Below are 72,089 nucleotides of genomic sequence, written 5' to 3' on the forward strand. Positions count from 1 at the left end.
GGCTAATGTGGGATTATCCTAAAACCGGTTGCTGATCTTTCTTATACAAGCTTTCGGACCGTTCTTTCATCGTAAGAACTTTTTCACTGATTGAAGTTCGCTAAAGAGTCTTGGAACTGCTGAAATTGATGCGGAAAGCCATTGCTAGTGTAGAGTCTTGTGCAGCTAACGCTATATTGGAAAAACCAAAGTTGAGTTCCTACTGAAACAATAACTGAAACGGTTCTGACTTGACTTTAAGAACACACATTTATAATAGTTTTCATATTATCGTATAGTAGTATAGATCGTACATTTATATATATGTGTGTATATAAATGTACGGTCGCTGCACGGATGAGTCGTCGGGGATCTTGGGTCCATTTTTTCAGCCGTAGGGCCAGAATATCAGATCACCGGCCGTTCATAGATTTCCACATTGTCACTGTGGCAATCGTTAAACGCGTCTATTAAACGTCGTCAATCACCGAAACGTTCTGCCTCCCATGCCATTTGAAGCGATGATGGTCGACGAAAGCTACTGGCATGACACTAGCGTGTGGCTACAGATTGACTTTGCTCTTTACATTGAACGGTTGTACATCGTACTCCGCGTACCTTCTTGCGGCGCAAGTGTTTCAATACTACGTTATTATTCGATTTATAAAAACATCAACTTATTAGGTAAAATTAAATAAATTTTGATCTAATAGTTAATGATTCGTTGCATTCAGTCTCTTAAATCTGCTCTGTTTTTTGTTGGATCGTCGAATAACCAATAAGTGCGTTCGTATGCTTTATATGGCACAGTTCGTCTATTCGAATTTTGCGCAGCAGGACAGGGCCAAATTTGAGACAAAGAAAGCTGGGCCACTCCGAGAGGATTTGATGATAGCTATAATTCGCAGAGTTGAGCCTCGTGAACGCGTGGTTCTCTACAGGTGCCCAAATAAACGACGACGACGATGGCGACGCGTGGAAAGCACGTATAATGTAAATCAGCGCCAACGACAACGCTGAAGAAAGGACAATGGCCGGTTCTTTTGTCTCAGTTTCAATAGCCCTCGTTTAAAATTGAAAGGCGCAGCTCGTTTGTTCAGCCAATGCCGACCAGCGCTGGCCAGGCAGCTGCTCGAGCCATTACCAACATGGCGAGAATGGAAAACGATTGATATGGTAACGATCAGTCAACATTAATTTCGTCAATTTAAATAAAACATTCATCTACAGAATGGTGGAAGCGCTCCTGTGATAAGGACTATATATGTACCTATTAGTGGATCTCGACGACCGAACGACAATGAACAATGACTGTGGCCGAACCCGCTTAAGCATAAACATCGTATCTTATATACATGCGAGACAACCAAATACCTCAACGCATTACAGGTACCTATGTAATAACTGTTTTTGAAAGTGAATTGTGTTTATGGACGCGACATAGATTAAATTATTAGTTTATACATATTATGAATTAACAGTACAACGAGCTTTGTTATATCACTGTGAGAAATTTAAATTTGTTGCGAAAAACAAACCGATCTAGCATAAAATATTAAGCGGAATGGTAGCATTTACTGTTACGTTTACTGTACATGTACTTCGAGGACCATCTCGAAGATGTAATGAAGCAGCTTGTTACTTCGGATTTTCACCTGACACAATCCACTGTTGAGGATGGGCTGTCTATAGCCACACTTTTTAATTGCTGGAAATTAGCCTGACAGAATTCGAGATAATAACACAAGCCTAAATCATTTACGAAGCTCATGAAGTGGCTATTGATATGGAACAAATAATGTTACCTCATGGTAGGCCTTAAGTTAAAAGGTAAGTTATTGCGAAAACATCGATAAGACAGCGGATGGTACGATCAAGACGCTCTAACGTACTAAGTACGAGCTATATTTTTATTATCGTAGTACATAGTCTCGCAGTTTCCATAACTATACCTGTATTTGCGTATGTATTGACCTTTGCCACTCTGGAATGACGAATATACCTTAAAAGAAGATAAACATGACAAAAGTAAGTACCGAAAGGAGCATCATTAGTAGTCTGCCACGAACCGTATTTGCCAAAGGGAACAACTCGAGCTTGTGTCCCTGCCAAAGGTGCTATACACTAATAGCATGTATGGCACAATGAGAAGCGTGGAAATGGACATAGACTGGCAAGGAGGTAAGGTTACAATACAACGTAAATGGTTTCAAGTCATCCCGTTTTTACGCACTATGAGGCTGAAGTTTCCAAACCCGAAATGACCTATAAAGGTCATTGACTTATCATTAGTTCGTTAGCGCTTATACTAAGACTAAAGGCTTCTGTTAACATTAATAGAACTAGACACAAGCCAGTTTCCGCTGGCGACGTCGATCAAATAAGAAGAAATAAATTCGATGACTAGAAGAAAAACGAGCTGATCGTCTAGTCCGAGCAAAGCAGGGAACTTAAAGTAGAGAATGGGATATTATTTGCCAGTTTATCATGTTCTGTCAACTTAGCAAAGTTATTTTGTTCGGCGTTATTTAGCTGCCCTGAGTTCCGTCGCAAATTTTTTAGTGGAAAACACTGACATTACGAGAATTCAAGTGTACTTATTTACTCGACATGTTCATATTTTTGTAAAATTTTTGTTCGTATATAGCCTTTGAAGAATGGGTTTTTGGCCTTCAAAGAATGCCAAGTACTTTGATTTTTCCTACATACACGCAATCCTCACTTGTTGCAGTTTTTAATCATTTGTTAAGATAGCCCACATATCGAACTTTATTTCGGTATCCTTCCCATCGTTTTGTACCTTCTGACGCCCCTGTTGGATAATGAAAGTTCATATGTTTAGAGTTTGAGTTATTATCTATCTTTTGCGTTCTATTTTACTCAGTTTATCCTGTATTATTATGATTATAGTTACACGTATATTCTTGCACTCCCTAATAGGCTATGCTGTAAAAGAAATTAGATTTCAAGCCAATGTAGACCCAGCATGATCTGTAGCAAGTTGGGCTACAATGCTATGTCAAAGAAGTATCTAGAGTTCGCAGCCATATCAATTACGTATGCCCCTATTGTCGAAATTACAATTATGTCCATTATAATAATTACAACTGAATTTAGTATGCGTGTGTCATTGTTTTTCGTTTTCGTGTTCGAGACCAGGCCGCTCTAGTGGACGTATCTCTGTCTCTTTTACGGTCACACGATAGACAACCTTACGTTGTGCCTAGTGGAGAGTAACGTCAACGCCTTTTGCAATCTGCGGCTAGATCTCACAGCAGCGTACACTGCATTGATGGAGAAACTCGTCAATCGGCTGGAAACGCTGTCAAAAGAAGTTTCATTCTGTGTCTCCCGTCGCAATTTCCGACCACTTCAACGCCCGCTTCGACCAGCCGCGCTACGGCTCTTCAGATAGCTGGCGGACTGTAGTTCAATCCAATCTCGACGCTGACTTTTCCAAAAAAACATGCAGGACGTTTCGTGACCGGTGCATTTGTGACGAACGTAACCGGATAGAGGGTTAAGTTTCAGGATGGGAATCATTCACTGCCAAAGGGTGCATGCTTCGAGATCACATGCTGATGGTGATAGACCTCGTTATTCAAGTCTCGCCTGTCAAAGGCCAAGCTCCGTCTCGCCGCCTAGATGAAAACAAGCCCCTAGAGCGTACCCACGAAGTTTTCCCTATACCTAACGAGGTGAGTGTCAAAAGTTATGCTTAGGATCGGATTGAAATCCTTTTGTCTATAACGCAACCCTATAGGCTTCCCCTAAGGCACAGGCCATGGTTTAATTATACATACAGCCTTGCAGGGACGGTCCAGATACTCCAGATGGCTTACGACCGAAATACAGCCCGAGTTCCACCCTACAGCCTCCGTTTTAGACAATCCCTCGAAAAAGGTATGCATTACAAAGGCAACAATACTTTGAATGGTTGGAAACCCGCTTGATTGTGGACGCATAGCGTCAACGATACAAATTAATAACACACCATAGCCGCCCAGTGGCTTGCCCGATCAGCTCCTCGGCCCTCATAAATCACTTCTCCGAAATATTTGCGTCAAGGGATACGATACCACACGCGGTGCCCTTCTTTTCCACAGCATGGGAAGAGAGTATTACAAAACAACGTCATATCTTTTAACAAGACTTCACAGTGGGGAAATAAATACAAGGTCTTTAAACTCTATGCAGCAACAAAACCGCCTGCAATGAGCATCCCAGATGTGCCATCATTTTGGCACCTAGACGGCACTATCTATAGATGTTAATATAACGGTAAATTGTATGCACCAGTCCAGTGGAGCTATGCTACTCTGTTAATAACCCACAAAGGAAATGACGATCCAACGAGTCGCCATTATGAGAAAAATTGCAGAGAAGACCTGCCCCTCCGGCTTGCTGACTAAGAGACTAGACAGCTATCTAGAAAGCGTACACGCCATATCAATAGAGTAACTTGGGTTCCGGAGAGAACACCCTGCAGAAACGGTGCAGAAGATTGTGATGATCGACATCAAGAAAATGCTGGCCATGTGAGGCAATCCGCTATACAGAGTGTTACTTCAAGGCAGCCTCTGACTCGGCGTTCGGGACAGGGTTATGCTCATGCTGAGCGAAGTGGGTGTTGACTGTGCTCAATCATCTTCCTGCCCTTCCACAGGAAAACAGTGTAGCCGTCGACGACAAAGCGGCCGAGCTCCAATCATTTACACAGATGACTGGCCAAGCTCAGAGGACAATCTAAGTTTACTCTTACCCTCCATCTTGCTAGAGGTTGTTTGGTCAAATAAGAAGGCCGAGGATGAAAACCATCAAGATCAACCTTAGCAACTGGGGCAAAGGTGTGCGAAGACAAGTGGGGATTCTTTGCTTCAGACACTATGAGGAACAGTGAGTTGAAAACGATGAACAGGTTAAACAGGCGTGTCATGTCGCTCGTTAGTTCCTAGTACCGACTTTAGAATATCCGCCAAATCTATTAAATTAATTTTTTTTAAACTCAACAAGCTCCCATAACCCATATAACGTAAAGCATTTTAAATAATTCTCTATATTCACTTTTATATTGAAATATTCTATTGTTGACATGTATAGTATATATGAGATCATTTTTCCATTAGGAAATTAAATCCGGATCGAAGACTTCTGTTTTCCTTTGCCATCTCAGATATTTTTACTTTTAGGTAGAGAACAGTGCTAGGCAACTAGATCTGATTAACACGGGTTTAAATAGCACAGACATTAAATTTTTTAATTTAAAAATTGTAACGTAAGTATGTGTTGTGTGAGCCGATGTACTATCCCGCTAAAGAAGCCACGGCATTTTTCCTTCAGAATAGCTCTGTATAATTTCCGTAAGATTTCTAACTCTTCTGCAAACAGTCGTCCATGAAGGCGACTCGACAATGCTCTAACACGAGCTATTTTGCTTCCACGTTTTCGTGCTAATGGGAATCGTCTTCCGGGCTCATTCTCTTGTCGCGAAGCCGTTCGTACCAACCATACAAACAGAGTTGATTCACAGTCTGGTCCCCTAGAGCATCTTAGAGCCTCGGAACCCCCTATAAACACCCGATTTTCACCAAAAATGAAGCCCAGTCAAAAGTCACTCATTTTATAAAGCGTACAAAGTATAAGGTACAAACACAAAATGTCACCTAGTCTGCAAGCGAATGTTTATAAACATTATCTATTATTACATGCATATAGATCCGCATTGATGTTAACAACTTATTTTAGCACATCTACCGAAAATCAATATTCATTGTCATATATGTTCTACTCATAGAAGGTTGTACGCATTATATATACTTGTATGTATGCTTATGAAACTCCTAAAAATTATATATAAAGCTACAAATTATTACGTCTCCAACGAGAAAGTACACACCGTTGCGAGCCAGGTTCACTATGAAGTTATTAGAGTACTCGCAACGTAATAAATTAATAGCACGACGTTCTGCCAGAAAAAAAACGGAGCATTATATAGTCCTAACATTTGCGCGATTTTACCGGACCAAGCCAGCATACTCTGTGGATGCTGATACAATCAGGTAATCGTACGCGGTGGCTGCAAAGATGACAATGGCAATGCTGGTTATATAGGCCGTGGCTTTGGCAGTAGCGGCTAAAGCAGCTGCTAGAGCAGTATAGCTTTTGTGAAGATGGCGGCTATAGGCGGGCCTCTACCATCTGCTAGCCGGATAACACAATCAGTTTGTTCAGAGAGTAACTAGAGAAATCAGGTAGCTCAGCAATGAGTGTTTGGGGAGCCCTGCTTCCTGCGTGTAGAGGTATCTGTCGGCAAAGAGTCGGTCATCACAGAAGCGCCAATGGCAGAGAACGAACGATGATGGAACCGCTGATGTTACAACACCTCTAACATACATACGAATTCCCTTCGGGCAGTGTCTCGGCCACACAGGCGATTAATAGGACTTCCTGTGTCGCCGTTGCCATTCGCATATATGAAATGAATCATAAACACAGTTGCGAGACAAAAGACCACATCAAAACTAATTGGTAGGCCATCTCCATTGTGGGAATCATCGTTACTGGCCTATATGAGCAAGCTTTTTGGACCTGCTTCTTGATCAGGTACGCTGCATCTGTCTATTTGTGGCTGTGCACGCGTAATTTAGTTAACACCGCCAGAATCAAAGGATAGCGCCAATAAAAGCCAGTATGGCCGAATGTTGCTGGTGCAGGACAAAAGATTGGCGCACCAAGATCCTCACAGGCAAACCTCTACACTAACACGTAAATAAATAAGCAGGTATTGGCTATGTGGCGGACGCAAGTGAAGGCCGCCTATAAAGAGCGTTCTCGACCGCGGCGACTGCCGACAACCGAGGACCCCAGGTAGGTAGTCCAACTGCACAGCGACAGAACAGTTGTGGAGTCCTGACAAAATAAAAACAATAAGATCATGAACAGCAACAGGTAGAATCATTACAGCCTATGTTATTATTAGACAACGTAAAACGCGGCCTGTGCCAACGGTAAGTCCTGCCTAGCCTTGCTATGGGAAAGATGTGGAAACGCAGACAACAATGTACGGAGGAAACATGCATACCACAATATGTAGGAAACGCCGGGTATCGGGAATCAAATGATGTCGATTTGAAACATCTCGACGGTAGAAATTCACGTGTCATGGTACACAATTTTGGATGGCCTTAGGGAGAAACAACACTGTCTTCTTACTTTTTTTATTTTCTCCCTACTAACAGTAATACTACAACATTACGAGAGGTATTTTTTTGTAGTTTGCAGTGCCAATAGTGTGCAATCCATATCAAATTATGAGTCATTTTTTTGCAGGGATTTATGTTATTGTTAATAGACGGGTCAACTCTTAACACCGTATTAGACTGTTTATGCGGACACCGGCCTTCACGATATCATTAGACAGCAAGCCCTGGTGTAAACAGATATAGGTTTATTCATTGAGGCCTAAACTCAAAGTATCAATATAAGCTATATTAAATTTTCTACCTGTAACCTGCTACTACTTTCCACACGTATCTCTACAAAGCATCAAAGTGATGTCGAGTACAAGCCTGGTTAACACAGAATGACTCATTGGATTGTGTTAATGATTGGGAAAAATAAGGCTAAAAGCTCAAAAGGATGAACCTGTACGATAGAAGTGATCGAGCTCAATGCAACTACTATTTTATAAAAAGCGTCTATAAATATGCTCACCATAATGAAACCAGTTCAGTAGTACAAGATGTCTCTATCCCTCGGCGTATATTCGTTTGTGTAGAGAAAAAAGCTCTTTGTTCACGTTAAATGATTCCATAAACACCTAGAGGTACGTTAGTTCCGTTAAAACTAACTACAGTATTTTGTTGCTGTGTTTTTCCTCGAAAAAAGAAGCTGCGAGATCTTTAGAGATCTGAAAATTGTCCAATCTTTCTCAGTTTATATAACGGGATGGCCGAACAGGCCTGAGGCGACAATCAGCCCATGTCGCCGGTATCAACTTCGCTTTATCTAAGTTCAACTTACGTTCGACAGACGCGCTCCCAAATCAAACCATACTAGAATTAGGAATTCATTCATCCCAAGCGAGGAAATTCATATAGCGTACAATTTGTTATGCAAACTATACGAAGTGTTCTATTTAAATGCGGTTATAACCAACTGAATCACCAACATGGAACGCATCGACCGGCAGGAAGCAGCTTTTCTATTAGAAGAAAAGTTTCCCAAATACACAGGAGTAGTTTGCTTTTAAGGTTCGATCATAAGAACAGACTTCGCCTGTTCACTGCACGGTTCTTGCTAACTCGTATGAACGCATTCCTTCTACGCGAACGAGTATCTGTGGACATCGCTCAGCTCCCGTCCCATTCTGGTTTGTTGGCCGCTACTGTCTGCCGTTTTACCGTCGGCCTTCTGCACATATCTAGATTGAACTGTAGACGCGCCGCATTGGATGCCCGTCTTCGTATTAGCCGTCGTTGTGCCTGGATGAATCTATGTTTGCCGAAGGAGCGTCGGCAAAGCGAAAGCAAGGACCTTTGTATTGACGAGTGAGCACCGTGAAAGGTAAAGCAAACGGCTATGCCTGACGATTTCATTCTACTCTCAATCTCTCCGGCCATTTTTCGTCCGGCCCTCTCCTGATTACTAGCAAACAACAGCAAGCTCATCGTCTTCCGTCGATTTTCAAGTGAATTTTCCACTTGAGAATGAAAAAACCCGATGGTTGCCGCAATTGCCGTTGAAATCATGTACGATGAATCCGCTAGCATTAATAGAAAATCAATGGAAGAGAAACGCGTTATAGGGGCTTACTTGAGGTTGCTTTACGGCAAGCTCGTGTGCTGCCCAAATGACGTGCATCGATTTTGGCCCTAAGTTCTTCATTACTTACTTTTTGCTTGATTGTCATCATCATCTCTAAACTGGGGCCGACCCACACCTTCCTTGCTTCTATTCGATATACTTAAAATGCATGCTTTCTCTAACCTGATGCATATCGCTCAACATTTTTCGTTGTCCAGCAATAGGACTGACAGTGGAAATGACATAGGCGCCATGAGCGTCGCCACGATGCAACATCGACAGGCAAGGTCACCAAAAGCCACCCTAAAGGCCCTGCTTTAGGCTCCGCCAAGTCGCTGCTCAGCTGTTTGGATCTCAAGGGATGGCCAATAGTAGCTTAGCAGGTGCGAAGCGGCCGAATGCGTTTGGTTAGGCATTTGCCGATGCCCGGCCTTTTACAAAATCGATTCTACTACCAGTCTCCACTGGAATCAACTCCGATGACTGAGGAAAAAAGAAATCCGCTATCACTATTTTTGCCACCTAGGCAAATCGGCAACGACGAAAGAGTTGCCCAAGAGGAAGAAATCCTACGATAGAACCTCGACCTAGGCAGCACCGCGTAGCAGCAGATGCTTCGGGCCTTCGGGAGTTCTTAAGCAGTTTCCGACGAGTTGGCTACGATAAAAAAAAGTGCAAACGTGACTATCTTTGCTCTGAGTAATCATCTGCATCTAGATCATTTCTAGCTGTGCACGATCTCGGATATGATTCTCATGGTATGTAGACAGATACTTATCTGCAATGACGATAAGCTTGACATGATAGGTAAAAACGCGAATATCACATCTTGTGCAATGCTAAATACCTACCTCAGTGCTTTCGGTCAGAGCTGGTATACGTACACCGATGCAAATAGTTCAGGCATCGTTCAGGCTTTGACAGGACTGATCTACCGTAGGTATGGTTTACTTGACTCAACAGTACCGTGATCATAATTACGATTAATACGGGGTTTTTATGAAAGATTTCGGTGTTTTTCAGTACATTTTCGTTAATACTGTTAGCTCAAGTCAGGGGTTAATCGTGGCTGTCATTTCGTTCTACGGTATGTGTCAATATCAAGTCATTCCGCCTAGCTCTTGCCTTAGTCGTAACAAAAGGCCTTAAAATATCGCGCACCTCTTTGAGCATTCCATATATCGTTATTACGAAAGAAAAAAAAAACTATCATCTAGTACATATTCCATATCTGAAGAAACGAATAAAACCGATATTTTCAAAAAAAAAACTAACTAAATATTGATTCAAATCTAGTTAATCTTTGTTAACATAGATGATAACAGCATAAATAAATAATAAGGCCAGTAATAATACTAGCAACTAAACAGAAAACATACCGACGAGCTTCCTTAGCGACGGCGAAAAAATCATATGTGGCTCCTAGCGTCATCCAGCTTTGAAAACTAACCAACAATCTTTACCTTTTCATAGAAGCCGACCCTTAAGGAAACGAGGCCCCCGAGTCATAGAGAGTTTGAGATCGCTTACTATGTCTAACGTATCTTCACAACGCTGCTACGTAAACGTCCATCTATTTTAGCACCTTGACATTAATAGCTTCTATCTTACATGATATACAACCAGCAGCAATGAGGCGCCCAACCGTCGATGTTCATTAAAAGATATCCGAAAGTAATCGTAGCAAGAGAAGGCAAACGAGTGGCAAAAGCAAGCCCAACCCTAGTCTGTGCCACTCTTTCCTGCAAGTATACGTATATATAGATAGATGTCTGCGTACTGTCCGTTTGCCAAGCAGCTGTCAAATCAATTTCCGTCTGTTGCTCCTGCTGCTATTGTAGCTGATGCGCAATCCCACGTAGGGCTCTTTCAGCCAGCGGTACTCCTAGCTACGGGCAGTAGCTGCCGCCATAAGCAGGTCGCCCTAATCCCCTGAGCTGGATTACGTCCGGCTCTTCCCGCCTTCTCTCTGCTATCCTTTTCGATGGACCTGTTGTGGAAAAAGGAGAGACCCATTTTAGCCCGTTATTTACAGGATACGAGAGGCGTCCACATTGCTACCAGTGGTCGAATAAAACACAACAGGACATTGCACTAACCAATCTGTCGCTGCTTGACGTCGACACTGTTACCCCCCCCCCAAAGGCTGGTAAGCATGATTTACGGAACTGTTGTGCTTTGGCACTCCGGGTGAGACACTTTTGCGCGACACGAAACTCGAGATATTTTACTGGTGAACGGGCAGGCAGCAGGGATAATATCGGATGTCGATTTCAATATCATCATTTGCAGGACGCGCCTGTTGTGCGAATGTGCCTGATTTCAAGCTTACCTTTACAATGGTGCACGAAAAACTCCATAAAAAAAATTTGTTCCTATCTAGTTCAACGGAGCTGAATATGGCTAATTAAATGTTTTAGCGTCTGTTTAAGTGTGATTTCGTGTTAAGCATCGTGTTAAGACGAACACATGTATCTTCCTGCCGATAGGAGATTGAAAAAAACCTTCATGTTTATGCGTTATTTCAGTAATTAGTTTTCAAGTATAGCCGTTCCAAGAGACGATTATCGATGCTAACTAAGTTTTGCAAAAGGAGCACATTCTGATAAAAAAAAACTTGAGTTTTTCACCCATAGATTAGACGAGCTTTACCACTCGTGACTAACTAAAATGTTCAAGCACAGCTGTTCTACAAAATTCGCTAGGGACACACACGACGCCGCATAACTCAATGTAAACATCAGATAAAGACTAAGTAGAAATGGCAACCCATATTTACGGTTTATTATAAATGTTCAACAGGCGTCTCTTCGGTCGCATCTTTCTTCAGTCTTTGAATCATTCTTAGCATCCTTCTATCCATTGAATCTCCTGTCTATCGTTCCCAGCACGTTTGCGCCCCCAATACACAGAGTCGAGCTGATAACGCAGGCTAGCAGAACGAGGCCGCCGAAGACAGCTGCCCCTGGAGAATCCGCCATACCCAGATGTTGTCCTCCCCGCTAAACGCGTTCATTCCGTCTTCAAATTTCACCACCTGCTTCTGACCGATCTGCGCTCTATTCCTTGTTCCATCTTTCCCCACCACCACACAACTCAGTGTAAGAGAGCTTCCCGTTTCTCGCTCCGTAAACCTCTAGGGGACTTCGCCTGCTGAGGCTAGTCCACGACGCGGACGATCAGACGACGAAAGGCGAGACAACGACATCGAGTCTTCCGATATCGCTAGTGCTGTGCGCAGGCACTCAGACACATGCTCGTCCATCCGAAGACCCTTACTTCTGTCCTGCGGCAGCGACAACGAACATCAGCTTCAGCTCAATGTTGGATGTTCAAGTTGAAATTTAATTTTCCCTGCTGCTGCTGCTGAAGCTGAGGCTTGCCTGCTATCTGCCTGCTTGTGGAGCTGTCCTTGTTCACTTCGTCTCAAAGATGAACGAGAACCGACACCAGTGGGAATCGCCGCCATGGGGGAATAGCAGGCAGAGCAAAAGTTGGTAGTCCGATTGTTTATAGAATTGTCAAAATTAATTTCACTCTCAACGCGCTAGCCCAAACTCGGTTCCCCCAAAATCCTAGTACTTCCTTTCTCAGAGGCCCTCAGGCTTGAGCCATCTTTCCTGTCCTATATGGGACCACTTGATCCAGCGCACTAACAACGATGACATGGAGAATCTGTCGGCGCCTCATCCGCACATCTCGTTGTCTTCGTGGCATACTTACGATCGATCGGAGCTCAGACTTTGATGTCTTTTGCGGACGTCGCTTGATATCTCCACTATAAGGCACTGTACTATAGATGAGTCGATATAAAGATGGATATTCGGCTGCGGTATATACTCTAGACTTTCAGAGAAGCTTAAGGGAGTAAGGGCGTTTAATCAATAGGAATCCAACAAGGTTAAAAGAGACTTGAGGCAGAGGAACTGCAGCAAAGATATATGACGTGTGCAATAAGTGAATGTTTTAAATACGAAAATTAGCTGAATAGACTTGCTCGCCTAACACTAAGTATTTTATTAGAATTATAATATATTATACTAGTCGAAAGATTATTTGTACTGAAATACTATTCAAGAGTGTTTGGTGAGACCAGTGATTAATTTTGATATTATACACATAAAAATCAAAAGCGGATTTTGCTAGCTGCGGCTGCGTAGCCTTATGAAGGCGTTGTAAGCTCAAGTATGAAATCGTTATGCACGTCTTAGGGGCACGTAATCTGCATGCACTTCGTCTCTCATCATAGCAAAGACACCATCAGTTCACATCACGGACAATCAGCCAGCTGAAACTGGTTTCGCTAGCCTATCCATTATCGCCCCATCAAAAACTCTTTTTATGCACTTGCCATTTTTAAAGTGTATCTGACCGAAACTATACATCTCACTAAGACGATAGTCTAGCCTACATTGCAATGGAGGGCCTCAGCTGGAGATCTGCCACTTATATAGGTATTCCCAAAAGCACGGAAAAATCCGCACCGGCAAAACTCATGAGCACTCGGTGAATACTAATAATAAAATAATCTACAAAGGCTTAAAAGAAAGGTAAGTTTCGTGTAGTTAAATCTTACTATCTCGATAGAGACTAGCTCTTCGCTCATTCTATTATAAGATTGTTAACTTCTAATATTTCCGCTTAAAAGCGTATGTGAGCTTGTTTAATTACCATGACCTTCATTTAAAGTACATAGAGTCATGTTTGCTACTAACCTGTATCTGTGTCCTTAAATGCAAATTATACAGCTTTAAGGAAATATGTGGTAGCGCCTTGAATAACTTAGCCCAATAGAGATAGGCTTGAACTAGCTTTACTTTAATTGCCAACCTTTTGTTCCTGACAGTAACTGAACTAGTACTAAAAGCTGGCCTTTTGAGCCTAAGTTTTACTCCTAAAATGAAAGACACAGCGTTCCTATGACCACACGTATAAAGTGGTCTCTACAGAATAATCGTGGTACCCAAAAGTCAGCTCTCAAGAGCAATATCTATTTTTAAAAAGGACATTCGTTCCCCCCGCAAAAACCCGTAGCATTCTCCTTTTCGTGCCGATTACCCGTCATTGTCGTATTTCTCAATGCAGAGACATAAACATAGGTAAATACTGCGCTCTCATGTTTGCAACGGCCTGTGCTTGTGAGTGAGTACCAAAACATCTCTCAGCAGTCCAAAATTTATCGGCGTAAAACTTCAGAAAAGAACTGAGACTAAATTAAACGATTGTACCAAATAACAAATGGAACTATGAATAACCGAAGTGCGTTGTAATGGCTACGTTCGGTGAAAAAAAGGCGACGACGGCAGCGGCAACAACAGTGGCGCCACCAATGACGATGATAATACTGATGACGCTAGAAGACTCCGATTATGCTGAGCGAACAACCAGCAGGAACTATTCTCCCAGCAACGAATTTCAACAGTAGAGGAAGGGAAAATGGCAGCGGAGTGACACTAACTGTTTCTGCATCCAATGGCATCACTCGCCGCTGCAATCCGTCCGTCCCCTGCGGCTGTTCCCTCTGCATAGTCTACCCAGCAACAGGATAAAGATACAGCAGGAGCGGGAGTACAAGAACACAGTCTGTATCGCAGGCTACCATTCTTCCCGTCACACCTCAGCCCATCGACCCTCAGCCATCGTTTTCTTGAGCAGTGCTAAGAACATCCTAACCCGCATTGCCACCCGTTACTGTTTCGCCCCAGACTGGGTCCGAACCTTTCCTCCATTATCCGGAGGGGACCAGCGCTCTGCAAACCCCCCAGATATCCGCGCCCCTTGCGCATTACAGAGCAAAAGACGGAGAGAGTCTTCCCTTTGAAGCATCGGGAAAGGAGGGGGGGGGGGGATATTCGGTCCTCTTTCCCTGCTGCTGTTTCGTTTCTCTCTTCTCCGTTGGACTTTTGTTGCTGTCGTTCATGGCGCTGTAGTCTTCAACTCGTCTTGCTTCTGTTTACCTCTCTTCCTTTTCCCCTCACCCAGGCCCTTCGTCTACCTACCCCACGCCACCAACACCCGTATACCAGCTACTAGCTCGTTATCGGGACGCCCACGTGTGTTGCGTTGTATCGCAGGACTTATCTAGGCATCTCCAAGAGACAGACGAGGACGAGCGGAGGCGGCGTCGAAGAATCTCCGATGCCGGCTGGGTACCCCAACACTAGTTTGGCCACCGTGTACACGTCTGGTAAGGTGGTCGGCTGTGTAATTCCGGTGTGTAGCATCTTACAGCAGTTATAGTAGCTAGGCTCCGTTAGTGCTATTCGCTTCTCCTGCATAGACACTCAGTTCAGCCGCTGGCCCCGGGGCCCTTTTTTCGCTTAGAATTCGTTGGTTCGCTTCTCATGCCGGCTAGGTCGGGTCGTCCCGTGCGTGATAAAAGGACCGGCTGCATCTTTTTGTTTCTTCCATAGCCACATCCCCCATATGCAGACATTTCCTCGATTGGATTCGCACCTTGTACAGGCAAGTTGTCGTACAAGTTAGATATCAGCGACGACGCAACGCCAACAATGGCAGCAATACATTAGATCAAACTGTGCAGGCTTTACAATAGCTGATGCAGTGGTACGCGCCCTTTAAGTATAAGACAAAAAAACAGAGGCCTGATTGCAGTCTGCTGCATCTCTTTGAATCGAAGGGTATAGTGGCGTCGCTACTACCTGACGTAAACACAAACGAAAATGGTAATTTACACAACCAACGTTAAAAGTGATTATAGGCCGTTCATGTATTTAGAAGCAGGATAAAAATTCTAGATGATCCGGTAGACGAGTAAATATCTATCTTGCTTATATCTCATGCTTCCTCTCGTCATATCCGTCTGCCACTTCTGATTCGAAACTTACAAATATAAGCAGATATATTTGTAAACAGACTTGACTTGTCACAGAAACAAACTTGAAACAGACTGGCTTATGTTTCCTAATATGTCGTACGTACATATTTTTTATGTGATAACTACAGTTTCAACGGCGATACAGTGATTACTTTGACAGCAAATAACGCTCATCTATTCGAAGAGAATGGAAAAATGACCAGATTCTTCCATGGCTTTCGTTCAGTAAATCATTAAGTAGATTCCGAGCTTAGCATGCTTCATCCTGCCAGTTAACAATGATTGGCTGTTCAATTGTTAACTTATAGAATTATACCTAGGCACAAATGTTGCTTCGATCTATCAGGCGTGCAAACCGTCCTATCCGCAAACAAAACTTAGCAAGTCATCTGCATGACTGCTATACATTTTCTTCGGAATAACTATTTTCCGATGATAGGGTATAGAAAATTCGGTCGTTCCTGGGATTTTGAGGAAATCTCCAAGTTGAAACCATATAAAACACGTGCTTTTTTCGATAGTAACTTGCCTGTGAATCCTGGCGAACGGCGCGTAGTTACAGGTTCCTGCTATCCTTTCGTATGCATCCTATAGTGTTGCAGTGCTATTATTACATCCAGACTAGAAGTCGGGACACTTGTGGTATGGAGGACATTGATACATTTGACCCTTGGGACATTGGTCCTAAAATAGTGGGCACGCCCACCATCAGGCCAGCACATCCTGCGTTTGTACTCAAGCCATTCGCTTTGTGCCGATTCAGTGCGATACCGATGCAGAATTGGGTCATTTATTTATACGTGAAAATCAAGTGCTTACCACTTCATAGTTATAGTCGTTCAATATCAACTCCTTTGTTTAAATTAGACTGTGATTAAATAGCCGTTCGTGTACAATATAAATTGCTACCGCCCATCATACTGTACCCAATGTATTGCTATCATCCATCGTTAGTAAATTATCTGTACAGCCTGTTTGTCCTGAACACCTTACCTTACAACAACAACTTAAGGCATACTTACGTCACGGAGCACAGGCAACCTCGTACATATCCCTTTTTAGAGATCATGAGAGAGAGAAACCTATAACACAATATGCAAACATGCAGAACAAGAGTAAACCTAAAACGACTAAACATTGAAGCTGAAACAACGAATTTACTTGACTGCAATGAAGAACAAGTTATATTATATGATGGTTTCGAACCACATCGGATTACCAGTGCCTCTTCACATGAATTTTTTAAAAACTTTTTACGATCATGGCTTAAAACAAATGTTGGTATAACTTCTCAGCGTCGTCACCTAATAAACCTAACTAATAAATAAATAACTAAATCGTACGTGGTAGTGTCTGATAAAGTTACAGATTGGTAGTTTTGTTAACATGCACCAGACATTTTGAACAACTATGTTGCTACTGCGGCTCTGAAAAGCATTGGCTCTGTGTATGGAAGTTTTTTCTTCTGTGTATAGAAGAAGCCGATATTCAGATGTCGATATAACGGATGACTCGTCTAGCTGGCGTATATTGCAAGAACAGACTTCAACATACATCGAGCAAATCATTGAAATTTACTTACGTAAATAGAATCTGCATTGAAACGGATATGTGCCGTACTGTTCACATCTTACCTCCACGCCTATTTATCTAACCAACATGATCACCATACGGCCAGGTAGCACCGCTAGAAACAAAACGTCAGATGAGCCATATATAGCATAGTTCACGGTGAGCCCTGAACTGAGCCCTGAGTTGTTTGCATGGTACTCACAGGTTACCTGGGCGATAATCTACCCTCCGTAGAGATGACATGAGAGATACATGGTAAAGAAATGTACGCCTGACAAAAGATATCCCAAACACATTGATGTATCTCTACGTGTCTTCTAGTGGATTTTCAGGACGTATTTTATTGTTAGTTAGAGTTGTTAGACTAGCTATAACAGACGCATAACAAGATAGCTTTCTAGACTCATTTTATAGTAATCCAATAATTGTATGTATTTTCAAAAAAAAAAACTACAAGCAAGCGTATCTATATTGGAGCTTAGTTCGCAATATCGGTTCGTCTGCTAGCTGTCGTAAGCCAGAGCAACACCATCCATTGTTACGATGCTTTCCGTGTGACAAAGTTGCCTTTGACAGTAAACGTAACGAGCGCTATATGATTATCTAAGAAAGATTCATGTGTATCTTATTTTGCTTGCATCTGGTCAAGAAACGCGCCATACAGGATGCTCCTTTGCAGACCGCCTTACAACGGTCGCTAAGCACTAGATGGAGATGGAGCATCAGTGCACCATTGTGTTTTCGCATTTTACTGCTTAAATTTTTACATGTTCAATATTATTAAATTTTTTTTACTATCTAATATGACACTCGCGTCATTCTGTCTAATCACGATTTAGTGATGATCCACGATACTACTAGTTGGATCCTACCTAGGTAACTACTGCGACCGATATAAAGCAAAGAAATCAAGGAAGAAAAGCAAGAGGGCATAAAACCAATTTAAAATAAATTGGTTGCTCATTCCGGCAGCTCGAGAAGATTGTCCTAAGGCACCGTCAGACGAGTCTCGTTATGCGCCGTTCCTACGAGCGACCAAAGCTGGTCGGACATCATCGAACTGTTGAATCAATGACGCCTCCGGAAGAAAACGAACACAGGTGAAACGATCGACATTAACCGCATGCATCATTCACATGCACCAGTGCATGCACGTGCCGCCATTGAAAATCTTGCTGAGCCATTGATTGAGCCATGAGAACATACGTTTTTCGCCACAGAGCCCACAAGAAAAGTTTCGTCAACCCCAAGTGGTTAGCTTTCAGTCTGAGTTTCGTTCAAAAGAAAGTTATACAAGAAGCGACTACGGATGGATACGAAACCGTCAACCTTGCTTTTAGTTGTTCTTAGAACGATGATTTATAATGGTGTTATGAGGACATGATCTTTTTTGAACTTGACGCGCGTCAATGACTGTACAAGCGTGATCTCTTTGTTACAGATTACCTGCACAGTTTTAAAATGATCATGTCACCTACGATGGCTACAACTGTCCTATTTTTAGTTTAGCTTGCACTGGAAGAAATTATCTCACGCTCAAAATTTTCGCATAGGTATTAACTTATTTATAAATGTTTGACCAACTGGGTAATGCTATAATAAAGCCATCTAAAAAATAGGAGCTAATAAAAGTAATTTCTGCGTTCGCGCTATATCAGCGTATCCATAGGCCCTACAGTTCTATATACAGCTTTCTCAATTAACAAGAGACTTGCTTACCTAAAACTATTTGATGAATAAATGTCTAGTTTAATAACAACAAAAGTTCCCTTATGCTGCAGCTTAGGCAAGCTTAATCAAGCTGAAATATCGCCACAATGAGACCGGGTCGTCACCGTACAGCTCTGACCCGAAACAGGCCACCTAATTAAAGACAAGCAAAAACACTCCGATTTTTAACTATGATGTTCTTAATTCTAAGGGCGCCTTTTCGTACCGTTACCGGCTACTATTGTCGGATGGATCTATCTCGTTTCACTAAGACGGTAATGCCAGCAAGCTGAAGTATCTTCTTAGCATATAATAAAGCAACGTTAATGTAAGTTGAGCTTTTGAACGAAATTATGCGTGCCGTATCCACGAGTGCTATGCAACACATACGCTATATGTAGCGAGCGATACAATCAGATAATGATTGGGTGATAATGCTACATTGTGTGTATTGGCCTACATGGCCTTCGATAGAGCGCTATCAGCATACAACGATCGATCACGGACGAGATGGGCGCTCGCCGAATATGAAGCTTCTGGCAGGAGGTGCCGACAAGCGGTGCGCGAATAACGCAGATGTGCTTGGGTCACCTGCGTCGTGGTTGAGGTATCAAGACCTTAAGGCGAATGGACCTCGGCCTCACTAGCTGTTAGCATTATTGAAGTAAATGAAAAAACGATGGCGCAATAAGTGACCGAATCGTGCTAGATATACATCGAAGGCCAATAGGCCTGTGCAGCTGCATGAATTCAAATGTCAAAAAACCATTTGGTATCGCTCTTCTAGATAAAGAACCTTCATGTAGATTTTTAATATCTCTATCTGCAGAATGCTAATCATGTCCCATAAAAATGTAGCTTCCGTAATACTGCCAAGCGCTGAGTTAGAAGAAGATTACTTTTTCTCATTTTTATTAAGCTGCACGTAGCTGGTTCTTTTTCTTCTAATAAATAAGACCGGACAAGAGCATTTAACGAAAATAATTATACTGCAAGCTAAGAATGAACTGATGGCAGATGCCATAGAAACAGTCGACGCGTTAGGTTATCTAATGGCTGATTAGAAGCAATTTGGTTATGTGTTATTGTTGAGAGCTGGTACGCCGCTGTTTCAATATTGTATATGCTCTAGGCGGGTGTTTTTAAAGTAGCGGCATGTGCTCCATATATTTGAGCTGTAGAATCATATATACTCGAAATAGGGTAGAGTCTACGGTAGCTCTTATCATACGCATCCGCATTTGTTAGGCCTGATGTCTCTCCCAGACTACTTTACGAAATTTCTGATTTTCGCAAGCTGAGCAGTGAGAAAATTATTATTTTTTTGTTTGTTTTAGGGACTTGAATGCCTGATATTTGCTTAGACGCACCAGCGTCATTCGCTATTAATTTGAATTAGCCTATACATAAATTGGAAGGCGTATTTCAGCTGATGCTTAGTATGTCCTGATTCGTTCACCTGCACTTTCTCAAAGACGGGGCGACAGTCGGCCAACGCAAAGCGTTGAACCAAATCCGAAAGGCCCTATCAATAGGTTTATCCTGGGCAGCCGCTAGACCTCATTCTCGAGATTTACGGAGTACAACAACGAACGTACGTCGCGTTCAGAAACGAGTACTGGTTACATTTACGAAAAAACGCTCAATAGACCACGCAATTAGTGTGCACTTCGGCCAAAAAACAAAATCGGTCGCAGTAAAATCAGCCTAGCATCGGCATTGTCGCATCGATTTTCCTATTGCGTATGGATGACATCGACACTAACTAGCAATCAGGACCACTGAAATATTGTACGCACTACAACCTTAGGTTTATTTGTATATGTTATAAATAAATGGGATATGATATTAGATAGATCATCTGTCTTGCTCCTCGACGCCAATAAGTAACTAAAAGTAGCAGCCCACCTTCAACGGCGTAAACTGAGCGCTTATGACATTAGGTACATATCTGCACATAAGTAAATTCATCGAACTGCCTAAGCTGGGTGTCTCTTCGCTGTTTTTTTTCCGCCAGTTTGACTCCATTCCGCCTTTAGATCTGCTATCGTACGGCTGATCTGATTATCTCGTCGGAAGCGTCAAAAAAGGACGTGCAGTCAGGAGACGCGCCAGACATGGGAAGCTGGCCGACTAGTTAGGAAATCGAACGAAAAAGATAAACGAAGCCCTAGCTAGCGCATGTCTATATGTTTCTGTCTGTGGGAAGCAATGCTTGTAGAATCTAGATATTAGCAGGGGGTCATGATAGCGGTAATGCTGAAGACAGGAGAAACAACGTTTACTCTTAAAAGTCATCAAATTGAGCCGAGTACTATAGAACAGATCGAAACAAATAGCCCCAAACGGCAGCTCAGGTCGTTAAACCACATGCGCCAATCTAAAATTTAGCAGTACTATATATATCTATATATATAATATAACTATTAAAAAAAAAAACCCTGAACATTTTGCGAGCGACTTTGTCTTAAGTACTATATATGTCCAGTCACAGCAAAAATCGCTTTTTGTATTGATTCAATCGAGTCGATACCTCTGGCTTTTCTGCCTGATGAAACCGACCAATTTCAGGTCTGGTGCGCTCCGAAACCTGTATCCTGGAAACTGGCTGTGCGTATTTGTCCTGCGAGCTTTTTTCTCATATACTAGAAAATGAAAAGGTACTCTACTGACCTTGGCCATTTCAGAGGCAAATGACTGACATGGACACCTTTTTGTTTCTTACACATATTAGTTCGGGTGTGCATCTGGTGTATTACCACAGATGTCAGCGATTCTCTCAATGATGTAGTCATGAACGGATTAAAGAGGTTCAGCTAGAGCGAATGGAGAATCAAACTACAATATATTATATATAACATAGAATCTTATTATGTATGTTTTCATTTTAGCAGATGCTTCTATATGAATGTGCGTCAAATGCAACTTCGGGATTTGAGAACCTGATGTCCATGATTTCTATACGGTATGAGAATGTAGCAGTATCAGGTAGCGGGCTTCGTTTACATTTATACACAGAAATTGCGAACGATCTATTCGAGCATGAAATAAAACGGAAGCAAATAGGGAAATGACATAAGTATATATGTTAGCTAGACGTACTGCGACCCTTTTTCCATACAGTAGAGCTATCTAGTTATCGAGTATTTTGGCCTTAAAGATCAACCTGTTGAATCACTGACGATTGTTATTGATTGTTGTGTGCTTCGTCGAAGCAGCGTCTGCTTAATCATAGAAGCGGACCGTGTTTATCGAATTAATCGAAATCTAAGCTTGTTAGTTTCACCTACTTTGATCAATTACGGTTTTTTGAAGAACGATAATAATTATCGGACAACAAAAGCTTATTTTATATAAAGATATTTGTTTAAGCTACACTCACATATAGATATGTACATAATGCGCACACGTGCAGTTTATATTTGTAAAAGCGTGTGTTATGCTCTCGATTCGCGAGACGCTCAAGGTAAACGTGTGTGGGCTGGGTCGAGAATAGCCTCAAATGCAAAAAACATAATTTTACTTTATTGAATTAAAGAGGATAGCGTTTAAACGAAGCAGACGAGGGCACTATTCTACTGACGCTATTGTTGCCACCGCAAATATCACTATGTATTTGCTTTCTATTGCCCCGATCTTCAATGGTGCACCCGTAGTATCGGTGAGATGGTCATGGCGCTGTCGTCGTTATCTATCCCAGCAGTGTAAACGTGCGTCGCGTCACCATACTGCTAGTACTTTTCCTACTTCTGAAACGGTCATAACATGCGCGCAAAAAAAATCTCATCATTATGATCACTTATATTACCAGAGTAATTATTACTGTAGTAGTTCTGTATATATAATAATATTGTGACGCCAGAATGCTACATAATAACAAAAATGATGATACTGGTAGTAATCGTGACGATAAGCAAAATTCGATAATACAACTAATAATAGTAATCATACTTACCCTTCATTGCTGCAGATCCGCCCACTGCTACCTAACGCCCCTCGGTATGGCGGCACACACTTCGCTCATGCTATAAAGTCTTACGAACTAGCTGAAAAGGCACGACCGATAGCAGATGACTGATGGCGCATCATATATGTGTCGCGTTAACATACGATGTGTGGCAGAAACGTATGCGTAATTCTATGGCAAAATATGATCGCAATATTCGATTGGTTACATTTATATTTATTGATCACGACGACGACGACGACGACGACCGCGACGAGATAGGGACGTGGTAAAATCTAACGTGTAATAGCGAGAACGAAACAAAGTAATAACTGCTGTCCTAGTTTTTATTTTGGCGTAAATGGCCGAGAGTTGATTTTCATTAAAGCTATAATTGAAAGCAGTTTGTCGGTTAGTTTCCTTAGAAAACATAAGTTATCCCTTTAGTTGATTACGTATCTGTTCTCTGGACAGTTTCAGCCGCAGCTGAAGCGATTTTGACGTATCTGGGAAATAATTTTTCAAAAAATTTAATTATATCAGCATAGTCCGGTGATATATCCTAATATATAGGTATAACTATACTAGGGTAATTTAATTGTTGTTGTTGTTGACTAACTAAGTTGCGGTTCTGCGTTATATATGTGCGTTTCGGAGAATCAACACCATTTTCGTACTGGCAGCAAATAGACGCTCACTTGTCGTAAGTAAATTAGCTCATGCCACGCAAATGCTAGTACGGACGCTAGACTAACACACGAAACGTTCGCCATACTGGAAAGAAAATTTTTATTTTAATGACTTGAGAAACCACGTGTGGGGATAAAAAGTGGCTTGATTACATTCTATATAACTGAGCTATCCAGGAGAGACCAGTGTGGCCATAAATAGTGCACAAACCGACGCCCTGTTTCATATTTAGAAAATCCATAGAGACATGCGCATTAATAATCGCTGTTAGTTCCGTTATTTTCGACCACTGTTGAACCCGCATAATACGCAGACACTCTGATGAAGTAGCGCGTTTTTGATGATATGAATATAGAAGGCCTTCTATTAATCCAAACCTTCTCAACTACGTCACGGCACTACCCGTAGATTATCGGTCCAATATTCAACATTTTTTCTAAGGAACTTGCTTGTGTGTTGAGCGAAGTGTTGTTCACAGCTTACTTTAGGTTCACCGAAAATGTGTACATATCAAGCCAACTAATTATCCGAAGGCAAAAAAAAAGACAGAGTTTTCTAGGAGTTGTGCCAAAGAAGCTTAGTAAATAAGGATACCATTTGCAAAGATGGTCTTGGTATTCCTCCAACGGATGAACTTTTATGAAGTTTCATATGCTAGCACTTTTCGAAGTCCCCATTAGGGCACTGAATGTGTGTGGGGGGCGCGCAGGTCTTCCTATTAATAAAGTTACACAACTATTGATAATTCAAGTTCTTTCTTTTCACACTACTAGCTTGTACTATTCTTTCGAACATTTGGTACAATTACCTGTAGGTATTTCTATTAATACCACATGCTACAAGGCATTTACAGTATGCGGTACGTTTGGCGGCTAAACGTCGTAATTTCTATGGTAGAGCAGAGCTGAAATCCAACTCAGAGGAGACATGACTGACTAATTCATAAGCATATGTTCCGTACAAACTATCAGATACCAGACCTACATTCATTTCACTAGCAGTTCGAGGTACTCCAAATTAGGGTTTATTTCAGTATGTATACTGGAAGGATACCGGAAAATGTCGTCGTCAAGTTATAATTGATCGTACCACATAAAAGCACGATATTTTATTATTGTCGAGCACAATCCTCGCGCCCATGCCCTGCAGCACGAAATGAAATACGAAATAAATAAGTTAGCTTCTGCTCGAGCATCATCCAGTTCGTTCTGGGTCGCGTGGAAGTTGATTTGAAATATGTTAGTCATACAAATTAAGGTAAGATCGAATGATCTTCACATTAGCAGACATTGAACTCAAGTTTCCTTAACGTAAAAATAAAACAACTGCAGGAATAAGGGCCTATAATGGCAACCTATTGGGTCTTATATAGAACAAAAAAAATCAATTTTGTCTCCTTAGCCAACAATTTTTATGTCACAGTAAAATCTCTAAATGTAGTGACAGTACCGAGAAGACATCAATGTTTATTAATTTTAAACTATTCATACTGTTAACAAAGCGCTCATGTACCTACAGTTGATATTACGTATTTTACACATTTTTGCCTGCAATATCACTGTTGCAGGGTCTCTGACACGTACGCTCCTGCTTTTAGATATGGTTCCAGTGTAACAAAGCTGAGACAGCAGCCTGTCGTCGTCACAACAAGCTGAAAATCCTTTATATCTCTTCCGATTCATGTATCTATCTATTTTTTCTCTCTTTTAACCTCTAACGGAAGGGACGACGACCGACGGAAAAGCAAGCGAGAGCAGTTGGTACCTTTAGCAATTTCGTTACAGCCGAGACCGTCAGAGGACCATTGGAGTAGACGAAAAGCGCCAACACTGTCAAGCAGCGTCAGCTGGGAGCTGCATATTTTGTATATGCGACTTCGGCGTCGCGCTTCTCTTCATCTTGGTTCCTGCTTCAACCGTTGCCCATAGCCTGTGGGGTGCCGAGCCGGACCTGGGGTGTTGACTTCGTGCACGCATCTACTATGGCCCTCGAGCTAGCAGCAGCCGCAATGGTGATGGTAATGATCGAGTGGTAGATGACGGAGCCGTTATCGCGGCCTCTGGTGCTGCTCTAGCAGTGACACACGGCATTTTGCGTGCCGCTGTTGAATGGCATCGCCACAAAAGCAAGCAGAAGTAGCAGTGGCCAAAGTAGGTATCTGCTGATGTAGGCACTAGCCGCGGTTGAGCCAGCAGCCGCAACGGCTCTGGCAGTGGCTGGATTTAGGTGCGCTCTGCGCTCTAGTGTAGGCGAAGGACACATTTTCGACGTTTTCCAGGACGATGCGGACGACATCGTTGGCTGTATGAAACAGACGGAGACAACGAGATCTCGATGCGACCATCGCCCTCGCTGGGACTACGACCGTTGTTCTCGGTTCTATTGATGTTCCTCGAGCATTTGAAATGATGCGCTTCTGCTGTCGTAAATAGGTGGGAAATGATGAGAATCAAACTAAAAATATGCGTCCTATCGTTCAAGGATCGAAAATTTCTTGCTTTTGCTGTCGTTGGAGGGGTAATACTTTGTAACAAAAAGTTCTCGCTCCTGTTCTAAGATACTGATGGAAAGTATAATTTAAGTACATCCTGTTATCTTGCAGCTGCAAACGCCGGGGGTTTTTGCTTCTCTTTTTTATTTTGTATTTCATTCTATTTCGACTTCAGGCATTTAAGATTTACTGTCAAATCTTGTCCTGCAATATATTTGTGGACTTTCTAAAGCCATTTAGAATAGAGATTAGCCTTTCCCTGTACCTTAACGGCTTTTAAGCGGGGTGAAGCATGAAAACGCATCCGTTACGAAGCCAGGATCTAAAAAAAAAAGCCATGAAGGCTCTAAAACCTTCATGAATAGGATTGATAAAATATTACACTGATTTAAACAAAGTTTGGAGGAATTAGACTAAAATAACTTTAGAAATACGCTACCAAAGAACTAAACAGTAGCTTTCTCTTGAAGAAATCGATATTTTTCGACTGGGGTGGCCTACTTCTTTTTCAGTTAAGGAAAGATCTGGAAATTGACAGCGGCATAATTAGAAATATGCCTGAGGTCGAAGGGTGAATAATGATCACCTCCTCCATCATTATTCCTTTTCCTAGATAAATGTAGATTTAGAAGAACGGATGCTCTGCTACAATCAATTTATCGGGGCGCACATAGCAAAAGGTAGGGCTGTCTATGTGTTTTTATTAGGTCGTTCGAAACGTGACATACTGACTTTGTCATTTGGATGATAAGGCCTATCCGTTGTTGCAAAAGTCTGAGCTACAGGAGCCTCGAATGGCAATTTCGACATCATGTTTAGATTTGGATAATTTTTCTACTATAAAGTTCTCGAGATTTCGAAAGAATAGTAATCTATGAAAGCAATATTAGGCTAGTACGGTAAATGACAGAGTACCTTCAACTGTACCTCTTACACTTATATCACCGTGGTTCTTGCAGTGTGACATCAAGCGTTCTTCTGTTCACTGACCTAGAATACACGGAGTTTTTCATTGTCTCCTTCAATTGTTGATAGTAACATTTCAGCGGTAATCGATACACAAAAAAAACACACAAAGCCCTAATGAATAACATCTGTATTTGACATCACTAAGCAGAGACGCCAAATTGTCACGCTGGTACAGTTACATAAATCTATTGATTGTTATGCCAGTCTACGATTAAGAATCGATCTGTTCGTCACAATTCAGTGCACGAATCAATTATTTTGGTGTGACGTAAAAATAAAAATAAGAAAGCATGTATCTGATCCTCGCACTATTTTCTTACCCTAATATGATCGAGGTAAATACCTATGCCGCTTTTACATACTTATAAATGCCAACATTCAACATGTCATTTTCAAGCTAGAAATTTTATTCCCGGAATTTTTTAAATCGTCTGCTTCGTTTTCACTGAACATGCAGTGGTTTATATGGCGAGCTATCTCTGTTGCCGTAGGCTGAATATGAAAACTCATATCCACTAGATTTTTCGATTTCTTCATAGCCCAATGTAGCTCGCTTTCTAAAAGCGCGAATGAAATGAACGGTTTCGGAGTATCAAGGGATACAAATGCGTCTCGAATACAAGAGACAGGTATCGCAAATTATTGCAGCGTGAGATAAATGTTTTATATTAAACATTATATCTTTTATTTAACACAGTTCAGCACGTAGCCGTCATGTACATTTTGTTCCGGCTTAGCCGTTACGCTACGAGCGCTATCAATGCAATAATCGCAGCCCATCTCCCTTTTAAAGTAAAAGGGCATCGGCTGATATTTTTCCCAAAAGTGCTTGCTAATTCGTAGCTACATTAAGGGAACCTCTCAAGGTTATTAGCCGTCTTCCCTGATACCTTCAGAAGACAGAATCAGAGGGTCAGTTTGTAAGAATGTTCCACTTAAGGGGGCACATTACCAACGTCTAAAGCTGTCGTTTCCAGGAAGCCGTTTGTATATAGTATCTAATCTGTTAGCTTTTCGATTAACGAACCTTGCCGGACCACATGATTCAATTTGGCAGTACATTTTGATGTAGTATTTTTTTAAGATCGTGCTGAAGATTAAATCATTGTTTGACTTAGGATCGCTTTTTACTTCAACTTAAATTTGTAATGTTCAATAGTTTTTTGCTTGCCCTGTTCTGTTTTCGGTGGCCTGTTTCTCTGAGAATTTCTAACATCTTTACAGCTAGCGATGATCTTACATTCATACAAATCTGACGGATACCCATTTACTCTCAAATAACAAAATGCATTTTATTACTACTATGTATAAAGATAACTACCATATACGATTGACTAAAAACAATGTATGTTTGTATCAAACGAAGAAAAAACGAAGAAATAATGCAGAAATGTGTCTATTTTCGAGCTGAAACAAAACATTAACCGTCGCGCGTCCATCCCTTTGTCAGGTCATCACAGAAGTTCGTTTTTTTCGGGGAGGGGGTGGAGAGGGGGGAATCACGCGTTTCCCCTGCGGGAGCAAGATTATTACTTATTCCTTGTTTTGATTTAAATGAAAATATTCTATTTTATTTGCACTTTTTTTAGACCAGGTAAACCGTTACTCTACTGCGCGTTTTCGCCAATTGTTTGTTAGCTTCTGGTTAGTTGGTCCGTCCGTTATAAGTTATGCAGGTTATAACTTAAATTAGACGTTTAATCTTCCTCAGCTATGAATTTCGCGTCAACGGCTAAAATCCTACTAACATTCGCTTGCCTGAGATCTATAAAATTATGTCGAATAGAATACTGTCAGGTAACAACAATTGCGTACCTATAGTTAGCAGTCACGACTTCGACTAAAGCATTAACGACGAAAAGTGAAATAATACAGGATACAGTCCTTAAAAGACCTGGAACGGTTATATCTGTACGATTGGGTAGTTGCGTCCTTTTTGTTGATCACGGATCATTGAATCACTGATATAGGCTTACTGGCATTAAACGAGTGCGTCGTCTCGAGATAAAGCTGATGAGCATTTAGCAAACGATAGATATCCTTCTGCGCTAACGATAAAACCTCAAACATGGCGAGATTTTTTACAAATATTCTAACGACCGAAGCTTCGTTCGAGAGTGATCTTGTCACTAAATAGGTGTCAATTGGAAAAGTTTTTCTAGTATTCGGATTTTATGTGATTTTTCCTAAATTATGTATCTCATTGGTTTTCTAACAAGCTATCCTTAAAGACACTAGTTCTCTTACATGATGTAAATGAGCTATTTTAAGCTAAAAAACATTATCGAAGGGCTATTGTATATAAAATAAAATACTCACTATAAAGATGAACATCATGTTTACATTATTGTTGCTAAATATAATAACAAATTTGTATAGCATTTTGATATAACTAATTCTAAAGTTGCGAGTTTAGCTTAGAATGTATCTGACATTATTACAGTTAGATCAGTACAAAAACACATTAATTTAATTTAGTTTTTTTAGATTTAGTCTACGTCCTCGCAATAATTATATGTGTATTCTCTTGCTTTATTTATATAATTTATCTGTAGGCTCAGATCGAATTAGGGGTACATGCATCAAAATGGTCCCCTTTACTTTTAACGTCACAAACTCGAAGCTCACAAACCCGTGATTTTCGGTGTTCATATATTGCATTCAGAAACTTCAACCAGCGGCTTCCTGTTTGAGTCGGAGACTCAGCGGTTCGAAGCACTTCCGACAATAATACCTTCCTTTATGAAATCAGTTCCAATTGGAAAACGTATATAATCAGAATCAATAGAACGCAATAATTGCTCTGACCTAGGCCCTCTGATTTTGGTTTTAATTATTGTTAAGTAAATCATTTTAATAGGCGATCAATTTGATTTTTGGGGGGCGACCCCCGTAGATATTCTAACCTGAAATATGGTGCCGAAATAGCTAACAAAATAGACGGTGGATATCGACTGGGACTACATAATTTAGCTATCCATTTCATTTCAATATATGCAACATCCTAGAAAGCTCCTTACGAAATTATACGTAATTAAGTACTCGATATAAGATGGTTCATACATTTGGCCAGTCAGCCTTCTTTCAAAATGATCAGGATACACCTATCGACAATAACTTCGGATAAGACTACTACCGACAAGGACCAACCATAAAACTACGCAAATGTACTGGAACAAATACAACGGTCATATCTATCGCTCCGATAGAGTTCTCTTGATCTCCGACTTACGTTTTTTTAATCAGAAACACCTTGCCTATAATCTGCCTAGTCTAAAATAGTGTTAATTTATGATTTTCCAGAAGTGAGCTAAGCTTGTTGTTAACTCTATGGTTTTTCGTTGGCGAGTTAAGGAACCACTTGAGATTCAGGACTCCCTTCTTATCTATAGAAGCATTATCTATGTCCTTCATATCCTTTATATACTATATGTCTACTATAGCGAGATGCTCCGAAGAAGCCGTTGTTCCTTGACAAAGCCCGTCGATGATCAGCGTCAAGCATCTTAACCGAGCGCACATGGCGTCGCCTCCCCTGAACCAGAATCGGTAAACAGTGAACAGAAATGAGCTAGTAATAATCACCTTGTCACGCAGTTCCTTTATGTGATCTTTGTTGCGCTTCGCTCTACCGATCGAGTCGTTCGCATTAAATCATCCAGTAAAGCCGAAGAAGCAAACAGCATCGGTGCTGCTAGGCTACTCAACGCTAAGCCGTTACCTGCACTATCGTTTGTTGCATGGTTAGAGAAAAATGAGTAGGGAGAAAGGCAGAAAACAAAAAATATTTTTGCAAAATATTGTCAAGCTCCCTAAGACGAGAAAATGAGAGGCAGCATATCAGATGCATGTTTCGAGTGACTACTGCTTACCATTCTACAAGATAGCGAGCCGAAACTGAGGTCGAGGTGATACGACCCAGCCAAATATAATCTATCTGGACATGCGCATATAGATGAGTTGACATTTGTCCACCGATCCAACGGTCGAACTAAACAGCTTGTATGTGTCTAAATGTTTCTCAGAAGGTCCCAAAGCTGCCAGGAGCAGCTTGGCAGCTTGTTGATGAAGGGATGATCTTGTTTGGACTTCGTGCGTCCCCTGACTCTTCGCTGCGTCTCACCCCCCCCCCCTTTCTCTTCTTGGCTTCTGTCTTGTCGTCGACCACGTCGAACTTGTCGAAAGCCGTCTAGCCGTACGCTACAACCGTCGCCAAAGTGGCTGAACAGCGACTTCAACGAAGCACGCTGACCGGACATTCTGGGTGTTGTGCGCCTCTTCTAATCTAAAGAAACACGGCATGGCGCCACGGAAAAAGAAGCAGAGAAACGAGGAGCGAACAAAGGAAAAGACGAACAACATCGAAGATTTATTGAATCATAGCTGTCATCTATATCGATAACGCTGTAGCAAGAAAAAGCATAAGTACTGTCATCTCGTCTGTAGATACTACTATTTTTAAAGCAAAACCAACAGACACAACTCTGCTAATTTTCTAATTTCTGCGCCAAAATAAAATCCTCAGGTAGAGTGACACGTTAATAAATTGTTCAGACTTTAAAAATCGGCACTACTTTATGTCCGAAGGCCAAACAACTTATGCTGTAGTTTATGCGGTAGATTATCCGGATGCTTGCTTGTAGAGCTAATCACAAGGGTTCATTTTCGCAGCCAGGACAGTATACGCGCCATTATTTGACTTTTGCTAAAACCAGAGCCGCCGATCGACTGTTTCGCAGAAAGCTCGAGACCAAAGAGAAGTCCGAGGCAGATCGGCACCCAGAGGTCATTAGCTTGTTTCCTATTTATTACAACCATTTTCAACAAAAAGTGACCATTATACTGTTGCTATGCTGATACCATGGAGTTAACTGTGTACTGACGAGTGAGATAAACATACACTGTACCAAATCGAATAAAGCTCAGAACTGGATACGTAGACGACATGTAGCACAGTTGAGAACGGTCACTCAAGCACAATTGTTAAGTAGAGGTGATACGCAAGTCAATTTAGTGAAATTAGATATATCATATAGATATATATGAATATTATATTGTTATATATAGATAGATAAAGATGTGGTATATTTTATTTATATATATATATATATGTCAAACGCTATAGATGTAGAGCACACTGGAGTGTGCACTGGAATCCAGATTTTTACGAGTTCCTTGTCGAGTACCTGTCGAGAAATCAGATCGGTACGAACAGCAATTTGGGATCGGATAAATAAAACTTGGGAGAGTGTTGGGATGAATTTAAATATGTGCGCTTATACGAGTTTATACGCTGCCAGAAACTGTCATTTTCGATGGCTCATCAAGAGACAATTTTTTTAAGACATTAACTATATTTGCTACAGAGGGCTGTTAAAATCTAAAATTCTAGTCGGCTAGAACCTATACATTGTAGGAATTGAGAAGAAGGATGTGTTTTACATGACATTTAGCCGTTTTTACATAGAATTATTAAAATATTTCTTCGGTAAGCGGCACTATACATTTAATACATGAGACAGAGTTTTTTTTTTGGCAAAAACTGTGTAACATAAGCTTTTTGCAACCAAGGCCTGTTGGGTCTCATTTTAAAGCTATTCAGTCTTTCTTGTTTATTTGGCAAAATAAGATCTTCCGCCATTCGGCGAGTCCTTCATTTAGTTATTTGATATGAATTTTATCAGTCCTCTGGCTGCCCGATAAGCATTTATGTTCAATTGAGCTTTGTTTCGAACTTATTATTTACTGCTAATAGCAGAAGAGACACTAGCATTTACCAAATTCTAGATTGGAGTATACCAACATTTGAAACATGAAAATTATGCCAACAAGCAACGTAAAGTTAAAAAGCGATTCAAATTATGCGCACTTGCAACTCGGTTAAGTTAGAATTAACGAGTCGAATATAATTGGCCGTAAAGGCCGTAGAAATTCGAATGCGTAACTAACGGCGTAACGGCGTTTATCTAGTACAAATATGAAGCAGAGACGTGGCTATAAAAAAGAAAAAAAAAACAAACAAAAAATAATACACCGAAAAAATAAAGTGTATTGCTTACTAAGCATATTCATACACAATGATCGAACACTAGATTATGCTTTATTCAGCGTTCTGAGACAGAGTTAACGCGATCATTCTGCATTAGTTACTACTCTATTTTATTTACGAGAGAAAGCCGTTACTACAGACAGAGACATATATCATCACATGCAACACACAAAATAGATAACACAGCAGATGCAGTCCTATTGCAGGTACGGTCGCTAGGCGGACAAGGTAAAGGCATCTATGTGGCGTATGAAAAAAGGCCACACCCGAACTACGTTTTTCATTGTCTGTTCCTTTATAGTATCCTATACATTTCGATGGGTTGTATTAATGCGTAATAAGCGCTACTATCCAGTCTTTGTATCAGCGTAATGATTAGGCTATTCAAATCTGTCAAGCGTAAAGCTTTGTTGCTAGCGGGTAAGTAACTTGCCAACTTGTTATTAGCTCCGTATGGTAACTTCAACACAATATGTCGCGAGCAGAGCGCAATGTCTAACAGACTTGCACGATGATTTCTTGAACCTACCATAACCAACGGAAACATTGTAGCGATATTATATGTAAACAATAGAAACTTTAGTCAATTAACAGATAACTTCACGTGTTCGAAAGGCTGCGACCTTACGACCTACAAGCTTTCCTCTCTCAATGGCAACTTTTCTCCCCCCTTCGTGTATGTGAAAGGCTGAGCGTGCAAAACCTCATACACAGAAGAATGTACAGCGATGTGCCGGCGTATAAAAGCTAGCGTATCAAAACAACGGCTTGTTAATGTCTCATATTTACACGAGACACATTTTCAGGATAGCACGCCCTGGCCACCAGGCAATTTTCTCTGATTTTGGGCTGCTATCAGATTTCTGAGCGTTTGCTTATCCATTCTCGCCTAACCACACTTGATTACCATTATCCGCCAAAAGTCTGTCCTGATCAAGGCCGAGGATTTGTCGCGCTTGTCCGCTGCAATGCGCTGCGAAGGGACCAGCGACTAAATTTCTCTCACGAACTTCGAATGAACTTGCCTTCAGCGCTGCCAAGGCAAACATTCATTCCCCGTTCGAACGTGGCGTGTTCTCGCCTGACTGTTGCACCTCACGCTCTGGTTTCTGCCGCCATTAACAGGATAATGCGCTTTGATTATCGCTATGAGCAGGCCACGCTGGAGGGCCTACCACAGAGAAAAAACCGCCACTTTTGGCCAATGGCACTTCTCCTTTTGCGTCTTGTGTTCGTGTCTCCTTAACTCAGACTACGCTACACTGCCAATTTTTATTTGATACCCATCTCGCTTGTCTACGGAATTGATAGATGCTCTTGTCAATGCTTTTTCGTGAACTTGCTTCCCTGAAGGCAGTTCAAAAAAATAGATACGTACATGTCTCGTTGTCAGCATCGACAACAACAACAGCACAACGATGACTGCAATAGTAGCAGCTAATGGAGCAGTAGAGCATGCCGTTAAAGTTCTTTCTGTCAAATCATTGAACATTATCAAGCTCTTCAGCTCTGCTATAATATAATAGAAGACACCCTAGTTGACAGCGTCGTCTTCGTCGTCATTTAATTAGTGATGCAGCATGCTGACTACACTAATCTGGAGTCGATGGCCTTGCTGGACATCGGCGTTTTCATTTTTCCATCTTCTTGGTAGAATTGCGCCTTTGAAAAAGCGCGTACATTAATCTCCCCAGTTAATTTTTTTCCCACTCGATTTGGGTTCATTTTCATCCTGCACGGTCCAGGGAGCTATTGGCGTGCAGCTCGTGTAGGATAATGCAATGTACTGCTGGCACGGAATTGTATACAGGAAAAACAACTTTCCAATATACATCCGCATCGATTTGTTGATGTCCACCGCAGTGTTTGGTGCATAGAGAAAGCAAAACTGAATTAAAAGGCAGCGTACGTTCATTGGTTAGGATAAAAATAGTGAACATAAAAAAATTATGCTAATACTGTCATTCTTCGATAGTCACACTTGTGAGCCCTAATCCGACGTAACTTTCATTATTGTTATTATTATTATGTGTTTGCTTTACGTGACGCCATTCAAAAGAATTTGTAGCTGTTATTTTTATCTTATTGTTTTGTTATTTTAATTGCAGTTGTTGTCGTCGGCCTTTCTCCGTTTGGCATCTCGCAACGGCACACGACAGGCGGACGCACGGCACGTTCTATGACGATGTCAAATGGCCTGATGATTCCCCTCTTTACGTCGCTCTGTGAACGCTCGGCCCAAGATAAAAAAGTGACGAGCATATGATAACAGTGCCGTTTGGGCATTGTTTTTCGTTTATCGCTCCCATACGATAACCCATACGCAACCCATATCACAACCCATACGAGCTAACTATTTACAGAGTGCTAGCTATTGCATACGATTATTACTGATGCCAATAAGGGGCTGCATTTAGAAGTTGGCTGGACTTGATCGGCACTTCGCAGCGGGTACGTTTAACCTCATCAATACGACATGTTTGTGTCCAGCTTGATCTGCACATTTCTTAAAAAAAATCGCGGCGATGTCTCATGTATTTCGTGTGTATTTTCGTTAGTATTGCGTTGTATCTACGGATATTGGTGTTACCGCTAAGGAGTGCGACGCTGTTCATGTTAGCAAAGCTAGTATTCGTTTGTTTGACAAAACGACTGCAAAAAATGTTCTTGCTGTTTCCCTCAATGTTGGGATTTGTGCATAGGAATACTAGTCTAACGAGTCACCCTTGTCCGCGTCCCTATCATTAACGTGATTATTAAATGCGGGTTACCTAACACAATGACGCCTTGGTCAGCCATTAGATTTAATGACCTTGCGATTTCAACTGTGACGAAGCCTATAGTTGTGGTTGTAGCGTGCGGTTTACGTGATAAGTTATGTGGGTCAAATTTATTTAGTGTTTATATCTCTATGCATTTGATTCTCTTGCATCGCATTAGCTGAGACTAGAGAAATAATAAGTAGGAGAGAAGGTATGATATGCTTATACCAGTCATACTTTGCGGTAGAAATCATAAAAAATACTCGAGACAGTTTGTTCCCGCGGTGGCAAAACAAACAAAGAGAAGTTCATCTCATGTATACTTCTATGTATGTCAGCTTCTATGTAAACTATTTTGACCTACTAACGGCTGTTAATTTTCATTTGGTAAGTAAACTAGCATAGTACAGTTGGGTATTTTTTTACACTATTGATACCTCTATATTTGGAGGCTGAAAGATAAATTAAGCTCGAGATATCTACATCGAAGGTAACTACAGGTTCACTTTGACGTATACAGGATAATATTTGTTAAAATATTACAGATGAAACAATGGCTGCATCGATTTCGAGCCATCTCCACCCAACCGTGACTACATACAGAACAATTCCTAGGTTGATATTCGTGTGATTATTTGTTCCCAAGCGTAATTGTCGAGTACGTCTGGTTTAGGCTTAACTTAAGGGAAGAAACGAGTTGGTTCTGATGGAGAGTAAGTATCCCATTAAAATGTGTGTACTTCCGACCTTTTTCCAAATAGTTTTTTCATATTTTGGAAAATCTATTAAAATTACAAGTTCCGTATCGCAACTTTACTGCTTAGAGATACGCTGCGATATTAGTAATACATCCATAGTACAATATTATTCATAGAACAAGCCTTCGTCGTCTCACATGGTGCTTTTCCTACACGAAATCGTCATTGCGACTTTCGCAATTAAAAAAAGGATTTTATTTTTGAATTTTGCTCTAGGTTTGCATACCCAGACACTAAGTTCCGACCATCAAGTTCCTTCATAATTCATTGCTTGGTCATCGCTGGCCAACCAACAAACGCCAATATTAACTAGACAAAGGAAAGTTCTATTGATAAGTGATAACCTAAGTCGTGTCACCTTTACAGTAGCTATTTGGTATCTATAGAAATCCGTGATCAGTAACGTCAAAATTTATTGCTTATCTAAAGAGCAATTGTCTCGCTTGTTCTAATACTAGACTGGCTCCTTCGCTTCGAACTTTTTCAGTGGCTACTTTTCGGTATGGCGCTGGCCTCAAAGCTAGATGTAGATGCACTTTTCTTCTCCATATACGGGGGTGTTTCGACGAGAACGACGCGTTCAGCACAGACGGACATTGCCAGTAGCCACCCGTTTCTTCTGCCTTTAACTCTCAAATCACGTGCAGTACAAACAGAGCGCCACAAATAAAAAGTTTGTTTGTGGGAATTCTCGTCGCCCAGTCCCATCTCGCAGCCGCAGAGGCACACCCAGAAAGGCACTGTGTCCAGAAAGCAATGTGGGTTTCGCCTTTTACAACAACCTTACGCTGGCCGTTCCCTTTTATGAACAACCATCGTTTATCACTAACGTTTATTGTTGGCGCAACTTTTTTCCTTCACCGCCTGTCCAGCGGGGATATTGCACAATGCCGCTGTACCCTGGAAGCGCTCGTATTAATTTACACGAGATTACCTGTTCCTTGGGTCAGAATATCGTGGCCTCCCTGTAATGTAATGTTCTTTTAACAATCATGTCCAACTTTCATTAAAAAACCTTCACAAAAGAAATAGTATGAAGTTCATTATAATTAAGTAGCGCAGTACATCTGATGGTATTGAGGATTCCCTAGAGGAATGGAGACGGATCGTTTAAATTAGTAAAGCAAACTCCAATGCGCCTTTTGGCGCTGTATATATATATATATATATATATATATATATATAAAAGGAGCACGTGCAGTTGATTGTGAGTGTTTAAGGTATACGTGAAGTCTACGCCGGCCTTTCAACTTACCTAATGCAATGACAGAGTAGTTAAGCTTATGAGACGTTTCCCTAACATTCATTAGATTTTTTCGAGTCTATTTTTAATCGAAAGCGCCGCTGCTGACCGGTCCTACTTCAGATCTTAGGTTGTTACTCGTTGCTGACAGATACACGGTCAACACGGAAAAGACCCTATGAGCCTCTTGTCTTATTTTCGTCCAGTTATATCCCCTGTCTGTTTTTTTCGGCTGAAAATCAGAGTGACGATCTACGAGAACTTGCCAATGTTACGCGACAACGCAGTCAATATCAGAGAGATAGAAAGATATGTGTGTGTGTATTCGAGAGAGAGAGAGAGAGAGAGAGAGGGAGAGGGAGAGGGAGATGAAAAGAGACTTTGTTCTATCCTGGTGGGAGCCGACCGTCCGAAGCGACGCTTATCTAAGACAATACTGCACGTACAACTAAAAACAGTTATAGACTAACTATATATAGACATGTTCCAGCTATACGTATATAAAATTACTTCTTTTGCTACAACTGGTGGCCAGAAATCCGACAACCTTCTGTCATGAGCGCTATAACAGAACGCAATACGTACCTAAAAAGACACGACCAAGTAGCGCGTATTTTTGTTTGATCGGTATCTAACTCTGCCAAAGAAAGCAAACCGCCAGCTTTCAAACATTATAAATCACACAAATCTTTCGATAATTGTAGTTATCTTTGTCTAGCTTAAGCAAAAACCCACTATCCGGTCACCTTCGGTTATGTAACCTGTTTTACTTTTTGCTACTCGAGTTAACCTTATAGCAAGGATAGCTTTGGCAAGCCAAGACATACGATTTCGACACGCCTTAAGCTAGGCTAAAATGAGAGACGTCTAGTAAGTTAGCCTCTAAAACCGCAGCTGCTATTCCTACTGTTCATAGTTTCTTTTCTGTGTTTCAGCTACACGACCTTCCTTCTATCCACCGTGAGCTAGACCATGAATTTCTCGCTAGAACATCACTGCATCGCGTTTTAGCACCAAAAAAACTAATGAAGTAAAAAAACATAGACTTAGAAAAGGCGACAGTAGCGCAAGCGAAACGAACGCTTTCGTCCAGCTCAGAGATCTTTCAACAAAACGATTAGCATTTACAGCATTGGCAGGAAATAGATAGATTGTGGGTTGGCCAGAAGCGGCATGGCTAAATTCTTAAGAGGATAGCTATTATTACTGAAAGTAACATAGCCATGTGCCTGAATAAATGGCTTGCTAACTTAAAGATTTCGAGTTAGACAAACTTAAACTCAATCAACAGTCACACGCCAAAGATTGTACATGTACGTTGTTTGTCGGAAAAAAAAACATTTATCCCAGGTACATTTCAATATATATAGCTTCTGCATTCTTCTATCAAGCGTTTTATGGACTTAGATCCAGGCACTATAAATATGCATAAATGCAAATCAATTAAATCATTTTAATTATTACCACTTGTATAAAGAACGCCAACGTGTTCTGACAATGCGCTGTAAATCCACGGTTCAGCTCGTGTGGCCAGGTAGAATGCCCAGGTGGATATTCGATGAATATGTATCTACAAATGCATGGATATTTAGTTTGCGCCCTAGGACGTTTAGCGGCGCGTTATGTTAAAATAAATTTCGAACACACTGAAAAAGCTCTGGTAGATAAAATTTATGTTGAATCAATGTATATATATATATATATATATATATATATATATATATATATCTATCAGTGTACTAATTCTTCGTAGCCCGTTCTTTAAATTGAACGGCACCAAAAATTTATCACATACGTGTGCTAGGAATTGTTCTAGTATTTTGTCTATACATTAATATATTTATAATATTAATATATTTTTAGATTATTGCTGCTTAATTCTAAATACCTTTTGGGTTCAAATTTGAGTATATAATAAATACTGCGAAATCACATGAGACACAAATTATGGCTAAAAATCGTTTTATTTATATAGCAAATACAGTAGTAGTAGTGTATATATATATATACATATATAGCTAGAGTAGCGGGCACCGACGGACTTGAGGTTAGACAAACCAAAAGCAGAACATTAGCATCTTCAAAACGAACGGAATAAATAACGCATGGATACGATAAAGGAATAAGCATAAATATATTTGATTGCCTGTGACGCCTGACACGCACTACACTCCCATCTCTACCTACTTCCTCCCTCCCTCCCTCCTTCCTAGCCTGCTCTCCGTTACGGTCATAAGGACGAAGACCTATATTACGGTTCGTCATTGCTTGTCTTCTCCGCTCGCCATTTGGCCCGTGGTAGCGATTTATCTATCTTTATCTATCCAAGAAGGGATCATGGATTGAGTACAAAATTTGCTAGGGTTCTTTTTGATGCTAGCAGTTGGGACATAGCACGGTGATGTGCCGCGCGTCATCGAAACGAAAAGATGGATTCAGTCTCTAACTAGCATTTGGCAGACAGAAGCATATTGGAACGTTTCTATATTTAATGGGTTGGGTCAGACTTCGATCAATGTTTAGGCTTGGTCTGGTTTGATTCAGCAGTGATCTTAGCGGACTGCAGATGTCAGACGGAGAATGGCTAAATCGAGCGTGAGTGGTGCACTCAAGGATCACAGTCATCATTCTCGATATGGGAGCCCCTAGCGTCGCTTGGCTTCGGATCGCAGAGCATAAACGCTGTACAATGGGAAGCAGGAAAAGCGATAAAAACAAGACGAAGGTGCTGGCGGGAGCGATCCGATGTTGGCATTGAGATGCACCAAATTGCAACGCAATAGAAAGGCGCGGATGGGGCGCCTCGATGATTTAAAGAGAGTGATGTGATTTTTCGAAATCACACAGACATACACACAAACACAGACACATACATACATATACACATATCGTAAACAAAAACAAGATATACTCAAAGAAAGCACGTTTCAGAGCAATATGGTACGCACTCTGTACAGTGGATACGATATCGTCAAGATGATTATATATTGAGAAATGGTATTATACCCCAGATAGACCTAAGCCAGCTAACGGTACGTATTAGATTTATAAGAAGAAAAGCTGTACACATACATACATATGCCGACGGAACTTCTAGCAATAAAAAGCAATAACAATTACTTCATGTATATAATAAATAACGTTCTGCAAATTTCTATTCTAGAAATAAGTATACATGTAGAGTGATTACATAACACTTATCAATATATTGAGCCATTTTCTCTCGTGGGCAAATCATTCTATGTGTGATGGCTGTGCTAACGATGAGTTGCAGTGCATATTCCTTCAAATTGAACTCTTCAATCAGTGGCTAAATCGGCCTCTACTGCTTATGGTTTCGCAATCACAAACTTATTGTTTTTCCTTATTTTAAGCCCACTTTTTTGCTTTTTATTTACCCACTTTTTTGCTAACATTAATTTTATTTCAAAATCTGATTTTAGTCTCCCCATCCCGCGTCCAAGCTACTTAAGGCTATGCTGTAATTTCACGCTATTAAGCTTAATTATTTAATAGCAACTTAATTTAACAGTATTCTGAGTTAAGCAAGATAATGTCTGAAAATTCCTACAAAACTCCATATTCGCGACAATAGAAGCGAAGAGTTTAAGAGAAGGACAATAGGCCTTGGTTTTTGAACAGTCAACTGGATGTGCAAAAACTCCATTGTTATTGAGAAACTGGTTTGCTTACGACTGCAATTTTGATTACTTGAATTCTCTAGGGAAACCATATTCCGTACCTATCAGATGACTCGAACACAGTTCGACCAGCCGCGACTTCTGCTTTAAGGCATGTATATATAGGGCAGAACTTTTTGGTTGGGCAAACAGAAGGTTTTGGTTTAGATAAATGTAATACATATTTGATTAGTACTTGCCTATTTTTTGTAATGCACGCGGGCTGTTCTATCACCCAATAGATGCCAATTCATTTTGTGACTTAGCTTTTGGTGAGTGAACTTATCAGCCCATAGCAACCTTGTATTTATGAAAGAACATAGGCTTACAATAAGGAAAAACGGCAAGTTTACGATTGAAATGTATATACATTTGTCCAATATATTATTACGGTGTTTATATCGTTCCGCTTTAGGTTTCGCCGTTCGTACGAATATATGTGACTTCGTGCCAAGTATCGAGACCAAATTTCGCTAGCCACTCGATATCCATATTAACCAGCTGAATCTAAATATATTTGCTTGTTTTATGCCGACAGCTGTTCTTTCGGGTACTGCACCACTTGCACTATCGCCTGGTTGGTCCCTTTAACCGCATCCATATCAGAAATGTTTTCGACCAACGAAGGTAGTTTAAAATAAATTGTGTTTCTATTGTTGTTTTCAAAAAAACGTTTTGTTGAATTTCTATCGGTCTTTAAAGAAGAGTAAATATTTGATTTAATCGAAAGCGGTAATACTGTATTTTGCGAAATTTACAATATAACTAGCCTTATTATCTCACCAGAGAGAAAACTAAAGTACATCATTCTAGGTTTATTGGTGCAAAGGCGTCCAACTCATATGCATACAACATAAACAGTACTAATAAGGCGAAATTTCCTAAAGTTGGCCTAATGGCTAGATTCTAGCTAAACTGTGGGCTTAAACTGTTTTGTTGTTTGTGCACCCTATATATGAGCGTTACTTATTTTAAACCACAACATAGGACATTCATATCTACTGTACGTCCAGAACAAGGAGTCAGTAATTAGCATTAGAAGTGGTGCTACCTTTGCGACAATACGATGAACTCTCTCAGTTATTAATTTACGGATTAATGTAATTGATTGAAACAATTCGTGTTCATAAAAATTTTTTTTCTCAATTTTCCAGTTGTAAAGGCTTGTTATTTATGTATAGGTTTTTAATCATCAGCTTTTTTTGGCCGAGCCCAGCCAACCCAGAAAAAATCATCAGTATTTTTTACGTCGCCCTCAAAAGTGCCCGGACTGCTATGTGTTGTATACAGAATAGAGCGTCGAAAGTTTTATCGAAACCGTATCTAGACAATAGATATTTTAATGAAATGTTTTACATGTGCTAAAAGTGTCGTTTCTGACGGTGATCGTATAACGGTGATCGTATAACGGTGACGGTGATAACCGACATCCATCGCGACTACAATTTGAGATCTGAGCCAGTTACTAGTTCTTTGCGAAACGTTCGTTTTTCGATGTGCAAATAATTTCCTAACAGGTATAAATTCGATTATATCATATATAATATAATAAAAATAATATCGCTTAAATACGTTTTGTACAAAGATTTTAGTAAAATTAAATTTTTAGCTAAAAGCAGGCTAGTTCTCCCTGAAGGTAAAAGTACTCAAAACGAGCAAATTTAAGTAAGAGGTGCAAAAGTAAAAAAACCCAACCACTGAACCTTGTTCAGGTGGCCCAATAAGTATTTCTAATTTCCGTATCAAAAATCAGCGTTTATCAAAGATGGGCTTTTTCAGCCGTTTTGATAAATTTCCAAGCGTAAGTCTAAACCCTATTGAGACTGTTTGTTTTGTCTAATGACAGTTTTCCTCGAATTTTTCGGAAAACGCGTGAAAGCTGGCGGTAATGCAGACTGTCAATTTCCGGCAAGAAAGGAAGTGCTTAGTCTTAGGTGGCGGTCTGTCCACCGCGGAAGGAGAGGCTAATGGCTAATCTTCGCTGAAATTTAACAAATGGCGCACTATTGTTGGCCATAAAATATCTGTTGTTTTGTTCTAAAAAAGAACTCGTTATATATATAGATATCTTTGTGCTGACTTGCAAAGGAGTAAATAAGGGAAGCCTCAACCATATTGTGTGGGACAAACTGTCATTATCGTCTAAGGCACTCCCAGGACAACTCAGACCTGCTGATCATATAAAGTACCAAGATGTACTTGGGGCAGTCAGCAGGACTTAGTGCAAGTTGCCTTGGGCTCGTGCAGGGCATCCCCGATCGCGTCAAGAGTACCACACAACAAATACCACCGGACAAACGCACGAAAGGGTCACGGAAGGGTCGAGAGAGAGCAAAAGAAGTTTGAGAATTCGGCCGCAGGGTAAGGACAAGCGGCCGGATGAGCACATCTGAGTTAAAACAGAGCGGATATTATGACATTTACGTCACTTTTTTGACAATTGATTTATGACAATCACGTCGGCTATATTAGATCAGAACGAGTGGTTGTGAAGTATCTGTCTTGGCTAATCAACGAAACAGCTAGGCCAGCCCGCCTCAATATATATTTATATATTATCAAACTTTACTTGTTTCAGGGAATATGAAATAGGGTAGCCTGTGTAAAGCGGTCTCTGAATTATTCCGGAGGAACAAATGGAACAACAATACATCGACTGGAAAATATGTGCTTGCATATAGATCATGGGGCTCGTAATTTCAGCTGCCGTTATTTTTCAAGCACTTACTGTTTCCCTTTCAGTCTATTCCTGTTATAGCCGTCAAAGAACCACAAATAAATATGACTTTAATGGGAAACTCTAATAAACAGATTTTGTATCGTACGCGTATCTTGGGACTATTCAAATTAACCAATTGTAAATACATACTTGGAAATATAATCGATTTTTACAAAATATAAGTTCCACGAATTAAAACAAATTCACAGGAAATTTACGCGCATCTTGAAGGAAAGCATCGACCAGGCTTGAAATTCAATTATGGAATCGGTCTATAAATGGTGTACTTCATTAATATATTCTCGGTTCAAGTGTGTTCAATAGCTTTCGTCGTGAAACAAGTTTATCGGACTGTGAAAAATGAAAAATCCATAGTATGTATTTCTATTCTGTTCATTATCACTTTGACTAACTGCTAGCTTCCATTTAATGGTGTACTTTATAGAAGTAAAAGCACTAACGCTATTCATGCGCGAACAACTTCCTATACGCGTACTGACATATACTGTAGAATGCTGTCTGAAACTTCCTTGAAAGTATCTCCGAAGTGCCGAGGAGCTCTGCGCATAAAATTCTCGTCTCTTGCCTCTTTCGTGTATCCTTACTAGGAGTAATACATAACAGCCCCTGTTCTAGTGGACAGTACCGCTGTCGACCTCAAGGTTTTCGAGCTGCTTTTTCATCCCAGTATCTCAAACTTTAGCAGTGCACTATAGCATAGTTCTGTTCTAACTCTCCCCCGGCTCCCCCCCGGCGACGCCCTTTTTTTATATTTCTGTAATTTATTGTTGGCGCTTTTCGCAATGCGTACGATATGTTTGCGCTATCTCGCCGCAGTGACGCTTTTGGACCTCTACCTACCAACTTCTACGTAAGAGTGTGGGAGCGCGTGTGTATATGAGTCGACGTTCGGGCGCCGCTGCTGCGTCGTCATCGTGGCCATCGTAACGGTTCTGACCTAAGTAGGGCGTGTCCTGCCCAGTTGCCATGGGATGAGAGTCTTCTCATCTGGCCTTGCCCATAATTTCTACTTAGTCCCATGCCCTGCACTCACTTTAGGCTATACGATCACTTTGGAGAGCCCTTGAGCAGGTCTGCTTTATCAGAAAACCCGGGCATCATGTACTTCCTCTGTACAATATATACAACAGAGGCAGCAATGTATATACAACAGAGAATGTGACTTTGGTTTTGCGCAGAAAATGGTATTCGACGCTGTTTTACTAATATGTGATGTTTATTGTATAAATTTTCAGTTTTAAATAGAAATTTATTTTTCTTCTCTTACGTATAACGATAATTTAATGGATTCAGGGGAAAAAATGAAATCAGTTATGTCAAGCGATTGCATTAGGGCAAAATATGAGCTTTTGAAAACTTAACCCGGCATTTGAAGTAAACTGATCCGGGTGTGTAGAGATTCAGGTTTATGAACTCTCTACGGATTAGGACTTTCGAGTGAGTACATTCAACATTTTTAGCCTTTTTTGTCCTTAAAACTTCTGCACCATAGCCTAACCTCATTTGAGAGAAATTTTTACAACTTTGAAAAATTTTACCTCTGCATCTGTTTAGTTAACAGCATTGACTATAACTTTTGTGAATCTTAATTTAGTACGCTTAATGTTTTTCTTCGCCTCTCTGATACGCGAAAATTAAGCAGGAAGTACTGGAGTGAGTCTAACTGGAAATGATTTAAAATCTCGAGCATAGATAGTGTATACTTCATCGTACCCTTCCCACCCAGCCATCATCCTTTACCGTCGGCTGGATGTCGTACAGTAAATTTCGACCTCGTCAATGCCTAGTCCATGGATGGCCCTTTACAAATAGCTGAATACGTGTATGCTGCTAGCCTTAGCAAAAACAATATCTCCCTTTATTATTCTTTGAAAACTCCGAATTTTCTGTTCTTCATACAGTTTATTGATACGATTCAATCCTATAAATCTAAAACTGAAGTGAGGCTTTCCTAGGCAATATTATGTAAACGACTCGTGTATCTTCAGAAGATCAAACAGATCAACGAGGCTGTATGTTGTGATTTGTTCTAACAGTAGCGTTGCTCGTTTGCCTGCCTGTTTTCGGCCGCGTAGTACTACGAAAAGCTAGCGGGAGGCAATCATTTGGTCGGTCATGAAGAGATAGAGAACGCAACAAGGTTTCCCCTTTCGCCCACCGCCCACTTTCTGCGTGTACGCCCACATAGCCACTCACCGAATGACGACGTCCCAACCTTCGTCTATGGGCCGCCATTTGCTTTCGCCTCTGTCCTTGTTTCAGGCTTTCCCGCTATCGCTAGCGAAGCTGCTGACGACGCTGACACTGTTCCAGGTTTCATTGCGGGTCACTCTGAGTTTGAGCAAGTCCGAATTGCCGTTCGAGTCGACAACTCGAAGAACAACGGACACTTTACAACGTTTTTATTTGCATTCGGGCGCCAACCAGTCGCAAGTTATCCCCACCGCCTGCAAGCAAAGGCCCGCTGGAGAAGTTCTAGAAACAATCAGGCTATTAGGGAGGAGTTGAGTAATCGGCTTCTGCCTCGTATAATACCGCTAGCAGCAGCTCCCGTTGCAGAAGCGCAGACGACATACCAATAAATTAAAATCGTAAAATAACAACGCAGCTCGAAGTAGACGCAGTCGATTTTGGTGGATGAATCCAATGGATCTGAAGAGGCAACCTAATCATTGCGATCGTTTCGAAATGAGCGATCTAAGAAAGGAAGGAGGCGGGCAGGGTGGGGAGTGAGGTAGTTATTTATTCCACTGTACCTCGAAGTGGACTGGTTTTCATAGCAGTAGAGAGTAGTTTTTATTTCAGATTTGGATTTAAGCAGTATTATTTTGTATAGCCGCATATTTTGTCTACATTGATCTGCTGTAATAACAAGGTCCACAGTGCTTTTTTTTACATTTCGTTCCGTTTTTATTACTTGTCTTATTACTCACAACGCAGGCGGTAGCATTAATGTTGTGCAATTGTTGGAACGTTTGTCGGAGTGAACCGGCATAAAGTCCTGCACTCGCCCTCGTCTTCTAATTCTCTTTCTATATATACATGTATATGTGTGTGTATGTTGTGGCATGCAAGTGGAAGGTGCGTCCGTGGAACGTGTGTATCAAGTGGAAGGCTGTCACTTGGAATTGCAACGTAGCTTGCACGTTGCACGGGACACTTGTTTGCCTCTCTTGAATGGTAACCATGACGGTGACTGTAGGTTCTACTTCCACTTCTGTCTGTGAAGACAAACGAAGTACTTGTCATAGTTGAACCAAGCAAAACATTGTCTCGCGGCCGTATATTAATGCTTAATATGCTCAGTGGTCGATATACTGAGAAGTCAAAATAGTCTGTGTCCTGGATTGACTACAGTAAACGGCTAGTGTTATCTGTTTTCTCTTACCTTTGAACAGGCTGCCGTCTGGGTTTGTTTTAGGGGCAATACGGATATACTAGAGTCAGCGTGAATAGGCGGGCTTTTCGCGAATAGCTAGTGAACACCAGCCACCATAGTACCTTTACATATGGGGGCATCTCCTCCATGGCTGTCTGTCTCTTTTTGCCCGTTATCGTCATCATCGTCGCCGTCGCCGTCGTCGTCGTGGCCGTGGCCGTGGCCGTCGCCGTCGTCATTCTGCCCCTGGAAACGCTGGGGTAGCCATGCGAGGCAGCACGTTCGTCGTTCAAGTAAGCACCAATAGAATTGCTTCGCGACAAGGGCATCATGAAAACCAGATGGATTTGACAGCCGGTTTGCCCCAGTCCCAGTTGGCTACCCACTTCACTGAAGGCGAATGGCAAGGCAGCTGAATTACTGACTAGTGGCGGCGGTGATGGTGCTGCTAGGTAGTTAGAACGACAAGTAGACACTCCTGATTCTGTCTGAGTAAACTGGGCAAAGGCTCCGTAGGGCCGTTTTGGCTTGGAGCACACGTGGGCGCTATCTGATATCTGATCTGAGCAATCGGCTGTGCTGCCAGGTGAACGTCAATAGGTGATGCCAATGTATGACAAACTGATCATGTTTTTTGACGGCAGAGTGTATGTATGTATGTACCGTTTCGCATTACATATACTATGTAACAGATAAACTGGATTTTGGCTACTGGAGAAACCATTAAGAAGTCAGTTAGAAATACTGATTAGCAGTGATCTGTGTGCTATTTGATAGCGAGATAGAGATGCAATAGGCCACTTGTCTTGAGACGCTCCGTGCACAATTTCGAAATTATGAAGTGGACTTTAATGGGGGGTAGGTACAACTCGGACCTTTTGATCGCCATGAAGAGTAACAGCGCTCACAAAGTATGTAACTATCGCAAAAGGTTGGCTTGTATCAACAATTGCTCAATTTTGATTAAATCGTGCATTGAGATAATGTTAGACTTTGTTAAATATAGGATGGCTTTTAGTAAACTTCAATTAGTAATTAAGCATCGTTCCACCAGTAAACCATAAATCCCCAAAATAAATAATAAATAAATAAATAATAAATAAAAAAAATAAAAAAGATTCTGTGCTTATCAGGAACGAAGATGAAGCGAGCTTCTAATAGCCCCTTAGAAGGAAAATGAAGTACGTTCATGGAATTAACAAAGCACAAAAACGCTCTGCTGCCGTTAGCTAATTTACGTTTGAGTCAATTCTAGATGCCGAGAAAGCGGCTCCGACAACGCGATTGGGGCGAAGGGGGCGAAAAACGAAGGGGCGAAATTTTGAAAAAGAAACATAGAAAAGACTCCTTCCAGAGTTTTTTTCGAGAGCATACCTGGCTATGCACTAGAACCAATGGAGGTTACTCGGCACTCATCGATCGACTCTTACTTCAGGTCAACAGGCCGAAAAACAATATTTGGACTTCTATTTCTATTATCGATCTTTTCTTAATATGAACTGTAATAGGCGCCGTGCAGCATCAAGGCCTAATAGGTTTTAACTAGTGAAATCAAATGCGTAGAATCAGCTCTTAAATTAATTAACAGGTAAATGTGTAGATAATTTTTAGCTAAATCTTTACGAGTTACTGTATTCAATAATGTATCTAGCCTAATACTAATTTCAAAATAAAAATGCACTTGTTTGAAGTAAATTGGTATTATTAATATGGGACTTATCTATATATCAATAATCTATACAAGGCGGCCAATGTTGTGCTATACGAGACCCCATTTCTGAGATTGGCGTGAAATAGCATCGATTTCTAAATTTACTTTCATTTTAAACAAATCTAGCTTATCTGTGTGCAGAATATGAAATCCTTTCAACTAATACCAGATCTAGATGATTATAAAATCGAGTTTAAGCTCCGCTTAGCTTTATTTAGATTTTTTAGATAAAACTTTAGATTTAGATTAAAAAAAAAAAAAACGTTCGGAATACACCTATATCGACAAAGTTTAGACTAACTAACCTTTCCTAGGAAGGAGTCTCCAGATGAAACATTTCATTCTGCCGCTGTCAATAGAGTCAGTGTTCGAAGGCCAGACGCGCTTCGCTCACCGTACGCCCCTTGAAACTCGACAGAGTACCGCTCTTTGTCGATATACGTTCTATCGGCCACACTGTGAATTGAAAACCGTTACAGGGAAGTAGGAGAAGCTGGCAGTTGTAGTTTAGATACGGGAGTACTTTTGCAGCTTGCAAAAAGATATGTACGGTATAGCTTGAATAGACGGATTTTACCCAGCTCACACAAGTCCTGCACACCTAGCAGGGCAGTAACTTTTTTTAAGTGTGATTTAGTTGTTTCTTTCATTTCGCAGATGTTCTCGTAAAATCAATCGCATCACGGTTCGAGCCTGAAAGGTTCAATATAATATTCGTCTATAACTCAGAAACATCCAGTTCGGCAAATTGTACATGTTCACCATGAACGAAGGAATCTAATTATATCTATTATTGGTGATTTCAGAAAAAATCCTCCGTCCAAATATAAGCATAATTATGATTTACATAAGGCGTCTGGCCTTTTAGCCTGGCTCAAGGCTAGTTTAGCTATATAAAAATCACATTGTTTACCAACATATAGTTTGGATATATTAGGTATCAAATCATGTTCAAAATAGGCGTTTTTTTTTTTTTCCACAAAGTTACCTGTCTACCTCTGTTAAACATATGTTGCCACATAAACACACAAGATCGTTACATTTAGAATCTGATATTAGTAGGTTGTGGATATATCGCTCTGTTAAATTCTCTTAAGTATCTTAAACGTGACCTTTCTTTTTCATGTTAGTTTTCTAATGGCATGCCAAGCACTCGAATGTGGGGGTGTAGAATGAACGCGTTCAGACAAAAGATCGGTGCTTCTAAGTTGATGACTCCCTTGGCATGTGTGAGCATTCCCTATTCTTAATTTCGAGGCTCGTTTCGGAAGCTGGAACATCAGTGGGAGCAAACAACGAAGGAACTAACATTTTTATACGTGCACGTCGGCATTTGCATCACTGGCGCCATCGGAGTGAGCATGCAATCTCGAATCTTCTCGTTCGGATCTTTGACGCTGTTTTGTGACGACTCGTAAACAGAGAGAAGAGTGCGCCTGTCATCTTTGCATGCCACCCTATATAACTAAGCCACAGTCACCTTTGGTCTGTCTCCTCATTCAATCTGACATATCATGTTTACTGAACGACTAGCACTGTCAGTTCGTACCGAACGTTTCACCCTATTTCACTCCAATACGTTTTATATAACGTGTTATTAGTTGAAACGTTTTACTATCGGATTGATATAGATAGATATACGCGAGCAGGAAGCCTAGTGGAGAAGGAATATCTTTACACTGACTACTACCAAACTATTATTTGTAGCAGATTCAAAATTATGAGTACGTAGTTATTCAGTACTATTTTAATTATTATTCATTACGTAGCAAAGGAAGCACTCACAAAAGTATTCCTGAATTCACGCTGAGTAATAATGTGACCCCGGCAGAGACTTGTGCGAATAAATGGACCTTTAATGAACTTACACATCTGACCATCAGCCTTCACAGCTATACTTGGATGTACTGTTTTAAATTTTAAAAAATTAAATATCGATATCATTAATGCTAAGGGTGATAAGATTTTGTGATGATTATAATAATGACATGCCGCATCACCTTATTTCAGTAGGGTTTGAGAGCCATGCATATTTCCGGCACCACGATCTTGACTAAGTCACGCTCCCCCTGTTAAAATAAGACCACGGAAGATGCCGTTGAGTATCTGCGAATTACGCAATTGCTTCAGGTCCCGTTGTTTCCGGGCAAGCCTCTTTCCCTACTTGCTGCCATGCGTAGGCATAGCCTCCCATGGGAAGCCTCCCATAGATACGTTTTTCGTTAGGTAACTTGAAACAGTAACTGTGAGAAATCCGCCAGCTCGCGACTCGGTTAAAGGCACATCTGGTCGATTCCCAAGAGGGTGCTTATCTCTATTGTGAACGTGTAGCGAAAATGAACAATGAAGTCAAAAATGTTGGTTGCATTGGCGGAATGCTACAAGAGGCCCCCAACAAGAGGGCCCGGTGGCCCTGTTATTACGTCCTGTTCTCAACGCTCCGAGTAAACTAAAGCACCTTTATGCTTGTCCATAATGGATAATTGGTAATCGTCGTGTGATGCGCATTGTTGGCCTTTTCTCTGACCATAGCAAAGCCGGGACGTTTTCGGCCTTAGTCCAAGTAGCCGATAGATTAAAGCAGTTGCGTTGAAAGGTCGTTGTCTGGTAAGGTGAACGCTATGAGCCGTACGGACAACGAAACTTGCATAGAGGAATTGAGAAAACACGACGCGTCCGCAAACGTAGAATACTATCTTATAGCAACCAACTGTGTCTCAGATTTACTTAGCGAAATTTGCTGACAGAAAATATACTGTTCTGTGGATGGTGATTTAAAGGTAACATACAAAGTGGACCTTTTTTCAAGAATGACTTCAACGACCAGCTGATTGCATGCGTCTGCTTACAGCAACTACCGTTCAAGCGTATTTTGTTCATGGCTTTACAATTAAGCGTTGTGCCAGATTTCACAGCCTAATAGAATGCTAACGGCCACAAAAATGGAAATTGTTTAATGCATGGTGTTCGTTAAGGTTGAAATAACGTGCTGAACCTGCAACATCCATCAAGCAACTTATGCAAATCCGGTGGCGTTAAAAAAACTGGGTTCGGACATTGTCATGTAGTGACTGTTTCGACGAACAGTCGCTACGGAAGCCATTGCTGTCAAAAACACACATCTAATGTTATGAAGCAATTCCTAACGGCTTTACGGAACGTAAAACGTTCATTTCAAAAACATTTAAAAAGTGGTAGTGAAAAGCAGCTATGCCGTGTACCATAAAAATGTACCATATTTCTCATCGAATAATAGCAGCTAAAAGCTATCTAAGTACGTACTATAGACTATCTGCTTAATTCCAGAAGTGTGTGATCTGTTTCCATATAATTACGTACATGCAGAGATTTTTTAACGTCTAAAGTAGCCGATAGGTGATTATATGCCCAGAAACTCCGTTTTTAGAATTACTTATCTCGGAAGATTCAAGAAAAACAGATCAACGTACTGACTTCTTGTTCTCCAAAAAAGATGCACAAATTGGCTTGAAGAGCAGAAAAGTAGGTGAACATTACATACGATTATTATGGTTTGCAATGGACCTGTTCAATACACTTAACGTAAAAAAGACATTTTGTCCTTAAACAATCGGAGCTTTCAATTATCGAGGCATTTTATGTATAACATAGTGGGACCATCTAACCCCATTGCTAATTAACAAAGAGCTTACGTATACGTAAGGTTTTCGATATTATGCTATGATAAAATAGCGATATGAATTGTTGTTTTATGCGTATGTTCTTAAATGCCGACCTTGATTTTTATAGTTTTTTTTAAATGTTTATGAAAAACACTTGTTTTTAGATGCTTTCCAAATGAATAACATGAAACTTTAAAGTTGTGACAAGACGTCCCAGCGTTATGTAAAAACCTGGGTCGTTAGCTTTCCGCTGCCATCATAAAGGCTGCGGAAGAGCTGACGTCTTTGACATAATGCTAAAACGTAATTTATTTTTGTACATCATTAAACATCCATTAATCAACGTTCGGTAAAGGGAAACTCTGTATGGCTGTATTTTTATTTTTTTTATACACTCAGAATTTCATATTTGTGAACTTAATAGGCTACGTGTAATATTTTGTATGTTGGCTTTTTTTCCGTGCCTCTATGTTTATAACTTATTTCCATAGGGGCTTGTAACAGTGGTTCTACGTGCTAACTGAAGATTCATTAACATTTCTAATATGGTGGTTTCTGCTTGTAGTTGAGCCCCGTAAGGTTTCTTAAGACCAGCTAAAAGAGAGACCTATTGCGACGGTAGTTCATGGTATATTAGAACATTAGTTAAGTTAATAACATCCGGTTAGGTGCAGCCATTAACGTCTGCAGTTTCGACAAAGGCAGAACTGTGAACAAAAAGAGCCTCGTACAGAGGGATCATAAACTTACTCTACAACAAGATAAATCAAACAGTTCAGAAATGTTTCTTTTCGACAGCGTAAAATTTGAATACTCTGATCACATATATTAACTGATCTCTGAAACGTTTAGTCACAGATTATTAACACTTTATTTTTAAAGCTATCTAGGACGTATATACTGATAGATAAAGAATATTTTAGACGGCTTTACTGTCAACTAGAGCAACCTACGTAGCCATTGGCCAAAATACAGAGCATTAGTCTCATAGAATGGTTATGGGTCCCTTCACAAAGTGTAAGAGCTAACTAAAAACATCTTTGGAGCCCGGCGCTCCTATTGGCGCGTCTCTAAATATTTTTTGCGGAGAATCAGTTGTGTACATTCGGAAAAAGAGCACATATGTAATGAGGCTTTACGCATATTTTAACTGATTATGGTATTCTAGAATTATTTTGCATGCTCATTTCGTTTAAATCACTTAGTACGTACGTACGTACCATATCACGTGACTCTTTTGCTTAAAGTAACTGGCCACCTTTTTACCTGTCCACAGCTTGCTCGTTATTTCTCGGTAAGCTTTTTAAAACGAACTCCCTGAGAGTAAGTTCGTCCACTCAACAGAGTGGACTAGCGCTAATCACAGTTGCCATCAACGATGCATCAATATGTCCACTTGCAAAGGTGTCGCTTGATGTCCAAATTTAGTCGACGTCCCGAAAAACAGCGACCTTTTATAGAAAAGCCGAACCAACTGATTGCCGCACTTATAGCTGTGCGCATGATTCAGCGGGTAGCAGTCGTTGCCCGCTAGCGGTCCTCATTTAGGCCTGCTTGAAACTAAGGTGGTCTGGAACGTGGTAACTTGCTACGCATTAACTTGACAGAGGTTTTTTTAGGACAAACTCTGTGATGAACTCGTCGTCGGGCGAGCCCGCCATCGCAGCCTCGTTAACACTTTTACCAGGTCAGCTGAGGTTGTGGTAGGCGCAGGATCGTATTCTGCCCGTTGCGTTAACAGATACAGCTACTGTCAGCAACCTACTAAAAACAGTATCTTTGTGGATGCGTCTTTGGGAACCGATTAGGAATGGTGAACGGCAGCGTATTGTAAATCGCCGAAACAGAGCCTAGGATTTGCTCATGAATAGGGTATGGTAGGCAGAAAAAACTGCTGTGTAGCTTTCTCGTTTTTTCACTTATACAAGTTCAGGGTCACAGTTTAACTTCTACTGCGTCTAAATGTGCCAGTTGCTTTTGATGACACCCAGTCGGTTTTTTGGGTTTGCATCAAGAACAGTTATCCCCAACATCTAAACCTGTTTACCCATTTTTTATAATAATATTTTTCTGTACTTTTATGGCAATGGCTGGCGTATAACGTAATAACAGCGTTTTCAGTCTTGTTTTGGTTACTCCACATTAGATTGGCCCCACTGCCTCCAACGCCCTTCATTTCTCTGCTCGGGCGAAGGTAACAAGGATGAGCAAAGGAGGCTGTATCCAACGGCTTCCCTGAAAAGATAATGGCCCATTCTATTCGGCTAGATGCTAGAATACAGGACTCGTGTTTGGAAAATACTTGTAAAATGAGCCAATTTCTGCCATTGTCTCTGAGCAACCTTCGGCTAGGGTAACCATAAATATGGAATGACGATATGCTGGAGTCATATCTATTTCCTGCGAGCCGGAAAACTTAATTTTAATTCATAGTAATTTCAAATTGTTATGTTAATTATGTAGATTTCGTTGAGCGAACCTTATTCCTCGCATATGAATTATAGCCGCGCTGGCAAGATTGCATGAAAATTCAGCAGCATATGTTGAATAGACAAACAAACGACGAAGACAGCCGTCATCAAAATGAATGACCTGTCAATAAATGTCCTAACGATGGCCTATTTTCATTTGTCCATAAACTTGTTTTAGTCTGTTTACTCTACGCTTTTGTTTTACTTACTTTGCAGGCCAACCCAAACTCACATAGAAGGCGTTACCCGACCGAGCGAATGAACATTGTAATCAAATATGGCACTGAAATGGAAACATTTCTTCAGTGAGCTAGTACCGAAACGATGACAACTCCATTTTTATAATTATTTCTAGGTAATAAAAAATCAATATTGATATTATCGCTGATTTTCAGCTTTACAGGAAAATGTAATTCATCGCCCAGCAGAAAAAAAAATCGGATAATCAAGAAAATAACTGAAAATGACATTCTGATAGGCATTTTTTCTACACGACACAATGATCGTTGTTATCTTTTTAGTGCATCGTTACGGAATGCAATTTTCAAGCCGTGTGAATGAGCCGTCTTATCATAGCGCGCTATCATTTAGACAAACCTTTGCCGCGGAAGCATAAAGCAAAGACGATGTTTGATTGTCGCAGAATCAAAGCCGCCAATTTTAATTGATATCGTCCCTTACGTTGTAGGCGAGCCCTCTATTCAGGTTGAGCTCTAGCCTGAGCTACAACTGTAAACTTTTCCTCCCGCTCGGACAACATAGAGGTTAAATGAGCTTATCCAAGATTCTTACCTATTAATGCTTACTTATTTCCCAGGCCACCTAGTTTACGAACCTAATGCTCGCACACAAGGTCCATAGATGGACCAGGGCTCACCAGTGCTAACGTTGTTCTCAGCTCTGGCAAACAAGGTTCAACTGGCTCCGTATGTCTCAGTTGCATTTACCTAGCAAGCCTAAATTCCCTCGTAAAATAAACTTTTATTTTTCCCCGCTAATTTATCACTATAAGAGGAGGCTTTATGATGAACACTGGTATTCTTCTTATATACTGTTATATACACGTTCTTATATACTGTTCTAGTACTAAGAGCGGAGCTGGTTAGGACAGCATTTTACAAACGTACTTCTTGAAAACGTATGACTTCATTGTATCGGGACGCAAGTTAGCAACGTTTTTTGCTGAACTTAATAGCTTAATGCTCACCGGACGATCACCATTTGTCTGAATCCCTGCGACGCGTATCAGGAAAGTTTGCAGTTAATTTGGTCGTACTGTCAATTGATTTTTTATGATTAGAAAATTTACTGAGCATTTTGAATGTCACTACTAAAAGCCAACGTTATAGGAAGTATGGCAACCACAGGCTGAAAATATTGCATTGTGAGATCGCCTCTTTGGGTTGACTCTCTTGTATCTCCGATCTGAAAGGCGAGGAAAATGTACTCTAAAGATTCTCAAAGGATTAAGCTGCTTAGATCGTACTACTAACTGTAAACTGTTTTGTTTCTGTGTAACTATCTAAATAGGATCGATATTATCAATGGTTTCTAATATTGGTGAGTCTGTGTACATTTCTCTATTTGTTATTAAAACATGTTGCTACCTAGCAGCAGTAGATTTTGTGCTTGTTACCTACGAGCAAAAACCTATCGTTTATATTGAAAATAACTCTTATCAGAGTGGCAATAATAGACGCAGGATGTCCAATGAAAGAATAATGACAAAAAGCAATCAGAAACTCGTAATACATTTCATCTGTTCATCAAGATAAGGGTAAAGCCAGTTACTTACGAAGGAAGAACAATTGATTTCCAACATGAACATTTCCTAAAACAGTAATGACAAAGTATAGGAGACAAAATATGTCTGCTATGGCTTAGCTGCGAGTACTTCCAAATATTATGATTCGATTTAATCAATTATTGGATACTAAGAAGAGATGTGCAGTTGTTTGCTACACGTCAAAGGACTAACACAATGTTTTCGCTAGTTTGTGTTTCGAAATTATTAACAAAAAACGTAAATTTCAGGCGGGGGGATAATGTATTTTTATACCTCTAAACAACATCTAAGTCACTCTTGTTCTGAGCCCTTCCCCTAACACACGCTTTTCCCTCTCTCATTACCCCGTGTATAAATAGCATAGCATTATTATGAACATAGAAAAAATACCGGAAATTATCCAGTGGACTTGAGATGTGTAGACTAGTTTATAAGCACCGCAGCAGCGACCGATCCTTGCTATTCTTCTAAGCAAAACCATTACCAGTCATAGGCCGAAACGAATCTTCTTCCTGCTCTACGAAAGCAATAGTGGCATACGCCACCAGTCGTCTGGGTTGTGTAGCATGCGGAATACAAGCGAACCCGTCTGCCCGAGCTGGTTCGTGTACGCTGGTCTACGGCTCTTCTACATATATTCTGCCCCTCCCTCATCCTATCCGTCTTTTTCTGATTACTCTATTTCTCTCTCATTCTTTCTCGCTTTCTAAATAGAACGAGTTGTAATCCGAGCAAAACCCTGAGGGCGAATGTTCGGGAAGTAAGGCATCCGATAGTCAGAACGCGGGGGATAGCCAGAGGGCCCTGAGTCCGGTAGCTGGTGAATACGATCCGATGCGCTAATGGAGCCAGGGGTGAGAGAAGAGTGGGGTGGCTGGATTCAACCTAGGCATTGGCCTGCGCTGCCGGCCGAGTGCCACTGAGTGAACGCGTTAGTCAATGTGCTGATATGCAGCAAGCGAACCAACAATTCTGCTGTCTCTCATGGGTAAGCGGGGAAACTGCATCGGTTAGGTGCCCGTGAAGAGGACGACGGCGACAGTAGCAGTGAGGTACACTGCTCAGCGTTTACATTATACCACCGGAGAATAGATGCCTGCATATAGTCATCGGACGTCATACAGGATGGCGACTCGAAGTCGGCGTTGGGGCCTATCCAACGAACGCTTCGTAGAGGACATGTACCTACCTTCGAGTTTCAGGCAAGTAGTAAACTTAGATGTTCTAGTTAATTCCTGAAGTGAGCGTAAGATGAAAATTACTTCAGTAATCATAATGTCTGAACTAGATGGACACCGGAGCTTCCTTTAGTGGAAGTAGCCACCGTTAATTTATAGTCATTCAACGTGATCCATAATTGAGCTCTTAAATCACTTTATCATGGCGTCAAATGTTTGCATAGCATATTACAGTCCGGTGGATAAATATTGAAACGCTATGATAAAAAACAAAACAGCTTTGAAATTACAAATCCGATTTTATAGGTAACAATGCAGTTTCACAAATCATCATCAGAGGTTTTCTTGAAAAAAAAGTCGGCTGGACAGGAGTGAAACCAAAACGAGAGACGTTCTATGAAGTTAACATTGAGCACGCGTACCCCACTGCAAGCAATAGGGATGATAACGATGCAAGGTCTACAATACAAACCCTGCGGACAAATTTCTCTAACAAAACGTTACTTAGATTGGGTTACTTCTTAAAAAATAATATTCGTAGCTTGAATTCTCCGCCGGCAAACCGATATTGCAATGAACTGACTAGCTAACCGTGCGCAAGAAAGCATAGAAAGGTTACGCCTCGTCCTATTCCATCCCCTTGAAAATGCCTAAAGATAGGTTTTTTTATCGGGGTTGAAAGGCGACAGACATGCAGTGGTAATGTAAAGCACCACCATGTGGCATTGCCGCGGCCAAGAATAGTACCCGATGGATCACCTTTTATGTGGTAGAGTGTCTCCTTTTCTATCTAGGGGCTAATAGGTTGCTCCGAGGAATGAGATCGCCGTCACGACGCCATGAAGGCCTATAAGACCTGTGATGGTCCGATATTATATGCGCAGCGCCTATGAGAGGAATGCTCTCTTCCGTATTAAGAGCGTCACCAACCTACCAGTGAGGTACGAATATATTTCATAATAATCGACTTTAGTTATTTTAATGGTAGGGAGTTGCTCTTTGTGGACGGACCTCTAGAAACTACGATATCACAGTCGAGTCTTAGAGTTCGGGTCTATTTATGAGATTAAGCTTGTAGGCGGAATGAAGACCACTTAACTCTGCCAGCAGTTGCAATAAAATCATATTTATGAGTGCTAGTTAAAAACAGGATGCTCCTTTATATGTTGGGTGGTCGGCGAGTACGTTGCTTTACGTATCGTACGCTGCCACGGAGAGAACAAACATGTTCGGAATAAATAGACACATTTTCTATAACTCCTCTAATTGATACAGTCAAAAGGTGTGAAAAATCTTTTTTTATTTTTATTGAATCGCTCAAATTTAGCACTACTGTAACTATATAGCATCTTCCATTAGTATTCGTCCATCTAAGAAAAAGTGAAACTACGATTAGCGCCTTGATTACACAATGTGGACTCTCATTACGTTTATCTTCTTACCGCAACGCAAGGCAGTACGTTATCGAGTTCAATGTGATACACTATCAACAATTTTGTCAAGACTTCACCTTGAAACAAAAACAGATCAGTTTAGCGAGTCCCATATGTGGGCCATCCTCTCGCTCACGACGATAAACTGACATATCAGACTAGCGTCGTAACGACACAGGCATACATTGAAAACAAAGCACCTTGGCACTACGGTTTAGCAGCTATGTGATGCTGTTGACAGTAATGAGGACAGATGCAAATGGGGAACGGTTTCCAGAATAGCAAAGTGGTACGCACGGCAGAAAGGTACGATGAACCGGTCGAATAACAAAAGTAAACATACATAGCGCTACGGCCTGCTGGAATAAGGCTTTCGAACAGGTTGCTAATCGATAGCTTTTATCGAAGGTATATCAAAGACAACGTATCCCTATGTCTGGATTGTTGTCGTCGAACAAGAACTAGAAAATGAGTATTTGTTGTTAAATTGGTTCATCAATTTCGAAATAAAAAGGAGACAAATGGGAAGAAAGGAAGCCAAATGAACAATAATGATATTGCATGTCATTGGCGGCCCCAGACGAACGGCAAGAATTCGTTCAGGCACTCGGCGAGCGCTCTACGAAAATTTAACGTCGGAGGCTCGTGGACCTATCTCTTACGGTTACGCTATTGCGACGGTTGGGTGTGTAAGCCTGTCGTCAACCTGTGCCATAAGAAGATTTTCCGAAGGTTGGAGAACCATGTAAAAGGAAAAGGAAAGTTTTGACATTTTATTCAACCAGGAACGGCCAAACCTGGATAGGTTTTGCGATTCGTAAGTACATTTTCCTTTTTAGCGAGATGTGGCTAACAGAAACGAAGCTAAAAGCTGGTGTTAGATGGAGTCACAAATAAGGCCCTGCATATCTAGCCTTCTAAGGCATTTGAAAGAATCTTCTTGTCTCGCTCATGTCTTTTGTAGATTGTCACGAAAAGAAGAACTTTTAGTCTTTGGACTAAGCAGATTTCCGCATTTATTTGCCCATCAGTATACGTGCACGTTGGATAATTATAGAAAATTGATGAAGCGAATAATGAAATTCGGTTTTCCCACTAAACATGTTCTACCACAAAAAAAATTCATAAACATGATTTTTTTGTACGTTTATAAAGCCGATAACTGCGTGTTTATTTCAGTTATCAAGCGGCGCAATTACTCACAGGGTAGCTTGCAATGTCGATAGAGACTCAACAATGAAATGTTATTGATCTCATCTCATCTCATCATCACTCCTTTTTATACATACTGCAATGATAAAATTTCCAAAAGGCCATTGCGCATATGTTCAAGGCTAAATTAAGTCTTCCCTGGCTCTTGCAACAATAGCACAGTTTAACTTGCTTAAAAGCTTGCTAAAATGTTATCAGACCGATATGTTTTAAGAGTTGTGGCTGTATTTCAGTTTTTCATGGCTTATCTGCATCTATCTTGACTTATTGAAATCGCTCTATCATCAACTGCAATATGCTGGCTCTTGTTAGTCTCTTTTTATATGGCATCACGCCGGCAATAATTAGGTTTCTACTGAAGACGTTGATCTCCACCAGGGCGGAGCCGGTTTATCTTCTTACCATTTCAACCCGCGCCGGCGAGAAAGCGCTTCGAGGAATTGTCTCAATTCTAGAGGTCGTACCTCTTAACCATTTATATACAGATAGCAACACGTTATCTTTCACACTTTTCTTCTCTTTAATGAAAGAGCAACGAAGTATTCGCCCTGCCTCTTTCACCAATTCAGTTTCACCGTTTCGTGGAGTGGGCAAACGAGGAGTGGTCCGTCGGAAGTTGGGCCAATTAATGCCCACATTCGCCTCGCTGCAAAAACACAACATCGATAAATACGTGCACCCAGTTGTGTGAAACAATAACATGTATCGTCTTAGTTGTTAAGTTTATTTAGATAGAATCTAGTCGTGTAGAATATCTAAGAATTGTATGCTGTTTCAAAAACTTCAGCTTTTATTAAGGATTTTCTTCCCTATCAAAATGTTCGTGCAGCCGGATCGGTTCATAAACTTGATTAACTTGAAGTTGAACACGGATGCAGCTTGGTGAATTCCGCTGTCTAGCTCCACATCATCCTGGGGATCGGCCTCCCAAAATGAGCTTCCTTCCAGCTGGAAGTGAGTGGGCAGAGTAGAAAACGACTTTGCGAAGGGCTCTCTCACTTGATGCTTGACCTGTTCCTGCAATGGCCATGACCAGACGCCTCTAGTCACGCCAACCGCTTGTTGAACAGATTGCAACAAGTGCATCAGTACAGGACGTCATATGTTTTTCTTTTCGCCATACATACAGCCGAATAGCACATATTTATACAAATCCAAACAAAAAAAAAAGTCAAATGTTAGTGCTTATATTCAGCAAAAAGAAACGCATGGTTTCTAATCAAAAGACAAATGTGAAACCCTTAGCGATTGTGACAAGAAGCTCTCGAACTTGCTAGGAAAACAGAACCAACGATTCTCTTAATATAAGAATATACGTTGGCCAATAACAATTCAACAACACTGATACAGTTACAGGGAGCGTACCCCCTTGTCATAAGTACGTTCGGCGCTTTATAAAAACTTTCATTATATTTTTAGTATGCTTTTTTACTTCTTTTCATATAACATGATCTTAGTAGACATTGTATTCAAGCTGACATCGATTCCGTGTGTGTCAGAATCCATATAGGCACCGACGCTATATATATATATGTACATGGATGATTAATTCTTGCTTTGATTTTATATTAGGCAGTAAAACGCCTGAAGTCTTAAGCAGATGTTACTTTTGCTCTCCCTCTGTGTTGGGCGTAAAAGCGTCTTTTCTTTCACATCGCCGTTGGCATTGTTCATGTTTCTGTTTTATTATGAGTTATTTCAACTTCTACTTTTACAAGCTCACTTATTGTTATTATTATGATTAATATGAAATCGCGGCATAGGCCGGCCACAGCGACAACGCGCAGTTCTCCAAATAAAACAGGCTCGTAAAACGGGACCGACAAAGGGGCAAACAAGCGGCAGGCCTTACCGATTTTATTCTACTCCGTCGTTCGACCGTGAAACACGCACAGAAACAGCGACCGTGGTTTTTTCAGGGAGGGCAAAAACTTTTGCAGGACCGAGCCGCCAACGGCGGTTAAAATCTAACTGTAATTGTGTGCGACAACATCGACCTCAACAAAAAAAGAATCCTTGTTAAAGAAGTGTGCCTACAAAAAAGATGATGTGGCCCAGATTTAAGTATAAGTACGTCGACCATATTTATTATATTTGAGCAGAAATAGGGCAGCTATTGGCGATGGCCATAAAGGTAAATGGGAAGACGGACGAAGAGAGCTTTTTAGAGAAACCAAATTTGATCTTTATTAGCTGCTTTCTTGCCTGCTTTTCACGAGTCACTCAGGGTATAAATTATATCTTGTTAGCTGATGGTTTCTTTATTCGTTTGAGTTGAAAATAGTTGGTCATATAGGGCCTTAAAGGAATTCTAGCGCTTTTCTTGAAAAAACATCAAGAGTTGTTCGTTGTGAGCTGCTTTGCACTAAACTGGAATCCGGTTGTGCATTTTCTCCACTGCCCTGCCGGCTGCCAATGTCCTGTGTCGACAAACAATAAGACTGAAATTCGTACGCCCGGCCTACTCTCGGAAGTCCTGTCACGGTGTGCGTATTCGTCCACTTGTAGGTGTCGAAGGAAGTAGTGCGCCTTCGCACGTGTACCACTCTGTTGTTACTCTGAGCCAACTATGAGCCTGAAATCGGCCAATTTACTGCTGTCCACTGGCAGGTCGTCGGGCCTGCAAGATAACCACGCTCGGGACAAGCAGGCTTCGCTTAATGATCTTAGTTGTGTTCAGCTTGGCTGGTTGTTTGTGTTTAGGGTTTGGGCATCTAATGAACTGTATGCATGCCGGCATCGACGACGTTGCGACAAAACGCAGGCGATATTGAACTTAATCGATAGAACAATGACGATACTCCGCAGTTATTCTGGTTAAGAGGCTAAGTTATTTGCAGAGGCATATGTTCAACTGTATTCATTGGGTGTTATCTTAACTATTGTACAACTGCTTCCTCGCTTGCCACTACCAGTGACTATTTCGCACGGGATCTCTATTGAGTTCATTATAACAACAACGTCTCGGGCACACGGCTGAATATGGCTTTCTATGCTTACTGTTACAAATATTAACAGAGGTATAGGTTTTTGCTTTGTTTGAAAACTATCATAAGTCCAGGTCCCGCCGTTGTTCGTTCGTTTTCTGAGCCACTTCTGTAAGTATGCTTCGCTTAGGAACAGGAACAAATAACATCGCTATCCTACCTTACCATTGCGTCTTAGCTTCTGTTTTTAATTGGTAAATTAATTTTCTACGTATCATCCGCCAGCATGCATCGATCGACATGTCAGGCAACATATTTTCTATTCCCGTACACTAACAAGATTCGATGAATTAATTCATCATCAAACTTTATGGCACACCGCCGATTGCTACACAAATGTAGTAACTTGATCGACGCACTCTTTGATCTGTCCATCAACCCAGCCAAAAAGCTAACGTCTGCAACGAACTAACTAAAATAAGTTAGCTGATTTTATTTATCAGCATTTGCATGTTATTGTGGCCGAAACCCTGGAGTGTTGGAACAGAGACTAGCATCAGGGACGAACCCAAAAAGCCCTTCTTCGCTTTACATTCTTACCCATCAGATCGTATCGCTAATAGAGTTTTCTGATTTGTGCAACGCAGATAGAGCGTCGGTAGGCCTTGTTGGATCTAATATTAGGGGGGTGGCAACCTGTGCTGCGGCCACCGTTGTGGCTTCGTCTGCCAATGCAAAGCGCCGATGCCCCCGTGTTCCAGCAGCAGCAGCAGCAGCAGCAGCAGCAGCAGCAGCAGCAGTAGCAGAATACACTATCCGGAATGGAATGACTGGAGCCACTTCATTAGTCGCTCGCTTCCTTATTCAGCCGCTTTCATTGTTGATGACGCCCCATTGGGAGACGAAGACGAGGCGGCGCGGAGAGAAGAGGCACGCTAAGCTGAGCTGAGCTGAAGACCCGCAGTCATCGGAAGCTCGAAAGCCTAATGGTGTGGTGCCCGTTGAAGGCCGTCGCTGTGGAAAACCAAAATGCCACACATATAACGACGTAGAGCTAATGCTATGTACTTCTAGCCTGAATTCTATTCCATCGCCGGCGTCGCTTTCCCGCCTGCGAAGTTCGCTGGCCGGTCGAACAAAGCAGTACACGTAACGGTGACAGTGTCCTTAGCAGGAGAACATATATTGGCCGGACACCTGACAACGTAGTCGTGCCAGTAATAGTTAAATATTGCTGGTAAAGCTCGTTAAAGGTAACTGTTTGTTCTTGGCGAGGACAATATTTGACCACGTGGAACAGTTTAACAGATTTGGCCGTACTGTGAGCGGTCCTTTTCTGTGCTTATTCAACGCATATTGAGTAATAGACATAAATCGACTTTGTTTTTATGATTCTTGATGAATCATATGACGAAGATGAAGCAATATGAAAATGCACTTGCTACAGAAGATACATTTTTTTTTTTTGCTTCTTGTTCGCATTGAAGGTTAATGATTTGAGTTGTTATAAGAGCTAACGATACTATCTATCCCAACTAAAGCTTGACAAACCCACTATTGTTCATGGACGTCTGGAATAATTTAGAAATAGACAGATGTCTATTCCACTGATGTCGGCGACCGAGCTCGCAGGAGTTCACCCCAATTAAATCTATATCGTACAATCTGGATACCATTTCCCAGAAGATTTGAATCGCTGAACCTTTTGTTTTGCCAGCATCGAGCGGAAACTTTCTATAAAATTGGCAAATTTCATATAGGCTATTTCACGAACTAACAGACAGAAATAGAAACTTTGTAATAATAGTTTATTATGGTTATGACAGCTTACACTATATTGTGGGTGCCAGGCCAAAGCTCGTCGCCGGACTCTAATTTGTCCGGTCGAAATTAGTGCGTAAGTCTGCATAAACGACAATTTAAACATCATGCGTAAGTCTGATTTAAATTTTGAACCTGTTGATGAAATATTAATAAGGTGTTTTTTTTCAATCAAGTTTACAAGTGAAGACTAGTGCTTCACTGAGTGGCGATCTGTGAGCGAGCGTTCGACTTGAACTCCATCACAAAGAACTCTTATGAAGTCCAGGAACTCGTTGTGCAAACCTGATAACTCTACAGGCAAAAAGAATCTTCCCAAAAAACGGCGAAATTCCTGAAGAGGCTCAACCCTCTTCTGGTTGGCTGGGATAAATCGCTGCTTGGGTTATGAAATTGTTTCGCATTTGAAACGTATACTCTACCATAACGTCAGGAAAGGGACGAGTGAATTTAGGTCTTCGGTCTGGAGCAGCGTGTGTCGTTCTTACAGGGCCTGAGGCGTTGAATGGAACTGGTGAGGATACAGTGTGATATAGCCTTTGGACTAGACAAACAGTGTGGCACTGAATAGTAGGACATTAACTTTCGTCCCTCTACTGGCTATAGTAGCAAGACTTTCGAAATGGTTCCTTTTAGTAGCCCAGCTATTCTGTTACACGGGGCTGGCTTATTGAGGGAAAGTGTGCTACAAGCAGTGTGTGCTAATTCGATAATAATAACAGTAATAACAATAACGGTGTGCACATGTCGGTTTTTGCTTTGGTCTAATCTGGCAAGCGACTTCTCTTTGATAGCTCGAATGCATTCTGAAAGACTTTGTCAGTGTTAGCTAAAACAAAGATACTACGCTCTAAGCGCTTTGGAAGATAGATACGCGTCTGTACCTAGTTACCTTTTGGTGGGCTCCTGTTGCGTAAAAATTTCAGTAATGTTATACATATATTTACGCAGAAAAGAAGATCTTTTCCCGTTTTGCGACATTCTACACTCAGCTTTTCAGAGCATCTTCTATGGCGACATTACTACTGCAGCTGAAATGAATCGCAACACATGTACCTGATCTCAGTACTCCGTTCTCTAACGGAAGATGTCCTTCGTTCTAGATAAGTAAAAACCCGTTTCATGCTATGTAAGAATAAAAACTTCGCTTTCTTTAAACTCTTCTTTTTAATACGAGAGGATCTTCTGCTAATACATGAGATATTTCCTCGAAACGACAATGACGGCTCCGCAGAGATTTTCGAAAAATGAAGTTTGATGAAATTTTTTTGTATATCGCAAAAGTACTCCAACTTGTCGCTAATCTGACGTTCAGCAATATTTGAGCTAGGAACTAGGGTGATGTTTTGTTTGAAAATTAGCCCCCCTCTCACCCCATGCTGGCCTTATGTATCCGGCTTATTTTGACCAAATTATTCAATGCAACAATGACGGAGTCCTCAGCCGATCATAATCATCACCATTATTAACACAGGCATGGCCCCAGCAGAATCGTCCGTGTGACTTTCGTGGCTGGCGTGCTAACCGGCCGAGCGCTATGCACTGTATTTCCAGATGTGCCAACCAACCTCGTAATTACAAACCTATTAATCTTAGCAAGCCACAATAGTAACGGACATTTATCTACGTTTCTCATTCGCTCTTTCTGCCTCAAATTCTCTCTCAATTACAGGATGCCTCTATTGGCCGACCAGAGGTAAAGTGCTGCGACCGTTACTGCCGTCACCGCGCCTGGTGGAGTGGGCCAACAAAATTCGGACCCCAGACAACTTAATGGTTTGGCGTTCAAACGACAGCCACTGCAGCGTCGGCCGACTCGTGAGAGGACCTATTAAGTGAGGAAATATCGAGGGTGTCACACCGGAACAACCCAGCCGGGTGCCCTCTAAAGCAGTGCAAAGGAGGCCCGCTGGCTGGTTGGTTCGGTGGGTCGGCCGGCCGGCCGGCTGGCTGACTGCCTGCCTGCCTGCCTGCCTAGCTATTCACCCTCTTGGTCTCGCCTGCCCTCCCAGCTCGCTTAGTTCTATCAACCACAATTCGGCTGTTAAAAGCTGCCGAAATGGTATGCCGCCTTGGCTGCTACCGCGGTCGTTCTCCTGAACTAAATAGAAAGGCTAAACCGTGAGCGCAGTGAATGAGAAGTTCTCTCATCATCGCCTCCAATTAAACACGTCCATTGGCCTTTTCTACTGGGGTGGCCACGCTGGACGGGGTTTTCAGCGTGAACTGTTCGGATAAGATTTTTGCTTGCTTCTACTATTCAGCAGACCTGCTGATATGAATGAGGACGTACGTTAGAAGAGCCCGTTGTTGCTTACTCTCGGAGCGGTGCTCCAAGAAAGCAGTGCAGCAGCTGCAAGATCGATTAATGAATAAATGTTCCGCAGTGATGGGCAGTCACCGTCATCTAGAGTGAAGATCAGCTGGAACAGCAGCGATTGTTCATCTGCGTTTTGGAACCATTATGAAATCGGACTGCTTCGCTTAAGTAGACGGCGTGAAGCGAGTGACTGGAAATGGGCAGTTTTGATTTCAACAAGGCGCCTGTCCACGGTAACAAAGAGTCTATTATTGGCTAAACACCATTGGCAGTCTCTAATATTACTAAATATACTTGACACAGGTAAATATATAATTACGAATTTCTACTACAGATTGTAGAATCTAGAGAATGTTACGGACATAGTACTGTTGTTAGAATCTATACGAATCTTGTACTTTCTATATTCTGCAGGAATGAGAAAGCCATTAGATAAACTGCGACAGGATTAAGTTAGGTATCTGGTCAGTAATCCAGTCTAACATTGTCACATATACGTTACCGTTTAAAATTATGAAAAATATACTTGAAATTGTTATCATATTATATATACTGTTTTTGTCGTATATTTCTTTCATTATTACCACCATTAAAAATTATGGATAATGATCCTTGGTTCTACTACAGTTATTGCGTTCGAACGAAAATTTCATTTTTATAAAGGAAAAAACAACTACACATCATGGCTATAGCTGAAAATATAGTGACCTTTCATTATTTTCTAAAGAAATATTTTGCTTGAAATAACATGCTCTTTGCTCCATTTAGAGGTAACTTTCGAGGCCCACATTTATGGAAGAAGCTTTCTATACACGTATACGTGTGCTGAGATTTCACCCGACAGCTCAAGTGGTATATTATATAAACGCGTAATTTTACAGTCATAGCATATTAATGCTATTGTTTAAACGGGAAAATAACTCTGTTATGCAAGTTTCAGAGGCTTCAACTGGAAATCAAGGAATTTTAATTATTAAAATATCATTATTATCGGTGAGTAGACCTTCAGCGCCGTTATCTTCCGTAGCCTTTTTTAGCGCGGACGTTCAACTGCATTAGAAGTATGACGATATTAAATCCGCGCCGTTTAAGTAATTTTTGCCTCGTTGCGGCAGGCGAACCGTGTAAAGGATGTCGTTTCATTCTTGGGCTTCTCGGTAGAAAGTTGAAAGATGGTATTCTCTCGGTAATTGCTTAACGCAGGATACCCGAATGTGGACATCGTTGGCCTAATATCATCAGGTAGATTTAGCTAGTAAGAATTTCGCTTCAGGGACTTGACTTCGATATATGAACTTAAACTTTGGCCTTTCTCGCCCATTTTTGAATAGATGACTTATCCTAGTTCTTTCTAATCGCTAATCAGGAAAGCTTTAATGAAATCACAAATGTCCGAAGAGGCAAATAACAAAAAAAAAAAACATCGAGTGCTGAAGCAACGACTATATTTAGGGCAGGTATCAGGAAAGATTAACGATGCATAACTAATTTTGTCATACACCTGATACAGTTATGAGCCGTCCCCGGGGCTTGAAGCAACGAACCCTAGTATTCTTCAATCAGGCCCAAAGCCTACGATAGGCCGGCCAGGCCGTAGGATCGTTGATTCGGCTTACACTATAAACGCTGGTAGCTTTTGGGGGATAATAACGAAAGGCAATGTTCTACCCCCTTCACCATTTGATTAACGGACGAATTACTCTACCAACGGCAAATTATGCTATTCATAAAAGTGATTTCTCCGTAGGTTTTCGGATCCCTGCCTATTAATTTGAACCGCCTGCCCTTCGGGCTGTCTTGCATAGATCACCCAATGAAATTCAATGTAGAGAAAAGCTATATGGGGAAAACTCCATATTTGCCACTTTTCCAGATCGCCAGAATGTTATGGTGTCTAATGTTCGCATGTAACAAGATTACTTCGCTCCATCGTTCTTCCGGCCAGGACTTTTACTTGTCCATGGTTCAGTTACCTCTGTTGCACTAAGGAAGACGCGAGATACACATTTCTGAATCTCCAGGACCGGTTATTTTCAGAAAGTATTTTATTCTATGTTGCAAAATGAAGAGCAGTATCCGTACGTTTAACATGAAAATGATCACTTTAGTAAGCTCATATGAGGGTTATTTTACTGCACTTGATTACTTCCTGAATACAGCAAGCCTTTAGTTCTACAGAAAGCTCCTGGACCCTATTTTTATACAATTCGTCATAACCGGAAACGTCTCAACGTCTAATTCGTAGTCAAAATTTAGGTTGTTCGGTGTAAAGCATTAAGAGCAATTTCTTCAAATGCTGTCAGATATCGGAACGAGTGACCGATATATAAATCATAAGCCTTAGAGAGCCCTCATTATGTCAGTTAAAATTTTCCAGATTCGAAGTGATGCAGAAGGTACCTTTATACCAATGTTTTAAGCCTTCCGACATGGACACATAAAAAAAACTGCTACTAACAGATAAAAATTAAAAGACCAGTGTGTTTCGGTCTAAATGGTGAATAAAATAAACATAAAGCAAACATTAAAAGTTATTGAACTCAGTTTCTGACCGATGGAATATATGTGTATATATATATATATATATATATATATATACACTAGGCTGCCCTAAACGTATTGAATTTTTTTCCAGCTAGTCGCTTTAATATCATATGCCCTAGATAATATGGGTAGGTGTTGGTATTATTATCGAAAGCTGATTCGACAGTGGTCGATTAAATTAGCTTGAATGGTTGTATTCGAATTAAAAGTTGAGTTCTTTTTTTAAGAAAACTGAAATTTCTGCTATAGGTGATCCTTTTATAATGATAAAGGCATAAATGCTGTCTAAGCCCATAAATAAACTTGTGCCATTGATGGTGCAAATGCGTTAACGGCCCAAAGATAGTTCTGTGTTTTGCATTCTGAAAATTTTGATATGGTCTGTGTTTTTCGTGGCGGTCGACCAAATACAAAAAAATGCTGATGAAATGCGCCCAAGAACTAAACATCGATGGCCAAAATAATTCATTTGACTAGAAACAAGCTCGACGTTTGGGTACCATACAAATCTACTCGATGTCCCCGAAGCTCTACGGGAACACAACGAAGTCGAGCCATTTCTAAAACAGCTGATTACGGATGAGAAGAAGAGTCCAGGCTAAAAATCGAACGAGGTGAAGCTATATGTTCGGTGAAATCAGAGAGGAATCGTGTACTATGAGTTGCGACCACCTGATTCGGATATCGGCTGTCAACAGTTAACAAAATCACAGCAACGAGCCATTGAGAGAAATTGGGGAAAGCCGGAACTAGTAAACAGGAAAGGTGTTTTATGCCACATACAACTTTAATACCCGAAAAAAATTGAAACAACTTAAGTCGGAAATTTTAACGCACTCGCCGCATGGTCCGAATCTTTCACCATCATCTACCTCGAGAACACAGAACAATCGGACAGCTATGACCCGCCAAGGGTAGGTTCGTCACCGTTGAACCATCTTGCCCTCGTAGTTCTTCAATCGTCTAAAAATGAAGCTCACCTAAGGCTTTGAAAATCTTGCCTATATATTAATCCGTCGGGAGGCAAAAGCAGCAGGAAATATGCAAGCATAGATACCATTAAAAGTTTTCAAAAGAGGAAATTTTCACTCTTGAAGAATACTTCATACAAAGCTCAAAGAAGAAAATGATTGATTTTGTAACAGATTCTTTTTTAATCCAATTATCTGCTTATCTTGTAGAGACTGAAAAATAAAACGATCTTTGATTGTATGTCCTACCAATTCGTAGCCGTTGTTTGAAAAAAAAACACTAAAAAGGGTTGTGTCGCCTGATCACGATGGAGTCCATAAAAAAGTTCTTAATATTTTTGCAGAAAACATTTTTCAGTCAGCCTACGCGCAAAACCGTTTCAGGTTACTATAGCTATGTTTAGGATGTCGGAAATGTATCGTTACATATATACATTTATGCCTTAGGAGAGATACTGATCTA

The 72,089-nt window shown here is 41.0% G+C and overlaps 4 long non-coding RNA genes across 5 annotated transcripts in view; 2 read left to right on the plus strand and 2 right to left on the minus strand.

The window, feature by feature from the left end:
• Positions 1-26,680: 26,680 nt before the first annotated feature.
• Positions 26,681-50,190, minus strand: LOC147756628 (uncharacterized). 2 transcript variants are annotated; one of them, XR_015324236.1, is made up of 4 exons: positions 49,628-50,190; positions 46,429-46,679; positions 30,873-31,285; positions 26,681-30,535 (listed from the first exon to the last, which is right to left on the minus strand). It is a non-coding gene; the product is annotated as an uncharacterized LOC147756628 (long non-coding RNA). The 2 variants fall into 2 exon arrangements; XR_015324235.1 differs by lacking the exon at positions 46,429-46,679.
• LOC147756629 (uncharacterized) lies at positions 35,107-39,480 on the plus strand. Its single transcript, XR_015324237.1, has 3 exons — positions 35,107-35,500; positions 36,357-36,524; positions 38,748-39,480. It is a non-coding gene; the product is annotated as an uncharacterized LOC147756629 (long non-coding RNA).
• A 6,382-nt stretch (positions 50,191-56,572) lies between the features above and the next one.
• On the plus strand, positions 56,573-70,998 carry LOC147756630 (uncharacterized). The gene is made up of 2 exons (XR_015324640.1): positions 56,573-58,422; positions 67,464-70,998. It is a non-coding gene; the product is annotated as an uncharacterized LOC147756630 (long non-coding RNA).
• A 681-nt stretch (positions 70,999-71,679) lies between these two features.
• The window catches only part of LOC147756631 (uncharacterized), a 22,896-nt gene continuing 22,486 nt past the window's right edge, over positions 71,680-72,089 (minus strand). Inside the window, exon 3 of the long non-coding RNA XR_015324638.1 lies at positions 71,680-72,089. This exon is cut by the window's right edge and continues 323 nt beyond it. This is a non-coding gene — a long non-coding RNA (uncharacterized LOC147756631).

The sequence above is a fragment of the Varroa destructor genome, unplaced genomic scaffold (assembly GCF_002443255.2).
Source record: "Varroa destructor unplaced genomic scaffold, Vdes_3.0 BEIS01000003.1, whole genome shotgun sequence".
Taxonomy (NCBI): domain Eukaryota; kingdom Metazoa; phylum Arthropoda; class Arachnida; order Mesostigmata; family Varroidae; genus Varroa; species Varroa destructor.